A 72,089-nucleotide genomic window follows, 5' to 3' on the forward strand; every position below is an offset into this window, starting at 1 on the left:
AGTTGTTCGGTGGTAGAATGGCAGCATGATTTTGTAATAGCTGAAGAATGAAAACATCTTACTATCTCCAGGTAGAATAATGGGTTTCCTCCTGTTTATTGATATAACACACTCTATACAGCAGTTAAAATTAATGAACTAGATCTATAGCTATCTGTCTATCTCAATGAATCTTTAAAAAGTAAAATACTGAATGATAAAAATCAAGTTGTAAAAGAAGACCAACACTATGATGCCCCTTGTGTGAGATTTTAAAATGCACTAAACAATAGTTTAAACTGTTTTAGGATACAGTTATATGTATGCTATCTGTGGTTCTCAACCAAAGGTGATTCTGCTCCAAAGAGATATTTGGCAATGTCACAACTGGAGGGGGATGCGCATGGCATCTAGTGGGTAAAGCGCAGAATGCTGCTGAACACCCTACAATGCACAGGACAACAGTTTCTCGTGCACTTACAGTCTGTAAGAAAAGCTACACAAAGCGGGAAAGTTACAGAAGCTTGCCTTTTCAGGAGATCTGGCAATCAAATTCAGGGCACCAGACCTACAGTGAAACAGGAAATCCAAATAGCAGTGGTTTAAAGAAAATATGGACTTGTCTCTCAGGTATGGGAAATGTGAAGGTAGGCAACCCAGGGCCATTATATTGGCTCCACAGTGTCACCAGGGACCCAGGCCCCTTCCTGACATCTACTTCTTTAATATCAGAGTGTGGGTCTCACCATCGCACGTACCAGAAGATTGTTAGTCGATTAGCCACCATGACTACTTTCCAGCATAAGAAAAAAAGAAGAGCAAAAGGCTGGTGCTAATCGAGTCAGGTCCTCTTTAATGTCCTGCAAGCCTTCTGGAGACATCTGCTTCTACCATTGCCCAGACGGTGTGAAATGACCAGCACTAGGCACAAGGGAGCTAGCTGGTGGGTGTAACATTCTAGTTAGGCACATTGCTACCCTCAATCAAATAAAGACTGTAAATGACAAGAGGAGGATGAATATTGGACAGGAAACTAGTACAGTCTCTTCCATTCAGTGTTATTAAGTGGAAGGTAAAACATAAAGTCGTGTTTTGTTCAGGCTGAGACCATAGAGCTAATTAGAGATGAGTGCATGGTCTTAATGGTTAAATTGGATTTAGACAAATGGTGGAGGGCAAAGGGGGCATTTCAAGACCAAAAAGGGTCTGAGGAAAGATAAGGCAAGAGTTCTCATAGTAGGTTTGAGGGAGAACAGCAGTAGGGAGGAAGGCACTCCCTCTGTGTTTGGAACGTCTTTCTGAAAGTGTGGGATGCACAGAAATGCAGGCATGGTTTATCAATTCTGCTTACCCATCACTGTCTTCCTAATTACATCGTCATAAATAACAAGTAACATTCATTAAAACCAATATGTCTAGAAGGTTTGCTAGGTTTTAAAATATAGACTGTCTCTTATCCTCATAACCCAATTTTAAGGATAAGGAAACTGAAGCCGAGATAGACGGAATACTTAACCAAGGTCATGCATCTTTTAAATGGAAGCTATCCTGAACTGGGTCTTAGAGCACACGCCATGTTTTTCACTGACACAAGTTAAATTCATTTTTTAAAAATTGATTTCAGAGAGAAGAAAAGAGAGGAGAGAGAGAAATATCAATAATGAGAATCACTGATTGGCTGCCTCCTACCCGCCCCCTACTGGGGATTGAGCCCACAACCCAGGCATGTGGCCTGGCCAGGAATCGAACCTTGACCTCCTGGTTCATATAGGTTGATGATCAACAACTAAGCCACATCGACCGGGCCAAATTCATTGCTTAACTTTGTGATTGGGAAATGAAGATGGGTAGGTTAACTTTTGCTATTCCTTTATAGTTTCTAAATTCTAAACTTTAGAGTGACTTTACACACTCTTTCACTAACTAGTAGCATATAGAAACCAAACAAAAAAACTATCTCTAATGATCATAGACACAAAAACTCTACACAAACTTTTAATCAATGAAATCCTACAACATATAAAATTGATAATAAAGCAGATAAAGTTGGGTTTATGACAGGAATACTAAATTGGTTTAAGAAAAGATATACACTGTAGATAAGCATATGAAAAAGATGTCCACATCTTTAGAGAATGCAAAACAAAACCACAGTGAGATACCACTACACACTATTAGAAAGGCTATGATTAAAAAGTCAGGACATGCTACTTAACTTCCCTGGATCTGAATCGGTTTCCTTATTTCTCAGATACAAAACCAACCAAACAAAAAAAACCAAAACTATCTCTAATGATCATAGACACAAAAACTCTACATAAACTTTTAATCCATGAAATCCTACAATATATAAAATTGATAATAAAGCAGATAAAGTTGGGTTTATGACAGGAATACTAAATTGGTTTAACATCTGAAAATAAACCACTAAAAAAAAGAAAAAAAAAACATATGATTATCTTAATTGCTGCAGTAAAAGCAAATACATGGGAATTTCCTTGCTCTGATAGAGTATCTACAAAAAATCTATAGCTAATTTCATACTTAATGTGAAAGACTGAACACAGATGACATGGTTGTCTATGTAGAAAATGTGATAAAATCTATAAAAATATTACTAGAAATAATGAGTTTAGCAAAGCTCAAGAATACAAGATCAAGATACAATCATATAGAAATAACCAGAAATAAAAAAACAGAATACAATAGTATCAAAAATATGAAATACTTCAGGATAAATCTGTCAAAAGATGTGTAAAGCCTATACGCCAAAATTGTAAAATGCTGCTGAGAAAAATTAAAGAAGACCTAAATAAATTGAGAGGCATATCTTATATATGGGTCAGAAGATTCAATATTATTATGATATCAATCTTCCCCTAATTTATGGAAAGAGCCAATGCGATCCCAATCAAAACTGTAGAAATTGAGCTGAATCTGAAATTTATGTTGAATACAAAATACGTAATGTAACCAAAAGAACCTTGGGAAATAACAGAAAAATTCAGCACTGACACTAGCTGATTTCAAGTGTTGCAATCAGAACATTATGGTACTGATGTAAAGATAGACAAACTGATAAACAGAACAGAGTAGAACATCCAGAAATAGACCCACACATGGATGAAAACTGATTTTTGATAAATATTCAAAGACAGTTAAGCGGAGAAAGGGTAGTCTTTTCAACAAATGGTTTGGGAACAATTGGCTATCCATATGCAAAAACAACAAAATAAGAAAAAAAACAAAATAAAAAATTTTGGTATATACAAAATTAACTCAAAATGGAACATAGACCTAAATACAAAACTTGTCTACGGCCATACCACCCTGAACGCGCCCGATCTCGTCTAAATACAAAACTAAAACAAAAAAAACAAAAAACACCCTATAAAACTTAGAATAAAATATAGGAAAAAAAGTTGAGTTAGAGAACTATTTCTTAAATATGATACTAAAAAAGCATGATCTATGAAAGAGAAAAAAATACACTGGACTTCATCAAAATTAAAAAGTTCTGCTCTTCCTAAGATACTATTAGGAGATAGAAAAACTAAGCCAAAGTCTTGGGGGGAGGGGAAGAGAGAAACCTTTGTAAAGCATATATTTGATAAAGGATTTGTATCCAGAATATATAAAGAACTCAATAATAAGAAACAGCCCAATAATAAACGGACAAAAGTTTTGAACAGATGCTTCACCAAAGAAAAGATATGCACTATAGATAAGCATATGAAAAAGATGTCCACATCTTTAGAGAATGCAAAACAAAACCACGATGAGATACCACTACACACTATTAGAAAGACTACAATTAAAAAGTCAGGCTATTCGAGTGTTGACAAGGATGCAGAGGAACTGGGACTCTCACACCTGCTGGTGGAAATGCATTTTGGAAAGCATTTTTGTAATGTCTTAAAAAGTTACACTTACCTATGACCTAGCCATTCCATTTCCAGTTATTTACCTGAGAAAAGCACATATCTGTACATAGATGTGTACAGGACTGTTCCTAGCAGCTTTATTTCCAATGAGGAAAAATTGGAAACATTGTACATGCCTACCAACATGTGACTAGATAAATACATTGTGGTATTGGGATATTCATGGGAATAAATGGAGTATTACTTAGCACTAATAAGGGATGAATAACTTACACTCAAAAAACATGAATGTGTTGAAATATTTATGCTGAAAGAAGTGAGACAAAATCAAGTACATTTCCTATGATTTCACTTACATTCAACTAAAAAAAAAAATGCAAACCAATCTATAGTTCCCTTTATCCGAATTCTAGAAAACGCACACAGACCAGTTGGGTCGGGGAAGAGGGGAGTGGGCACGGGTGGTTGGGGCAGGGCCAGGCAGGGAGCAGGCGGGGACAGGGGCCCGAAGGAGAGGCTGGGAGAAGGGGAGGGGGCAGTCGGGAGGGCAAGAGGGTGGGGTGCAGGGAGAGCCGCGGGAAGGTGGGTAGGGGCAGCCGAGGGAGGGGGGAAAGGAGGGACGCGGGAGGGTGGAGCGCGGGGCGGGAGGCGGGGACGCAGGGCGAGGCGGCGCGCGGGGCGGGACTGCGGCCGGCGTCATGGCGCTCCTCCTCCGCAGGCTGCGGCTGCTCTTCCGAGAGGCGCCTCCTCGGGCTGCGGGAGGCCGACCTGGTAACCTGGTCCTCGGCGCCAGGGCGGGACACGGGGACGCAGGTAGAACGCGGGCCTCGCGCCGCCCCCAGTCTTTCGGGTTCTCCGTTTCACTCGCCGCGGCCTGGGTGCCTGGGCGCTGGCTCTCGAGCCGGCGAGGACACTGGCTGTCAAGTGGAGGGGCGGCAGGGGAGGCCCTGAGAACTGGCGGAAAGGTATAGAATCTATACTATGGATCCTCGCCCAGGACGCGCACACACGTTCCTTTCTTTTGCGCCACATCTCGGGCCCAGGAGCCCCTGACGCTCGTCGTGGCTGCGGCTGGAGCCGCGGTGGTGACGGCGCGCTCCCCTGCGGCGCGCCCGGGTCGGACACCGGCCCCGCGTCCGAGCTGGGCGCGCGTCTGGGAGCGGACACTTCAGACCCCGGGTCCTGGGAAGGGGCTCCCTGCCCTGCTCTGTTTCTGGGTATGTTTCAGGACCCAGGGAAACAGCGGCCACTAACCCGTCCCCCCTAAACTGAGAGGCATGGTTGGTCAGGGGCTGAGGCGGACCCGGGGAATGTGTGTATGTTTTTTGCAGAATGCCTCTGGCGCCGCTGTCTCATCAGGGCGTCTTTGCATTTCACTCTTTAGTAAGGAGTCCCCTGTATTTCAGATCTGTTTCCAGTCATTTAGTGGCCCCGGAGGGTTGGCCTCCCGGCCATCTCTGAATCCACTTCTGTTCTGTGTCCATTGAAGACATTTAGAGATACCTAACGCCGCTGAAAATGTCCCCCGTCACTTGGAACTCTTTATTCCGGAAAGTTTTTAAAATGGCGTGTTATGGGGTAATAGCTGATCCAGCAATTCTGACGATATTTGTTGTCTGCCTACTGTGGGCCAAGCACTGGTTTGCTGAGAACCACCGGTGATGGAAACGTCATAATTGTAGGCTAGAGCTCTCCTTACTTACCTCTAAGCAGCGGTTCTCAACCTGTGGGTCGCGACCCCTTTAGGGGTCGACAACCCTTTCACAAGGGTCGCCTAAGACCATCGGAAAACACATATATAATTACATATTGTTTTGTGATTAATCACTATGCTTTAATTGTGTTCAATTTGTAACAATGAAATTGGGGGTCACCACAACATGAGGAACTGTATTAAAGGGTCGTGGCATTAGGAAGGTTGAGAACCACTGCGGGCTGGTGGTTTCAGCAGAAACGTGTCCTTTATGAATGTACTTGGTGCTGTCAGAAACAGCCTAATGAATTGCCTTTGGATCTGAAGTTCTCCAGCAACATTAAAATTTGGCCAGACACCAGTGGGTAACTAGAACTGTAAAACCTATCAGACACCCCCTCCTAGGCGTTAATTCTAAGGAAGATATTCTAGACGAAGAAGCTATATGCACAAAGATGTTTTAAGAGCACTACTTTTAAGAACCAGAAACTGGCTATAACCTAAATGTCCACCAGCTAAGGAATGCTTACATAAGCCATGAAAGGTCAACAAACTATGAAGCACCCATTAAAAATGATTAACAGGTAATAAAGGTGTGGATAGTATTCCTTACTGGCTATGTCTTTGGGCACATCTTGAACTTGGTAAGCTTAAACCTGTTCTTCTATAAAATATGGATAATGACAATAATGGGGTTTTTGCACAGAACAAATGGGCAAAAATAATTTAAAATGCTTTATCACAATAATTGGCACTTAATAAGCACACAATAAATGGTAGTTATGCTTAATTAGTAAATGGGAAAGACAAAATAAATGGGAAGATAAAAGTATAGTCCACGTTTAACCTATGTTGTGGACTGGAAGATGGCTGGAGGGAAAGAGAAATGAGAAGACATTGAAAGTGACAGAGGACTGTTCTCCAGAGGACTTCTGATAAACAAAAGGCAAGGCCCTTGTGATTTTGTCATCCAGATTGAGAAAGAGCAAATGGAAGAGGAAAGTTAGAAGTATTTGGAGAAATAGTTTATGCTCTAGAACAGCGGGTCTCAACCTGTGGGTCGCGACCCCTTTGGAGGTCGACAATCCTTTCACAGGGGTCGCCTAAGACCATTGGAAAACACATATATAATTACATATTGTTTTTGGGATTAATCACTATGCTTTAATTATGTTCAATTTGTAATGATGAAAATATATCCTGCATATCAGATATTTACATTATGATTTGTAACAGTAACAAAATTACAGTTATGAAGTAGCAATGAAAATAATTTTATGGTTGGGGGTCACCACAACATGAGGAACTGTATTAAAGGGTCGTGGAATTAGGAAGGTTGAGAACCACTGCTCTAAAAGGAGAAATCAAGATAGTCCATTCTCACTAGAAAAGCCTGTTTTAACTCTTTACAATTTTTCACCTTTGGGGGTGGCCTTTGTGTGACATGTCCCAGCTTAGATCACTCTGACATATTGACACATTGGTCATCTCTTAGCATTTTGCCCTTGGATGAAGGCTTATAAAATGTAGTTATACCCATACATCTACCAGTCTCTTAAGTAGTCTAAAATGGAATGCCTTTTACTTCCCTTATGCGTAAGCAAATAATTCACATCCATTAAAACTAGTTCTCATCCTATTTGTTCTTAAAATAGTAACAAAACAACTCTACCTGATAACCCAGCCTACAATGATTTTAAAATGTTTCAACCATTCTGTTGGTAGTTAAGCTTGCAGTGCTTTATAAAACTCTCATATTATCATCTTGAATAGTTATCTAAAGCTTATGTAGTTAGTAAATTTTTCTCAATCTAATTGTTTTCCATATTTGGTGTACTCAAAAAATAACTCCACAATTATCCCCTTTCTTTCCTAAATCATCAATTTATCATCTCGACGGAATTAGTCCCATCAACACACTAGAATACTGTAATTTTCTCATATTAAAATATGCTTTTGACCTGACTTTCCCTTCCAGCTTCCCCCAGACACAATCTTCCTTTCCCTCTTTTCTTTTATTCAGTCTATTCCAATCAGACTCACCTACACTCCTCTTTTTCACATCACCAGTGATCTCCACATTGCTAAACTCAGTGGTCAATTATCATTCATCTCTTTCTTGATCTTTCAAAACAGTAGGTTATGCCATTTTTCTTAAAATACTTAGTGCCCAGGACACCACATATCTCTCAGTTCCGTTCCATCTCTGTCCATTCCTCCCCATATCCTCAGCCTGCATGTTTGGAGTGCCTCAGGTTTTAAGCCCTTGGGCCTCTCTATTCTGTCTATACTCATTGACTTGGGGCTTTAAATACGTCTTAATGCTGAGGAGTCCCAAATGTACATCTCTACCTTGAGCCTCTCCCTGAACTTTAAATCCATATATATCCAACTGCCTACCTGACCTCTCCATTTGAATATCTAACTGACATTGTTAAACTTACATCTAACACCAAGCTTCCACACCTGCTTCTTCTGTAGTCTTCCCCTTTGTCCAGTGCACGACCAAAGCCTTGGAGTAGTGACCTGTGACCCTTTTCTTCTTCTCATACTCCCTGTCTGACCCATCAGCACATCTTCCTGCTCTGCCACCAGAATGCTTCTAGTGTCTGACCACTCCAAGCACTACTGCTCCCACCCTGATCCCAGTCTCTTCCATCTCTCAGCCAGATCATTCGTTACCTTCATACTGATTTCCCAGCTTCAGCCTTTGCCCTGCTTCATTTTTTTTTTTAAACATATGTCAGCCACTAATCCTTTTTAAATGTTAGGTCATGTTATGCCTCTGCTAACCTTCCAGTGACTTCCAAACTTACTCAGAATAAAGGCCAATGTCTTTACAGTAGCCTTCAAGGCCCTAACTGATCTGGCTTCTTGGCCTTTCTGTTCTCACTTCCACTAACCTTCCCTTGCTCACTCCACTCCAGTGCCTCTGGTCTCCTCGCTGTTCATCCGGCATGCCAGGCCCACCCCACCTGTTTTTCCTCTTGCCTACAGTGCTCTTCTTGTACATATTCCATGGCAGGTTTGTTCATTTCCTTTAAGTCGTCTTCTTAATAAGGCCTTCTCTGACTACTCTATTGGAAATTGTGTGTGTGCGTGTGTGTACATGTGCACATATATATACACACATAAATAAACGTATACACACATCCTCACTCTCTGCTTGCCTTTGTGATTTTTGAAATGTCCTTTACTTATTTAGTTAATTTTACCTCTACTCCCTAACGGCAGTGATTCTTATCTGTTTTCTTTACCCCTAAATCCCTAACATTTAGAATAGTATCTGGCATACAGTAGGTGTTCTATAAATATTTGTTGACTGAATGAATGAAGAAATGAATATTAAATGCCAAAGCACTACAGTATATACTAGGGACACATTGAACAAAGACAATTATTTCAGATGTTCAGCTTGTAGTCTGGCTTCTATCTTACTGCTTTATAGACTCGGTAGACTTTATAGACACCCAGACAAATTAGCTTCCCATCATGGTGATTAAATAGCCTATAAAGGAAGAACACCGAGGAGGATCTTGCAGCCTAGACTTGGGGAAAGAGTGGCGGTGTTCAGGGGGGGTCTCCTGGAGAATTAACATATAAACTGAGACCAGAGATTGAAGGTCTCCAGTTTCTGGACCAGAATGTAAGGATCTGGGAAGTTTTCACTCCATCTTAACAACAAGTGAAAAGCTAGGCAAACCATGACAAGTTCTGGGGACCCAGAGGACTGCAGCTGAGAACTGGAGCATAGTGGAAGGGAGGAGTTGAAGGTGGTAACTAGGGCCAAATCACACAGGGCCTTGAAGTCACATTAAGGAGTTTGGAATTTAACTTGAGTATATTATGTTGCATTGAACAGTTTGGGGCAGTGAGAAAAAGGAAGTGGTTAGGATAGGCAAGGGCATACGAATGAGACTTTTGTAATAATCTGTGCTGGAGAGAATGGTGGCCTGATGCAAGGTGGCAGCAGGAAAGTGAGAATGAACAGATCTAGAGTTACTTAGGAAGTAGGACCAATAGGGCTTGGTGCAAGCAAAAGGGAAGAATCATGGATCATGGCCTGGCTTTCTGGTTTAAATCATGGGGTGGATGAGCTAGAACATGTGAGAAGGGGAGCAGATTTGGGTTGGGGTGGGGGAGATACATAAAGGCCTTTTGTGCATGTTGTTTGAGATGGGACATCCTAGTAGAGATATCCAAGTGTCGATTATACAGGGTTGGCAAAAGTAGGTTTACAGTTGTTCAAATGGAAAAGGACATGCAGATTATGATTATTATAATAGCTTTATTAACAACAAAAAAAGTCACCGACAACTGTAAGCCTACTTTTGCCCACGCCTGTATATGGATCTGGAGCTCAGCAGAGAGATTGAGGATGGGGAGAAAAATATATTTGGGAGTCTCATGATGTAGGTGGGTCTTGAAGCTACCAGATGGATGAAACCACCCAGGAGGCAGGTGTGGAGGGATGATAGAAGAAAGCCTAGGACGGATAGATTCCTCTGAAGCACACAAGATACCAGGGGTGGCTAGAGGAAGGGGAGTTGAGTAAAGATACTGAAATGGAGTAATCGGAGGCTCAAGAGAATTTGGTGTCATGGAAGCCAAAGGAATAGAATATACCCCAAAAGAGAGAATATCAAGTGTCAGTATTATTGAGAAGTAAAGGAGATAGGGATGAAGTGTTCCTGGGGACACTTCTTTTACTTAGAAGTCCTCAGTGAGCTGTCTGAGAACAGATTCAGTTCAGTCGGGGGGAGAGGGAGTTGCTCGGGGGGCGGGTGGTGATGTGTCCCCAGTGCATCACACACAAGGCACATTATGTCAGCTTGCCCTACTGTTGCTGATGCTAACTTTGCTTACTTGGTTAAGGTGGTGACTTCTTCATTTTTCCATTGTCAAGGAATATTTTCTTCCTAGTAATTAATATTTGACATCATATTTTGAAAATCTTTGACTATTCCATTCTTCAACAGTCTTTTACCTAGGGAGTTTGCAATCCCCTGATGATTCTTACTTGAATCAGTGATTATTTTAGTGATTGCAAAAATGGTGACTTAAACATTTTTATCATTCCTTCTGCATTTATTACTTGGCGTCCTGCCTGATAACTCTAAAAGCCACTGACCAGTAATTATTGTCACATAAATACATTTTGCTTTGCTTCCCAAGAGCTGGGTTCCTGAAAAATTACGTGTTAATGAGCTGTATTTCCATAGGGATAGAAGTAGTAAGATAGAGGCCAGAGAGAGTAGAAAGAACAAAATGTGAACAAAAACCATGAAGCATTAGAATAGATTATGGTGGGTCTCAGTTTCCCTTTCAGGAGTATATGCTATAGCAGTCTTTTTTTTCCTCACAAAAAGGTTTTTTAATAAAGACCTCCCTTGCCAAACAAAGTCAGAGATATCTTTATAAACCCGCAAGGGAAAGGAGTTTAATAATCCACTAGCTCAACGTTCTTTTCTCTCCAATCACTCAACTACTCCCAGATGTATCCTGACAGAAACTTCTCCTTTGAACATAAGTAATGGAAGAAGGATCAATTTCTACCCCTAGGTACCTGAGGAGAATTTATTTGGCCTTATTTCATATTTCAGCTGCCTCTTTAACTTCTGTGCTCTAGGGGGACTAGAAAACTGGCTCTCTACTTATTACTCATTTCTTATTAAACTAATGACTCAATTAAAGCATTTTGTACCAGAGCTTTCTGGTCCCTGAAGAATGAAGGAGTGGGAGAGGGGAAGGGACGGGCTTCTTCTGCTGGCTGACAGTGCCCTTTGGGAGACAGGCTGAGGAAGAAAAGGTTATTATGCCCTTTTGTTTTAATAAAAAATAAATCTTATTTAACAATACAGGGTCTCTTACAAAGCATGAGCCATCTCTCACCAAAAGTGAGTGTCGAAAGAAGCTGACTCCCGAGCAGTTCTATGTCACCAGAGAAAAAGGAACTGAACCGGTAAGCTAAACGGACGGACAGTTTTCTGCTTGCAGGCCTGGAGATCAGGATTGGGATAGACCTGATCACAAAACCTAACTCATCATCATCTACTCGACAGATCCGGGCCCTTCGTTGTTCTCAGGCCATTGCTGTCCACCAGTTGTAGAAACCAGACACCTTCCCTGGGCCATGTCACTCTCCACCCTCCATCTCTTCTGCCTCCCAAATTACCTCCCACTCACTCTCCTGCTGGCCACGGCTCTTGCTGCCATGCTGGCCCAGGTTCCCACCCTCTCTCGCTGCTCAGACTGTCCTAGCCTCCAACTGTTCTACTCACAGCCATTCTTGCTCCTCATCTAGCCATTCCCCACACGGCCGCCAAAGATCTTTTCAAAACGCAAATCTGACCACATCGCTCCCCTGCTCAGAATCCTTCCGTGGCTCCCACTGCTTTGAAGGCAAAGAGAAAAGTGTTTAAATAGATAACAAGGATCTAAGGGATCTGCCTACCGCCCATCCCCATCCTCAAATCCTGCCCTTTTACCTCTCGATCTCTGCACTTGAACCACACTGTCCTTTCACCTCTCAAATGCCCTGGGCTCACTTCTCCCCTAGGGCCCTTGTACCGTGTTCTCCTTTCTCTTCACCCCCCCCCCAATTCATTCAGACCTATATTTCAGCTCTCAGCCCATATTTCATTGCCTTGGAGAAGCCTTTCCTCAGTCCCAACCTGGGTTTGCTTTTAACAGCCCTTTCCCTTCATAGCATTGTCCATCGTTGATGTATTCCTAGCACATAACACGGTGTCTGGCAATAAAAAATAAATTTTCTGAATGTTAAATGACTGAAGACGAAGAGGTGGAAACATTATTTACACTGTATTCAACAATCGCACCTTTATTCATTTCCTGAGAGAATAGTCCTCAGTGGTTCCTCATGACAGTATCATTTTTACAGCCTTGCATTTCTGAACAAGTGGCCTGTCTTAGACCCAAATATGGGCACTGGAATGTAATTATTGAACTTGTGATTAGATGCTTTCATTTGTGAAGCAGACCCCACAGAGAACCACAGCACAGTGGTTGTGCAAAGTTGTAGAGTATTTATATCTTTACCTTAGCAGTCCCTGCAAAAGTTCAAGTAGCTCTCTAATTCAGGGGTGGGCAAACATTTTGACTCGAGGGCCACAATGGGTTCTTAAACTGGACCAGAGGGCCGGAACAAAAGCATGGATGGAGTGTTTGTGTGAACTAATATAAATTCAAAGTAAACATCATTACATAAAAGGGTATGGTCCTTTTTTTCAATAGTTTTATTCATTTCAAACGGGCCGGATCCGGCCCGCGGGCCGTAGTTTGCCCACGGCTGCAGTCTAATTGCATGTGGCCTGATAATCATGGTCTCACCCTCAACTTCTCCTATGCTGCAATCATAAGACAGGCCAGCAGATCCCAATAGATTTTCATGAAAGACTGGTATTTTTTTTTTTAAATATATTTTATTGATTTTTTACAGAGAGGAAGGGAGAGAGATAGAGAGTTAGAAACATCGATGAGAAAGAAACATCGATCAGCTGCCTTCTGCACATCCCCCACTGGGGATGTGCCCGCAACCCAGGTACATGCCCTTGACCGGAATCGAACCCGGGACCCCTCAGTCCGCAGGCCGACGCTCTATCCACTGAGCCAAACCGGTTTCGGCAAGACTGGTATTTTTGAAAACTTCCTGTGGGCGGCATTTTAATAAATCCTTTATTGGGAAAGAGACTGTATTCACCATTATTGCAGATGGCTTAAGGGAGCCATACGTGGTGCTCTGTATAGTAGTGTATATTCCCAGAATAGTCTAAGCCAGCCCTGCTCTCAGGCGGAGTTTGGTAAGTATACAGAGCCTGGAGATGAGCTGCCAGATGTTTAGGAGAATAAATCTGTGAGATTCTCAGACAGATGGTACATTATATGCTGTGCATTTGGCCATTTTACAAAATGAGCCTCATCCATTATTTTTAACTAATGTTATAAATCCTTTTCACTTGATCCATTGTCACATTTAACTTTTTAGAATTTAAGCTTTTGTTGGCTTCATGGGCCTAAGGAAAGAGAAGTAAAACATCTAAGCTTTCTATTTGGTGACTCAAAATTAACAATGAGTTCCACGTGTTTTTATTGGGCAGCAGTAATGTGCCAGCACTCTGCTAGGTATGGTGAAGGAGTTTACAGCGTGGTTGAGCAATAACTAAAAGTCAGATATCAATAGAAGGTAGGCTTTATGTAGGCCTCTGTCTGCCCCCCAGATCTGCTCTCCACTTGCTTTACCTGCTCTGAGCCCTGAGAAGAGTAACCATCTCCCTTGCCCTCTGGCTATTGATTGAGTTTGACCAATGGGAGATGCCAGGAGATCAGATGGCAGAATAGAGAGGTCGGGAACCACAGTCTTCCCTAGAACTGTGTTCCTCTAGTGTGAACAATTGAGATGGAAGCTGAGTGTAGCCCTAAGTAAGAGCTAGGGCTGTATGAAATTGGGGAAGGGAGAGGGAGACATTAGGAAATCAGGCAGGGAGGTAGCTCAGAGATGTCATTTCATCTAATATGTTAGCTGGGGCTTCCTTTTTATTTCAATTTTTTAAAGGTGTATTACCTGCCCCTTTCTCTGTCCAGATTGCAGCTGTACAGGCAGCCCTCGCCTACAGCTGCTGTGTCACAGGTTCTGCTAACTGCCCCTGCCTTTGTCCAACAGGCCTAGGTGGGGTAGTGTGTTCTTATGGTCATTGGCCCGGGGTGCTTACCCTCCCTTGTTGATTTCCATTCGCCTTGTGGAAATAGTTAGTGAATAGTTCTGTATTAAATTATCTGCAAATCATCCCTTTTCAGGGTGTTATCTGTTTCCAACAGGTATGTTGTATTGACAAGATCAAAGAAGGGAGAACTCCCATTGGTCCAGATAGTCTGTCTTAGTCAGTTTGAGCTGCTGTAGCGAATACTATGGACTGGAGGGCGTAGACAACAAACATTTATTTCTCACTGTTCCGGAGGCTAGAAAGTCCAAGATCGAGGAGCCGGCAAGTCAGTGACTGGAGAAAGCTTTCCTCCTGGTTTACGGATGGCCGCCTTCTTGCTGTGTCCTCACATGATGGAGAAAGAGAGCAGTTTCCCTCTCGTGTCTCTTCTTACAACGGCACCATCCCATTCATGAGGGCTCCACCCTCATGACCTAGTCACCTTCCAAAGGTCCCACCCCCAAATACCATCACATTGGGGATTAGGCTTCTACAAACATTCTGTCCATAGCACAGACCTTGAAAACCCCAGGGGTATCTTGAGAGTCTTGCCATCTCTGACCCTGTCCCCTTCCCCATACAGTCGTTCAGTTCTCTCTTCGAAATAATTCTTGAATTTATCCTCTTCTTTTCATTGCCCCTGCTCCTGCCACAGCTAAATACAGGCCTGTATTAGTGGCTGTTTGATTATTCTTTGCCTCTGGTGTGTTCTTCCCCTGCTCCAACCCCTTCTTCATGTGCACACCTGGTGTGCACACCCCGTTTAAGTCTCCACTGGGCACATATTAGGTTTCCAAGTATGAACATGAGTATGAACAATTGAGATGGAAACTGAGTTTAGCCCTAAATAAGAGCTATGGTTCATATGAAATTGGGGAAGGGAGAGGGAGACATCAGGAAATCAGGCAAGGGGGCAGCTCGGAGATGTCATTTCATCTAATATGTCAGCTGGAGCTCCCTTTTTATTTCATTTTTTTTAAAAAAATTATAATACCAGTTCTTTGTTACTTTCTCTGTCCAGCTGGCACCTGTAATGATAGAGACAAAATTATATTTTTAATGTTATCAGGTTGTCTGGATCCTATGAGTAGGTTTTTTCTTGATCAGCTTTAGGATTGGGAGCCCTTGGGCTCGTGTTTCTCATCAGCCCCTGTGGGAGGTTTGTGAAACTTCCTCCTCATGATAGATGTTCATTCATACCGATGTTGGGAGCAAGTGTTCAGGGGGATGGGCCATAGAGCCACCAGCTCACTACTGTTCAGATTTCTTCAGCTACGTTTAGGGTCTTTAAAGAGGGAAAACATCCAAGTGTGGCCAGATGGTAGGCTCAGTAGGTTAATTTGAAACCGTCCGTTATTTAGCTCCCTGGAAATGTGCTGTTAATACCACTCCAGGGAATTTGAATGTTTAACCTGTGAACTTGTTGAGTTGAGAAATCGAGAGTGTCCAGAAGAGTCCAACATATTTCCTGAGTCAGTTCGGTGGCTCAGTGAGCCATTCTGCACTTCCGCTTCTCTTCCATCCCATAAAAGGAGACAGCGGTTCATAGTTGGCTAGTGAAAGGGTTACTTTTTCTTTAATTTTCTTTGACAAAAAGAATTTGACAAAAATTGTCTTTTTTTTTTTTAAAAACCAATGAGATTCGGTTTGTAAAATAACATTTAATAAAACATTGACTCAGCTCACTCATTGCTTCAAGTCTCTGTGTTCCTCTTAACCTTTGAAAACCTGAAAATTCTGAAGCCGCAGTGAGCATAGTAATTCCATCTAAGTCGTCACTCAGGCACGGGAAGAACTTAACTCGTTATTTAACATTTATTAAGTATGCAGTGTCCTGAACACTATGTGAAGCATATTAAAGACACGATCCTGATCTCACTGATCGATACTTTTTATGTAATTATATTCTGTCTTTAATTGGAGATTTCAAAGCGTTTTCGACAGAAAGCTAGATTCCTGTTGTATTGACTCTTTTCAAATGGAGACTGAAATCCTGCACAATCCAGAGGACTGTTCTCTCCCCTTTTCATGGACTTTGATGTTCCCAGAGGAAAGGTGCTCTGTAAATACAGGGCACGATGAATGGCATAATTTGAATATTTGGCACAATTAAAGTCTGGGTTGTAAAGAAGCCCACAGGCTGCTTCATGGGGTGCGTGGTAATCTTCTCTCTGGTGATATTTGCACTTTGTCAAATTAGTACCCAAAGTCCTTTACTCGGGGACTTCATCTTGGATTTAAATCTATTGTATTATCTCCTGTTGGTGTTATGAGAAGCCTAACATGATGTATCGGATTGACTTTCAGCCTTTCAGTGGGATCTACCTGAATAACAAGGCACCAGGAATGTATCACTGTGTGTGCTGTGACAGCCCGCTCTTCAGGTGAGATCAAAGACCAAGCGATTCTGAAGGATAACAGACTTCTAAGCTCTCCTCATTTGAGGCCTTGGATAAAAACCGTACTCGTGTTGTTTTTAATTGTCCTACTCATCGGGCATGGTTGCTATAAGGAGAGCTATTTGTGTAAGATACTTGCTTGTCTTAATTATTTCTAGCATTTAGAGCAGTAAACAAGACTTCTTAGCCTATATTCTTTCTTTCTGTATCCTCAAGAAATAGCAAGATAAATAAGTCTTGGTGGGCACCTTCAGAGAAAGCTATTAGTAGTTTTTCCTGGGAAAGTATTTAAAGAAATCTAAACCATAATAGCATTTGCTTGGCCATGTGATTAAAACTGTATCTCTCCCAGGGAAAATGGGTTTATAATTCAATTTAGGAAATGTAGAATTTTATGAGGACAGATTCCCCACAATGCTTGACAGTAGTGAATACCATCCCTCCTCTATGTAGCTGAAAGTAAATTTAATTGTCCCTTGATTTCAAAGCCTCTTTTAAGTCAATCAGGACCTGAAATCTTTCAACAAAGACTTTTTTGTTTAGACATGCAGGAAACAGTCTAAAAAAAGAAGACTCAATGGAGAAGAAAGGAAAACATCTTTGAAGTCTTGTTTTTCAGAACTTCAAAGATGTTGTTTTCTTTTTGCATCAACCCTAAATTGGTTTAGAATAAAATATAAATCAAGCCAGTTCTGTGAGTCTTCCATTAGGCAGTGCTTCATTCTGTCCTTTGGCTTTGAGCAGACTGGGTTTTCCTGCTAATGTGAGCTGAATTGGGAAAGCCAGACCCGCCTTCAAGAATGAGGAACAATTAAGATTGATTTTCCTTCATGCTCATGGAAGGCAGGCCTTTGCCCGGTTTCATTCCTTCTGTCAGTAGCCGGTGAGGAGATGTCTAAGATGGCAGTCAGCCTGGGATGGCCTGGAACAACTAAGAGACAAAGGTTAATTTTGACACAGTAAAATGTGCGTATTCTGAGACATTAATTATGCCATGACCTTTAGTTCCATTAAAGAGGAGGAGTAGGACCTTGAGAGGGCCAACCTGCTTTAAGCCAAAGAACCATGTTGTAAAAGTATCAAGGACTGCTTTGTTACTGTATGGAAAAGACAGATGTTCTGTTTCTGTCTTTGGACTGTGAAGACAAAAGGTTATTATTATTATTATTTTGTTGTTAATCCTCACTTGAGGATATTTTTTCTGCTGATTTTTAGAGTAGAAGGGAGGGGGAAAGACAGGGAAAAAAAACAATGTGATAGAGCTACATTGACTGGTTGCTTCCCACACATGCCCCGAGGGCCAGGGATGGAACCTGCAACCGAGCTGCATGCCCTGGACTGGAATCCAACCCAAGATCCTTCAGTCCATAGGCTGACACTCTAGCCACTGAGCCAAACTGGCCAGGGTGAAGACAAAAGATTAGAAGCCATCCTTGTAAGAACATTGTCCTCCCCCTTCTCTCCCTCCCCCTCTTCTTCATTGGTGATCTAGTTTGTGCAGTAGTAAAGTTGAGACCTTCTTTCTACACAGCGCCTGCCATCCACTCACCACATAGTTCAGGCATTGGACTCACAGAATGTTGGATCCGGGAGGATCCAAGAGACCAGAGCAGAAAGCTCTGTCCAATAGAACTTTCTGATGCAAATGTTCTATATCTGTTCCATCCAGTATGGCAGCCACCAATCCCATATAGCTATTGAGCACTTGAATGTGGCTAATGCCACTGAAAACCAGAACATTTTATTTTATTTTATTTTAATTAACTAATAAGGCCACATGTGGCCAGGCTACTGTATTATCACAGTGGTAGTCTAAGTTAAGGAAGTTGAATGACCAGCCCCAGGTCACTAAGGTAGTGAAGCAGCCAGGACTAACAAGCCAGCCAATTCTCCAAAAGCATGTTTACCAGGTGGCCAGTTTACTGAACTGCCAGTTCACCAACTACATTTGTTTCTTTTCAATCACTTAATTTTAGTTGAAACGTTTTTATTTTTTTAAGGACTTTTGAGTTTGTTTCTGTTCCATTTTCCTGCTGCGGCCAAGACTAAGAGAAATAAGAATAGATTCATAAGAGTCATTTAGGTTCCAGAATATACTCTTTTTAAAGATACATGTGTTTATAGTGTAGCAGAGTGGATAAGGCTGCCAAGGTGTACATCCTGGCTCCATTACCCTATGATCGTGGGCAAGCTTCTTACCCTCTCTGTGCCTCAACTTGCTCACCTGTAAAATGGGTATGGTAGCAGTACTGAATGTGTAAGGTTGTTGGGAGATTAACTGAGTTAAGAGTTAAGACATGCAAGAGCATCAGACCAATGCCTCACACATGCCAAGCACTCAATACTAGCAGCAGCGTTAGCAGTGAAAGAGATAGATCCTTTTTAGGGCTGTATACATGAGTGTATCTGATAATGAGGCATTCTTGAGAATGTATTCTGATTAGTGAGAATCTATAAATGAAGACTATCTTTTTTTGAAGACTATATTCTTGAACATGCTTCCCACTTAAGAAGCTAGTCTTGGGAATTATTCTTGTTTTGCCTCTCATTTCCCCCTCTCTCTGTCCCCAGTTACCAGCCTTAATAATAGGGAGTAGGGGTAGAGAAAAATACACATTCCTTCAAATGCGTGTACAGAGTCAAAAGAAGGTGAAAAGACGGTCAACCACAGCTAAATAGTAAAGAGTCAAGTGGATGTGGGACCCCTGCCTCTTGATGGATGGGTTCGTTGCTGCCTGCAGACTTGCCTTCACATGGAACCAATATGGTGCAGGTTCTGGGAGACCTGCTGACTCTCCAAAGCAGAGACCTTTACATCAGGGTTTCCCAGGGTCAGGAACACTCCCAGGATGTTACCACGTGGTGACTTTGCCCCCTCCCTGCTCCCTCCGTTCACCTTCCTTCTCCTTCCCTCCAGACACCAATTTTGGAAGTGTTTACTGAAATCTACTGTGGTCATATTTCATGGTCATAAGTCTTAGACGAAAACAGAGCCTGATACTAGTTCCCTTTTTTTAAATCCTCATGTGAGGATATTTTTTCCATTGCTTTTCAGAGAGAGTAGAAGGGAGAGGGGAGGGAGGGAGAGAAGCATCAGTGTGAGAGAAACACATCGGTTGGTTGCCTCCTGCATGCACCACACCCTGACCGGAGTAGGAAGCAAACCCGCAACCCAGGTATATGCCCTTGACTGGGAAGTGAGCCTATGGCCCTTCAGTTCACAGACTGATGCTCTAATCACTGAGCCCACTGGCCAGGGCTTAGCTCCCTTTTTATGTAACGTCTTATGTCCTACATGTTACCAGTAACTAACATTGTTTAAAAACCCCTTTTCAAAAATTTTAATTCTTTCAAGGTAACTGAAATTTTTCTAAGACACTACTAGCATTGTCAGTAATCACCAGACTAGAGGCCCGGTGCACAAAAATTTGTGCACTCGGGGGAAGGGGGGGTCCCTCAGACCGGCCTGTGCCCTCTTGCAGTTTGGGACCCCTCGGGAGATAACGACCTGCTGGCTTAGGCCTGCTTCCTGGGTGGCAGAGGGCAGGCCCAATCCCTAGGTGCAGCCCCTGGGTGGGCTCAGAGCAGGGCTGACTAGGGAGTTGGGGCACTTTCCCCTGTCATGCACAGAGCAGGGCAGATTGGGAGGTTGCGATGCCACCCTCAGTCACGCTCAGGGTAGGGCCGATTGGGGGGTTGGGGCAACGCCCCCTGTCACGCACAGAGCAGGCAGGGCCCATCAGGGGGGTTGGGGCTCCATACCCTGTCATGCACAGAGCAGGGTCAATCAGGGGGTTGGGGAGCTCCGCCCTGTCATGCACAGAGCAGGGCCGATCAGGGGGTTGAAGAGCTCCCCCCTGTCACTCACAGAGTAGGGCTGATAGGGGAGTTGGGGCACCGCCCCCTGTCACACAGAGAGCAGGGTGGATCAGGGGGTTGGGGCGCCACCCTCTATCACCCACAGAGCAGGGCCGATCAGGGGGTTGGGGCGCCACCACTGTCACACTCAGGGCAGGGCCAACGGGGAGGTTATGGCTCTACCCCATCACACACAGAGCAGGGCCCGTGGGGGCGTGTTGGGGCGCCACCCTCTAACACCCACAGAGCAGGGCTGATCAGGTGGTTGGGGCACCGCCACTCTCATACTCAGGGCAGGGCCAATGGGGAGGTTATGGCTCTACCCCGTCACACACAGAGCAGAGCCCATAGGGGGCGTGGGGGTTGGGGCCCCGCCCCCTGTCACACACAGAGCTGCAGGGCGATCAGGGGGTTTGGGCGCTGCCCCCCGTCACGCTGATCCCGGTGCCGGGAGGCCTCGCGGCTCCGCTGATCCTGGTGCTGCGAGGCATATTACCCTTTTACTATATAGAATAGAGGCCTGGTGCATGGGTGGGGCTGGCTGGTTTGCCCTGAAGGGTGTCCTGGATCAGGGTGGGGGTCCCCACTGGGGTGCCTGGCCAGTCTGGGTGAGGGGATGATGGCTGTTTGCAGCTGGTCACACACCCTTCAGGGTGGGGGTCCCCACTGGGGTGCCTGGCCAATCTGGCTGAGGGGCTGAGGGCTGTTTTCAGGCTGGGACTGAAGCTCCCAACCGCTCCATTTTTTCTTTTTATTTTTTTTATTCTGGGCCAGCTTTAGCTCTGAGGCCTCGGCTGCTGAAAACAGGTTTCTGGCCTTTGTTTACCATCTGTATTTGATACAATGTTGCGGTCCAGCTGGCTGAAGCTCTGCTGAGTAAAGCAGGTTTCTGGGGTTTTTTAGCTTCTTTATTCGCAACATAGTTGCTGAGAGTTGCAGCTGAGAGGCCGGCAAGTTAGGCGGGGAACGTTGGAGTTCTCCGTCACTGAAGCAAGCAAGCCTCCCTGTTTGCATCAGCTGCCTGGCTGCCGGCCGCCATCTTGGCTGCCAGTTAATTTGCATATGTAGGCCCTACTCTGTGAGTGACAGGGGGATTAGCCAATGGGAAGGGTAGCGGTCATACACCAATTACCATGTTTCTCTTTTATTAGTGTAGATGCCTGTGCTATTGGTTTGGAGGCTATAGAATTTTCAGAAATGAATAATAAATGAAATTGTGTATGAGAAGAAATGATCCAGAGTGGTTTTAGTTTTTCAAGGGTGGGCCTTATAATCTAATTATTTCAATATGTATATTAGAATTCTAATTGGCCTTAATATTTAGGTTCTTACTCTTAAATTATATATGATGGCTCTCTCTTATTACTTGGCAAAATCTCCAGATTCTGTTAATTGCATCAATAAAGGTTTATTGTTTCCCATAAAATATTTTAAATGACTTTTTATTAGTTTTAGATTCATTCATTAAAAAAATTTATTGTATTCATAATTCTCCACTGAAATTCCTTTAATAATCACTAGTTTATATATAATGTTGAGAGTTTGAAAGGATATGTTTAAAAGATAGTTGAGATGTTTTTCCCTGGGCCAAAGTGTCATGGATGAATATTTTTGAACCCTTAGAAAAGGATTGTAAAGAACCCAACCTGAATATGCAGACACTTCTAATTGGACCCCACCTGTTCAAATGTCATGGATAATAATGATGATATTAAAAACAAATACTAGCTACTGACTTATGTACATGTCTGACACTACGCTATACAGAAAATATCTCAGCTAGTCCTCTCAGTAACCCTGGGAGGTAATGATGCCATCACTAATCTATTGATTAGGATGCTAAGGCTTTAAAAAATTAAATAACTTCCCAAGATCACATAGATGTAACAGGCAGAGTCTGGATTTGCACCCAAGTCTTTCAGAAGACAAAGCCCTTAACTCCTCAAAGTCATACCTGTGGTTCTCAAAGCCTGTCTGAGGGCCCCAGGAATTCCTGGGACCATTTGATGGGACCTCTGAGGTCCTCTCTTTTCTAACTACATATTTGCAAGGCCACATCTTCTTCCTACACTTCACTCAGAACAACACTGCAGCAGGTTGAATGCAGAAGCCCATATAAGGGTTCAGTTGCCTTTAGGTAAGCTAGACATTAAAGAGATTTGCAGCCTTAACCGGTTTGGCTAAGTGGATAGAGCATCGGCCTGCGGACTGAAGGGTCCCATGTTCGATTCCAGTCAAGGGCATGTGCCTTGGTTGCGGGCACATCCACAGTAGGGGGTGTGCAGGAGGTAGCTGATCGATGTTTCTCTCTCATCGATGTTTCTAACTCTCTATCCCTTCCCCTTCCTCTCTGTAAAAAATCAATAAAATTACTTTTTTTAAAAAGGGGTTTTTATAATTTGTCAAATATTGATACATATAACTCATGCAAACAAAAGCTCTCAGCAATCCTCAGTAATTTTTTAGTAGTAAAGGTTCCTGAGACCAGAATGTTGGAAAATCACTGCATTATATTAGACTAGAGGCCTAGTGCACAAAATTCGTGCACTGCGGGGGGTGTCCCTCAGCCCAGCCTGCACCCTCTCCAATCTAGGACCCCTCGGGGAATGTCCGACTGCCAGCAATCCGGGACTGCTGGCTCCCAACTGCTCACCTGCCTGCCTGCCTGATCACTCCCTAACCACTCCCCTGACAGCCTGATTGATGCCTAACTGCTTCCCTGCCAGCCCAATCGCCCCCAACTGCCCTCCCCTGCCGGCCTGGTCGCCCCAGCTGCCCTCCCCTGCTGGCCATCTTGTGGCTGTGGGAGCCGCCATCTTTGAGGGCAGGGCAGTCAATTCGCATATTCCCTCCTTATTGGCTGTGGGCACCAACATCTTTGTGAAGGCATGGAAGTCAATTAGCATACTCCCTCTTTATTAGGTAGGATGTTTCTGCTGGGAATCATGCTCTAAATCAGCGGTTCTCAACCTGTAGGTCGTGACTCCTTTGGTGGTTGAATGACCCTTTCACAGGGGTCGCCTAAGACCATCCTGCATATCAGATATTTACATTACGATTCATAACAGTAGCAACAATACAGTTATGAAGTAGCAACGAAAATAATTTTATGGTTGGGTCACAACATGAGGAACTATATTTAAAGGGCCAGAATGTTGAGAACCACTGCTCTAAACTGAACTTCCTTCCCTGTTCATAGTCTACAGCAGGGGTGGGCAACCTTTTTGTGAGTGCAGGCCAAAACCAGCAAAATCTCTGACTCAAAATTCTTCTGCGTGCCAACCCTAATTTTTTGAGAACATGTTTCGTCTACTTGATATCTCTTAAGGTGTACGTATGTGAAGAACCTTGAAGAAATAATAAAATTCATTTGAGCAACAAAAACATAGTATATGATGATGAAAAATACATTTATTTTTTAATGTATACATGTACACTGATAGTCTGACAGAAAACTTTATGACTCCGTTTGATATTATCAGTGGGACTTTTGCTGCTGCATCACTGATGACAGAGATTTTACATCAGGTTTATATTTCGTGACCTTCAGAGATATGCACGAGCTACTACTTTCATCCGTCAGGCTACTCCTATTATGAGACTTAACAAAATTCATCACTGAGAACAAAGATTCACAAGCATATGTGGATGAAAACATGGAGAGTAACGCTGTTGCAAAGTTTTTTAAACAGAAAAAATTTTCTGGAATGGCATTCCAAGTCCTCAATAGTTCGTTTTCAACACTATTGAAATTGCTCTTCCCCTCTCTCATCAATCCATGTCTATGGTCTTTAACTTAACTTGTTATGTAAAATTATTTATTTATCTAAGATGCACTTACACTGAATTTATCTGAAAAATAAAAAAGTCGATATTAAGAAAAAATTGTAAATGTAAGATTATAAGAGAGGGTTTCGCGTGCCAGCAAAAGTTACTGGCGTGCCATGTTTGGCACGCGTGCCAGGGGTTGCCCACCCCTGGTCTAGATATTTGATTTGCCAGATTTTTCTTTTCACTTTGCTCAGCTTTTTTTTTTTTGCAATATTTATGATTCATTTCTTCTCATTTTTCCTTAGAGTCATCTCACTGCCATTTAAAATTTAAATATCTACTTTCCTGGCACTATTTAAGGAAGCTTATCTTTTAAAGCACTTGGAGAGGAGGCAGGTCTTAGGTGGGCAGATGATTTGCTGCCTCCTCTTGCCTGCTCCTCTTGCCTCCCCAGCCTTCAGCACCACTGGTCCTTGTGGGCCTCCCCCGAGGATCAGCTTCACTGCAGTGACTGACTCAGAGCGACCAGGCTTATTTATTAATAAGAATAGTCATAGTGAACGTTCTTTCATAAGCACATTCCATATGCTCCACAAAGTAGCTCTTTGAATTCTCAAAACACCTCCATAAGGTAGGAATTAACCCCCTTTTGCAGATGAGGACACTAAGGCTGAAAAGGAAGCAGCCTGCCCAGTTCCACACAGCTAAGCCGTGGCAGGGTCAGCGCGTGGGTCCTCGCAGGTGGCCAGGCCTCTGTGCTGAGATCACCCAAAGTTTCTGGTGCTGAAAGTGGCTGCTTCATCAGACCTCAGGCTTCTCTGACAGGCCGAGCTCAATGCGCCCTCCTTCAACCACTGCTATTTCACTTCGATTTCCCCCTTTTTTACCTTTAGAACACATGGATTTAATCTGTTTCTTAGTGTGCAACACCATCCACAAAGCTCCTTGTTGGACATTGAGAAGCCGTTAACACCAAAGAAACACTGTGAAGGGACAATGTTTTTAATAGTGAAGGCGCAGTGGGCAAAATCCCTGTGGAATTGATTGTCATATCACCAGCCATGGGATCTGGCAGAGGAGGGAGGGACTCAGATCTGCTCAGTAGAAAAATGAGTCGGGGCCTAAAATGCTCTTTGTGTGTTAATAACGGTAGCGTTGGGAATGTCTTCCTTAGTTCTGAGAAAAAGTACTGCTCCGGCACTGGATGGCCTTCGTTTTCTGAGGCCCACGGTGCGTCTGGCTCTGATGAAAGCAACACAGGAATCCTGAGACGTGTGGACACCTCATTGGGAGCAGCTCGCACAGAGGTTGTCTGCAAGCAGGTGAGTTTCTTTGCGTTGTCTGTCGGGTTTTCCCTGATGCTGTCCCAAGTGCCACAAAGAGCTCTCTTGTCCTTGGCAAGCCTAGTTGCCACTGAAGCACATGGGATTTCTACTCCTGCAGCTTCCGATCCCTCCCTCCCCTCATTCTGGGCCGTGCAGAGAAGAGAAAGAACCTTCCTCCCACCCCCTAGGAAGCCTGTCCTGGGTCTAGCCTTCCAGAGCTGAGAGCAGAGTCAGGATCAGAAAGAAAGAGTTGGCCCTAACATTCTTTAGAACTGTGGCTCTCAACCTTCCTAATGCCGCGACCCTTTAATACAGTTCCTCATGTTGTGGTGCCCCCCAATTTCATTGTTACAAATCGAACATAATTAAAGCATAGTGATTAATCACAAAAACAATATGTAATATATGTGTTTTCCGATGGTCTTAGGCGACCCCTGTGAAAGGGTCGTTCGACCCCCAAAGGGGTCGCGACCCACAGGTTGAGAACCGCTGCTTTAGAACAAGGACAGGCAGCAAAGGCCTAGTGTGTGTGGCATCTCCCACCTTCTTCCCCACTTGGCCGTGTGTCATGGACAGAGTGACACAGCAGGTGACATCAGCGCACTCTTCCCTCTGTGAGCTTGGTAGGAGAGCGCGCTCCAATCCAGACAGCAGATTCATTTTGATATGCTTGTGTGCTCAAATGTTCTGGTGGTGTAAAACTCCAGAGGCAAGCAGATAAGTAGAGCATAGTTTTATCCTTAATAAAAAAAATAATACTCTGGCCACAACCACATTATTGAGTACTTACCCAGGAACTGTGTTAATGCTTTATATGCATTTTATCAATTAATCGTCAACAGCTCTCTTAAATAGGTACAATTATTCCTATTTTATGGATGAGTAAATCGAGGCCTGAGTTCAATAACTTGCTCATATTCTCTTTGATAAAACTGAGAGCAATTTACCACTTCTGTGCTCTGCCTACTTTCATTTCTTAATCAGATTCAATGGACTTTCCCGCACACAGATGTTGAGCACTGGGTGGCCCCGTGGGGTTCATGTGACTACTTTTATGTAAAGATCACTTTCTCGGTGGAGAAATGACAGAGGCTTCTCTCCTTTGCAGTGTGAAGCTCACCTCGGCCATGTGTTTCCTGATGGACCTGGGCCTGCTGGTCAGAGGTTTTGCATCAACAGTGTGGCCCTGAAGTTCAAACCAGGGCAACCCTGACGCTCTCCAAGAGTCCCTTTCCCTTGCCGCTCCTTCACTTACACCCTCAATTTTCAAAATTCCTGTTTCTGACTTGTTTTATTTAATACTAAACTGGGCTACATTTGCTGCTGGCACCAAGCAAGTCACAACTTCTCTAATATATTTATCTGGAATGAACTCATTCCTAACTCCTGCTCTGACTGAGGAATTTCACAGAACGACAGAAGGGCAGCCACTTCCAGCCACTGACTTCTGTAGGCTCTGCCTGGGATGCGAGGGCATGACTCTTAGGAGGCTAATGGACTGTAAGCCCAAAAATTCCTACAAAACTACCCTGAACTTTCCATTGCAGTTAAGCCCTTCATGGATGTATATACATGAGGTATTAAGTGAAAAAGTGGAAGGAAAATAAGGGATTAATCAATCCAGCATTAAAAGAAGTACCCAGGAGTAGGATTGTGGAGGAGCTGTGATTTGGGAGGCACCTATGTTGATGGATGGAGTGCATGACTCTTTCAGAATTTTGGAATGATTGAACATTCTAGTTCCAACCTTTTGACCCTCAAATAAGTTCCAATGGGAGCTTGTTAGATTTCAGCAATAGTGAGTAAAAGTGCCTACTGAACTTTTAAACGTTCAAATAAAAACCAACATTTGTTCGCCTTTTGTCTAAGTCTGTGAATTTGCTCTTTTATTAAAAAATGACTAAATCAAATGCCAAAAAATAATTAAATTACATAGTCATAGCATTTGTTTATACTAACACAAGTGGCAACTAAAGTGTTTTATAAATTGAGAGTCTTGACTAATTTGCTATTGCGTATTTAAATCATTTTCTTTGGGACTTTATGGGAAGAAAGGAAAATTATTCCACTTTTTCTTTATTCACTTGTAATGCATTATTCTTTTAGTGGTTACCTTGGAAATCACAATATGCATTATTAACTTGTTATAGTCATGAAAATTATTACTTTTTTAATTTCTCCAAGAATGCTAACCTTTGAACACTTTAAATTCCATGAATACCCTCCCATATTTTATGTTATTGTTGTCATGTATTTAATTTTACACACATTTTAAACCCCCCAAATTATTACTAATATATACATGTCTATATCATTTATATTTACCTGCATATTGCAACTCTCTATTGCTCTTCATTTTTTCCTGATACTCCATGTTTCCCTGTGTGAGTATTTCCCTCTGCCTGAAGAACTCCTTTTGTATTTTCTTTTAGTTCATGATTCTTATGGTGAATCTTATGTTTTTGTTGGCGAGAAAAATATGTTCTTTTATTTTTTAAGCTTTATTAAAAAATTATATAAAAATTTGTATATATTTAGTGTATAAATTTTTATGAATTTGGTCTCCCTTCATTTTTGAGGAATTATTTTCCCTGGACATAGAATTCTAATTTTGGAGAAATTTTATTTTGATATTTTAAAGTTTTGTTCCATTGTCTTATGGCTTCCATTGTTCCTTCTGAGAAATCAACTGTCAGTATTATTGTTGCTCCTTTGAAGGTAATGCATTCCCCTCCTTCCCCAGCTGTTTTTGTGAATACCTAGTCTTCTTTGATTTTTAGCAGTTTACGATATGTGCTGGTGTGATTGTCTTTGTGTTTATCATGCTTTGGATTCATAGAGCTTTCAATCTCTATGAATTGATATTTTCATTAGTTTTAGAAAATTATGTTATTATCTCTTCATAATTGCTTTTTTTCCTATTCTCCTTTCCTTCTGGAACTTGAATTACACAAATTTTAGGCTACTTATTGCATTCCACATATCTCTAAGGCTCTTTTCTGTATTTTTCCCATTCTTTCACATTTTCGTACTTCAGTTTGAAAATTTTCTGTCAACATGCTCTCTAATTTACCAGTCTCATCTTTTTGCTTTTCTAGTCTGCTTTTAAACAGATCTTATAAGTTCTTAATTTTAAGTGTTGTACTTTTTTAGTTCTAAAAATAACCATTTGATTCTCTTTTATAAATTCCAATTCTCTGTTGAAATTCTCCATAGGTGTGTTTTTCCTTCATATTTTTAATTTATTTCTTGAACATATAAAGCATACTTTTAAAAGCCCTTGTTAGCTAAACTTCACTATCTCGTTTACCTGTGGGTATATTCTGTCTTTTGATTTTTTAACTAGGTATTCTTGCCTTTTGGAATATCTAGGAGTTTGTTTTTTTTAATTGAATTTCAGATATTGTGTATTTTTAAAATATTGCACTCCCAGCTGATAATACCTTTCACTAGAGAGGATATACTTTCCTCTGTGCTGAGTAGAGTGGTAACCACTTGTTTAAATTCAATCAAAGACTGAATTGTATGTCCAGAAGCTGGTTGTACACCTGAAAAAGCTTTGTCAACCTGTTTTACCCTTGACCTTCCAGCCTGAAAGTCAACTGAGAGCCTGTGTATTCTGTGAGGCCCTTGTCCTAAAACAGTTTGAACTGTTAATCTTTGCTCACAAAAGTGATGAAAAGCAATACTCTGCTTCTCAGAGACTTTCCACTTAGGTTTTAGCATCCTGACCCACACAGAGCCCACATTCATCACATGTGCTAGGAGGAAAACTAGCCATTTACTTTGGGTTCCAAGTCTGCTTAGTGTTCTTATTTCTGTGTCCCCTACCAGATGCCCTTTGTTCAAACAAAGCCCAGATTCTCAGGCTCTTGGCAGAGTTCACAATTGGCAAATGATCCCAGGATAAAAGTGGCTCTTGGGGGTTCTTCCCTCCCTGGAGTTGTGGTATGCAGAATAACGATTCCCCAAAGATGTCCAAATCCTAATCTCCAGAAGTGTAAATACGTTATCATCCGTGGTGATTGTAATGTATTTGTGATGTGAGTAGGTTAAGGACCTTGACACGAGGAGATAGATTATGCTGGATTATCCGGATAAGTCTGTTCTAATCACATGAGTCCTTAGAAGTAGAGAACTTACATGGCTGAGGACAGAGTAAGATGTGATGATGGCAGAATGGCCAAAGAGATGCTGCATTGCTGCCTTTGAAGATGGAGGAAGAGAACCATGAACCAGAAAAGGCACAAATATGGATTCTCCTGTAGGAATGCAGCCCTGCTGTCATCTGTTATATCTCGTGAGTCTCTATTCTCAGTTACATGAGATAAATATGTATGTGTTTTTTGTTTGTTTGTTTTAAGCCCTCACCCGAGGATATGCTTTCACTAATTTTGTGAGAGAGAGCAAGGGAGAGAGAGAGAGAAACATCGATGTGAGAGAGAAACATTGATCAGTTGCCTCCTGCACGTGCCCCAACCCGGGACTGAATCTGCAACACAGGTATTTGCCCTGACTGGGAACCGAACCTGCAACCTTTTGGTGAATGGGAGGATGCTCCAGTCAACTGAGTCACCCATCCAGGACAAATATGTGTGTGTTTTTAAGTCATGACATTGTGCATATTTGTTACAACAGCAATAGAAAACTAATACAGGAGTCTTGGCCCCTTTAGTTCTTGTTACTGCAGAAGATTTCTGTTGCCTAAAGAGAGATAATTTCCATGTTTTTGTTTATACTAGTATGTTGTAGTTTTTCTGGATGAGAGTACTGGTATGCTGCTAACTACTCATTGCTCCTGGATAAAAGCCCACAATTTTCAGTTTCCAATTTTAACTTTGCCCTCACAAACATCCATGAGAGGGAGACAAAGACAGTATTTTTATTCCCATTTTACATTTGAAAAGGTCAGGAAGGTTAAATGAATTACCCAAAATCAGATAATGGGTAAGAAGCCAAGTCAGGACTACAATACAGGTCTCTGGACCCCATTATTCTAGTTCCTGTGACCCACCATCAGAATCAAGGACTCCTTTTTTCCCCCCCCAAAAATTATTTACTTATAGTCAAATGCACTTATTTTAGAGTGTACAATTTGCTGAATGTTAATAATTTTATGCAATCATATAACCTCTACCACAAGTTTTCGGATCATTTCCTTCATGTGTTACAGGAAGCTTCCTCTTCTGTTAGAGTGCTTCCTGTGCTTAATATGTACATTAACTCTCTTAGCAAGAACCTTGCCCTTAACCTTGTTAGTTTACCCAGCACGCCAAGGTTAGGCATGCTGGGTAACATTCTAGACTCTCCTGGTTTTGCCATGGCAACATTGGTGGGGCATTCCCTTGATGTGTAGAATATTACTGTCCTGTGCACTCACATGTATGTGGCCAAAGGAACAGCTCCATGCTTCCTAATAGACCTAGAGAACATATAACAGGTTCCTCTCCTCTTTCCCTTTGTTTTTGTCATTTTGGTGAATTAATTGGAATGTGGTGGTTCTGGCCGAAGCCCTAATAGCCTTCTGTGGTGCTTCAAGATGAATCAAGGTGAATCAAGATGTTTTGTGCTGGATGCTGACGATGCATACAGACTGTTTGCTGTATTCTGGCTCCCACATTTTAGTGGATTGTAAAGTGTATTCATTATATTATAGCTAGTGAGGACTTGTTACAAACATATGAATCACCATTACCAGCTGGTTATCATCATATTATAAAAAATAAATCATTATTAAGGAACACAGATTCCATTTGCAAGCTGTTATGCTATCAGTTAAAAAAGAAAAAAAAATCCCTATGCCAATTTCATTTTGCCTGTCAGTTGGGTTCTACTGTTTTATTTTTTAATCCCTGTATAATAGTTTAAGGAAATGTATTTATTCTAGAAAGGAAGGAATTCTAGGAAGAATAGTTGTATATTTATATGGTGACGATTTTTCCTTAATATTAAATGTTGATTTCCATTTTTGTGCCTTTTTGTTTCTTTCTAGAAGCGAACTCTGCTTGTCTCTGCTTCCTCTCTTTGCTTCTCCCCCAACTTAAAACAAAGAAATTGAAGTTAATCTGATTGTCAGAGACTATATAATTCAGATTCTTAGGCGCTCATAGAAGAAAATTCAGAAAATACTGACTGATCAGAAAGGTTCCTTTTCCCCATTCAGTGTCCACCTCTGTAGCACTTTTTCCCAAGGATTTCCTGATTGCAGCAGTGTTTGCCACATATCTGTTTTGCCAGTTTTCACTCTGATTACATTTTCATTTAAGAAGGACTTTCCCCAAGAACAGCAACAGTTATTGCTGCCTCAGTCTACCCAGCTTTCTGGAGGCCTCTACATGCAAACCAAGTACGAACTGTGTACCACTGTCACACTGAAGCGCTGAGTAATGCAGGTGGAGGAATTACAGCAATTTTATAGAATATTATTATTTTTCTCTCCAGGTATGATTTTCTTTGGCCACAGAACAGAATCTTAATCATTTTCATGGATTAACAACTTTATAGGTTAACCTCATATTCAAGAACTTTATGTCTACCTCTCATCATCAAATCAGTACACATATATACAGTGTAAAAAAAAGATGTAGTAAGAATTTGTTTGATGTTTGAGTAACTAGAGATTATGACTAATGAAATGATCATTGGATTATGTGTTGGTGGGTTGGTTACATATCCGCTCCTCTTTGTTAACAACAACAAAAAAAATACCACCAAAACAGACCATAAGTGACTGGTTTGACTTACATCTTAAGCTCTGAAAGGAATATCAAAATGTGAGAGCATTTTGGGCAGAAGATATGAATAGATATTTCCCCAAAGAAGACATACAGATGGCTAACAGACCAACGAAAAGATGTTCAACATCACTGATCATCAAGAAAATGCAAATCAAAACTACAATGAGATAACACCTCACACCTGTGAGAATAGCTATTATCAATAAGTCAACAAACAACAAGTGTTGGAGAAGATGTAGAGAAAAAGAAACCCTTGTGCACTGTTGGCGGGATTGTAAATTAATGTTGCCATTATGGAAAAAAGTATCATGGTTCCTCAAAAAATTAAAAATAGAATCACCATGTGACCCAGCAATTCCATATCTGAGTATTATCTGAAGACATCCTGAGCATGAATTTGAAAAGTTATATGCCCCTATAATAGCAAGATATGGAAACAACCTAAGTGTCTATCGCTAAATGAATAGATAAAGATGTGGTATGCATACAGAGTGGGTAAAAGTAGGTTTACAGTTGTTTGTATGGAAAATAATACAGTAATTAATAAATAATAATACAAGAATAAACTGTGTTTTGAATACTTACAGCTGAAAACCTACTTTTGCCCCCCCACGTAACAATGGAATATTACTTAGCCATGAAAAAAGAATGAAATCTTGCCATTTGCTACAACAGGAAAAGACCTAGAAGGGTATTATGCTAAGTGAAATAAGTCAGACAGAGAAAGACAAGTGCCATATGATTTCACTTAAATGTGGAATCTAAGAAAACAAAACAGAAACAAGCTCATAGATAATGGTCGCCAGATAGCAGGGGTATTAAGAAGGGATGGGTGGAAAAGGTGAAGGGATTAAGAAGTACAAAATAGGATTTAAAGTACAGCATAGGGAATATAGCCAGTGATATTGTAATAACTATGGTGCCAGATCAGTACTAGACTTAGCAGGGTGATCACTTCATGAGTAATATAAATGTCTAATCACTATGTTGTACACTTGAAATTAATATAATACTGTGTGTCAACTGTAATTAGAAAGTAAGCTCATTTTTAAGTGATTAATTTAAAACATTAAATTGATAAAATAATATTATATAATATTAAATATTAATGTTAAGTAGTATAAATAAAATATTAAATAAATATTGACTGCAGTGCAATTCAGATGCCAAGCACCCAGAGTTAGCATCCACTCCACAGTTTGGGGCACAGTCCCCAGTGACACTGCCCTTATGTCAGAGGCCATCTGCAAATCGGGGGGGCCCTACGCTACCTGCACTTCTGACCAACTGGGCTTCAAATTCAATGGTGCTCCTACCACCCGGCCTTAGGTGCAATAATTCATTAGAAAGACTCACAGAGCTCAGGAAAGTGCTATGCTTATTAGTACAGTTTTATTCTAACGGATACTAGTCAAGACTAGTCAGTGAAAGGACATATAGGTTGAGATCCCAAAGCAGAGCTCCTGCAGCCTCTCCCTAAGGAATCAGGACACATCACCCTCCAGCACGTGGGTGTGTTCACCAACCAGGAGCTCACCCAAGCCTCAGCATACAGTTTCCTTACATAGACATGACTGATTGAGTCACTGGTGTGGGATTGAAGCCAACCTCCATTTCCACTTCCTACCCAGTGGTCTGGAGGCCGGGCTGCTATTATGTGCCTCAAAACACCTGAGGCTGGGTCTGAGTCAGGAATGGGAGAGAGGATCCCCTTTTAGAGCCCATAGGATGACCATTTCCACCTTGTCCATGCCATTTATAGTTCCTGGATCCTAAGCTAAATTCTTCAAAGAATGGGTAATCCACAGACTTGCTTTCTACATCTGTCCAATTGCCTCTCCTTATACTCTGACCTTTCTTCCATATTAAAAGTCTAGTTCTGGGAAGCATGGGTGGGAGGCTGGCCTGCTGAGTGTCTTCTGCTCATCTCATGGGAATGGGGGCCTCCCCAGGCTGCCTCCCTGCCTCTGTCAGGAGGGGGAGGGCGGCGGGGGGAGGGTAGTGTGGTAGTGTCTGTCCAAGATGAGGTCCTGCAGTCTCAGAGCATGGGATGCCCTTCGTCTGACCTTTGATCTCCTTCCCTGAGAGTTAGGAACAAAAGAATATTTCCTCTTACATTTAGATGCTGATTGTGGGGGAAGGGTGGTAAGAGATGTGGGTGGAGGGAATATTCTTAGTAGTCTGAGTATTTGGCTGATTGGTAACTATTTACAGCTTGTTTCTTTGCAGCGCATACCCCTTGAAATCATTTTCTTTGTAAATGTTAAAAGCCATATTAAAAAAAAACCAACCTTGATTACTCTTCTTTATGCTTCAATCAGCAGCATGTCAGCCTCTGAATAAACTGTAATTCCTCCACCATGCCTGTCGAGGAGAACATTTAGGCCACATTTTAAAAAATTATCTTGGCAGGGGTTTTGAGAACAATTAGCAATTAAAATAATCTATTTTCTACACTTTACAACATAAACACGGCTGGGTGGCTGATTTCACAGTCTCAGGCACAGCTTTGCTCAGAGAATCGTCTGCCCCGGTCCTGCAGTACCTGGAGTCACGGGGCGGTCGCCAGTGTCGGGAGGCAGTTCTAGTGCTGCTGCATCATTAACGTTAGAGCTAAGGACATGCTTCTGGGAGTCACCAGGACCCCCTCGTATCTCCATTGCTCAGGACCAACATCTTCATAAGAAGACACCTGGAAGGGCGAGTGCTGGCAGAAGACCTGGTGCACCTGTGCTCTCCCTGGCACCCAACCACAGCACACAGGGCCCTTGGCCTAAAGATAATATCCTGTCAGGATTATTCCCAGAGCAACAGACTCCTAGAACCATAAAATGCCACGGACAGTAGAGAATGAGAAGTCACTGGGTCCAACCCCTGTGGATTTTCCAGATAAACCAACGGAATCTCAGAGAGACTCGACTAGCTAGTGATGGCATGACTGTACCCAAGGCTCCAGAATCCCTAGGCCAGTTTCTCCCCTAGACGGCCTTTATGGGTGGGAATTATGTTAAATGGTTTTTCTCTTGCAAAAGCAAGGTGAGAAATTTGCACAGCAGTTCAGGAGTGATCCTGATTTCAGGCAGAGGAACGGACTCGAGGAGCCTCCAAGCTGCAGGAAATGTGGCTGTGCTCCGAGTAAGTGGTGGCTGCCTGCATCACCTTGTCCCCATCCTCTGTCCTAGAGCAGAACCCGGAGGATTGCGCTGAGGCCCACAGCAGGGCCAGGACTGGGCTGAGGCAGGAGAGGCACCTCACTGAACTGTAGGCACTCACTCTCAGACCCCCAGCTAAGCTGCCATTTTACATCCTGGATGGCTCCTTTGCCTCGCCCTTATTCCTAGGGATACCCCAAAGGGTGTAGGCACAGGGGATGAAAATGGCAAGGGGCAGCAGGGCGACCTGGACAGGGTACTGGCACCTGGAAGAGTCACCAAGATGAGGTACAACAGAGAAAAAGTATCGCCAGCAGGAGTCAAGCTTACCACAGGTGACCATTTCCTAGGTGACCTTGCCCAAGACATTTGTCATCCCTGGATCCCAGGCTAAATATCATTCCAGGATCAGAACAATGACATCGCTCGGGCAATCCAAAAGCAGGGGACAATGGGAAGAACAAGCAACCCCCTGCAAAATGTCTTCAGTGGCTGGTGAAACCTAAACTAAAACTGAAAGTTCAGCAACACTTCCAATGTCTGAGCCAATGTTTGAGTTATTGTTTTGCTGTGGATTAAAAGTGGCCAGGACCCCAGAAAAGTGGCTTGGATTTATTAGGAAAGCAAATAGGTTGATAGCTTATGACCACTGATGAAAACGATAGTAAAACTTTTATGTGCCTTTAAGCATTTTTTTCTCTTACCATGATTTTTTAAAAAAATATGTTTTTATTGATTTTTTTAGAGAGACAGAGGAAGAGAGAGGGAGAGAGAGAGGTAGAAAAATGGATGAGAGAGAAACACAGATCAGATTAACTGCCTCCTGAATGCCCCTCACTGGGGATCAAGTCCACAACCCAGGCATGTGCCCTGACTGGGAATTGAACCGTGACCTCCTGGTTCATAGATCGAAGCTCAATCACTGTGCCACACCAGCGGGGCCTAGTATTTTTATTGTTAATGTTTGTGTACTCCATGGTGATTATATGTAAACTAGAGGCTCAGTGCATGGGTTTCTGCACTGATGGGGGGTGTGGCCTGCGGGGATTGGCCTGCTGTGGGAGCACCGCTCATCCCGGTCAGCCGCGCAACTGTGGACCCATCCTGTCAACGGCTGCTCCTGCTGCAGGAGCGCACTGCTCCTGCGTTGAGCATCTGCCCCATAGTGGCCAGTGTGCATCATAGCGACTGGTCAACTGGTCATTCTGGTCATTCCACCGTTTGGTCATTGGGCTTTTATTATATAGGCTGCGTTTTCAAATAATTTAGTCTACTTTCTCACCTGTTTTGCCTTTTAACCTGATTCAAGTTGATTTTCAATCCGTAATTCCTGCTTTCCTATTATAAATAAGGGTCAGCTCATGGTGTGATCTGCCGGTGAGCTAGTGAGATGCACAGTAATGCCTGTGGGATGGGACGTTTGGGGCTCTCAGGTGCTGTTAGTGCAGATAACGCTCTGACTCATGCTCCTGTATCTGCATTCATCCACATACACCGAGCACTTGTTTTGTAGAGAACAGGGCCTCAGTTCTCCTTCTGGTCCCTGTGTTTGAACCATCCCAGGAAGGAACCCTTTTCATGCAAGTCTCCATGCGATCATGGACAAGGACCAGAGCCAGAAGCAGGCCGAGCTCTTCAAAAGACAGTGTAGGAGAATGGGCTCAGGGAGGGGATGGGATCAGGAGATGGTACAGCACAGAGTTGGGAGCAGCCATTCTCCCAGCCTTTTCAGTAGCCTAGCACGGTCCTGTTACCTCCAGAGACTGTGGCCGCAGTGTGTGTGTGTGTGTGTGTGTGTGTGTGTGTGTGTGTGTATGCGCGCACACGCGCGCATACACATGCCTACTGATGCACCATTGCCAGGGACCTGCACCAGCAGGAGCTACACAGCAGGTAGGAGATAGCTGGGCCGCAGCCAGCTCTGGTGACTGCAGCTAATAAACTGCTTGGTGGCTGCCTTCGAGGTCCCCATTTAGAGACCCCCTGAAACTATGAGGAGACATCAGCTAGCTATGTCCCTTTTAATCTATGTTTAGGGAACCTCGAACTATTGTCTGAGGCAATAAGCAATTGATAGTATGATTTGAATGTTAAAAAACCTCAATGACCACCTGATTTAACTTTTATTTTACATTGCACCTCACGAACTTGGCTGGGATTAGGAAGCTGTATTCTTGTTTTGTCATTTAGATGATCTTATCAAACCAGACAGTAGGGGCACAGGTGGTTTGGAATATTAATTTGAGGTTTGAGAAGGACAAACTTCCAAAAGTCCTCTAATCAGAGTTTGAACAGCCCGTGGGTAACAATGGGCAGAGTCTGATAGCCTTTGGCTGCCGGCCTCCTCCCCGCCCGCCGACCGCGGCGTCCATGGCCCAGCCTGCAGAGCGAACGAGCTCACGCAGAGAGAATGGTGAGAAGAGCGTCCCCTCCCCGGTGCCCCTCGTCGGGAGCTATGCCGAGTGTTTGACAAACATCATCTCAGTTAACCCTCGGACAGCCCTGAGCTAGGTCTCCATATTCCCATTTTACAGGTAAGGAGTTCAAGTGGCAAAGTTTGGGTTCCAACCCAGATCTCTCTGATTCCAAAATCTCTGGTTTTTAGCACGACTCTATATACCTATCACAATTGTCTCCCTGGAAGCCAGAGAGAGTCGGAAAGCGCATGATGGCGTTGGGCAGCCGCCCAGGGCCCTGTGCCGTGCGCAGCTGGGGAGGGTAGGAGCCGGTCCCTGGGCCACGCGCAGCTCGGACCCCCCCCCCCCCCCCCTCCCCGCTGGTGGGCTCCCGGGCCTCAGCACAGATCTGCTGGTTGCGCGGACAGGCTCTGCCCTCACCCACTTCTGCGGAGCAAACAGCCCCACGGATCTCGCAGTGACGATGCCAGTAGTGAAAGTCCTGCCCCAGAAAACGTGGCAGAGCCACCCACGGAGGCAAAAAGCCTGTTTTCATCACTGACAGCTCAGCCGGCTGGCTGGGCCCCTGGAAAGATAAAACCCGATCACAGGAAGCAGCAGCAGGGAGCTGGGACATCAGACCCAATCAGCTCATAAAAACCCTGACGGAGCGGCCCTGACGGAGCGCAGCTGCTGTCCCGGCTCATGTGGAGACCCCGGCGCACCAGGCTCAGCGACACTGGCTTCAGGAGCGGAGCGGGGTGGGCTCTGGGCTCTGTCCCCGGCAGCGTGCGGAGGGCTGGGTCCCCCTCAAAACCTCCAGAAAGCCTTTGATTGCTGTCAAATGCTCACAGTGACCTGTGGCTTTCAAGAACTGGATGTGATTTTTTCTTTAAAAAAAAAAATTAGAAAAATAAAGAAATCAAACATATGGATGTCCCTTCTTTATGCTCCAGCCATATTAGTGTCATTTGGGTCCATGAATGTGCCATGTGCCCATTCTCCCTTGTAAACATACAGGACCTCTGCGTGGGGCCCGTCCCTCCCTCTTTCCGGCCCAAGTCCTATGACTCCCTGAGGGCTCAGCTTACTGTCACTTCCTTAGAAAACCTGGGGGCTCCTAAACCAGGTCAGATCTTCCTGTCCTACACCCTGGACGCAAGTCACTTATTATACTTGCAATTCATAGATTATGTAATTCTTTAACTTCTCCTGGTGATGGTCTGCAAATACCCCTATAATTAGCTATGACCCCCTCCCATGTCCTCATCCCCCCACCACCACTCCCCACCATGGAGGAGTCAAATGTAGGTTTAAATGCAAGTCTCATGGGTAGCTTAAAAGCCAGAGTCTGACCTTATTCTCCTCCAGAGCGGTGGGCCCTGGAGACATGGCCAAAGGCACGGCTGGTGCTGTCAGCGGAGGTGATGAGCTGTTTTTCCAGGATCTGCTGGCGCCTGGGACCCAGAAGGTGCTCAGTAGATACTCCTGGCCTCACTGAATGGATGTTGGAGGCCAGGCCTTCTGGGAACTGCACAAAGCACTTCCAATGGTCAAACTGCTCTGATCTTCCTGGAGTCCTCACCCTGCCTAGCATGTACGGCCCTAGCAGAAGTATCAATCCATACAAATTCTTCTATTAAATAAAAATCATTTTAAGGGATTCGTATTTTTGAACCAACTTTCACATAGTGCAGCGCATGTCTTTAAGACGTGTGCTTTGAGCTGGAAATAAAGATGGAAGTTGTTTCTCTCTTGTCTACAGAACGTGGTGTGTCACTATCTGGTCCTTGCCCTAGGCCTCGTGTAAAGATCAATATTGACCCTAACCTCTTCTTTTTGAAGAGGAAGGGGAGTCCGGCTTAATTTTATTTTTTCCCAAGAGCTAACACTCAAGGGCTGGGCCGACATACTGACTACCAGAGGAAGGGGCAGAAATATTTCCCTCAGGACTCTGAATTCCTTTCTTACATGGATACTAGATTCACCAGGAATTTACATGTAGATTGCTTTTCCCTTTATTATGGAAGTAATACATATTAAATTTGGAAAATTTAGAAAATACTGGTATGCAAAAAGAAGAACATTTAAATCACCATAATCCCAACACCAAGAAATAACCACTATGAATGTTTTGAGGTCATTTTCCCCCCATTAAAATATATACTTTTTATTTTATAAAAATGAAAGCACAATGGGGGGGGGGGAATTTTAATACAGAAAGTATAGAGTAATCCAGTAGCTCTGACAAACGTGAACTGGTGGTGATAATGTGTGGGTTTGTGTGTGCACATCTGCATGTGTCTGTAGGAAGACTGTTCCCCATCAAGTTGGCATCCCCTTCATTTCTCTCTGCAGTTCCAGTCCCCTTCCTCCATTTCCAACAGTCATCCCAGCATCAATCCTCCCAGGCCATAGGTATGTATGCACAGCATCCTCCCTCACCCACGGTTTCACTTTCTATGGCTTCAGTTACCCGCGGTCCCAAAAATAGTAAGTAGAAAATTCCAGAAATTAACAATTCTTAAGTTTTAGAGCACACACTTTTTGAGTAGTGTGATGAAATCTCGTGTGGTCCCACTCCATCCTGCCCAGGACATGAATCCTCCCTTTGTCCAGCATCTTCACACTCTAGACTCTCGCCTGCCACCTGCTAGTGACTTAATAGACACCTTGGTCATTAAAGAGAGAGACCACATTCACATAACTTATAGAAAAAGTGATGTAAATTGTTATAATTGTTCTATTTTAATATTGTTGTCAATCCCTTTATGTGCCTAATTTATTGATTAAACTTTATCATAGGTGTGTATGTATAGGGAAAAAAACAGTGGGTATAGGTACTATCTGTGGTTTCAGGCATCCACTGGAGATTTTGGAATATGTCTCCCAAAGACATGGAGGGACTACTGTATGTCTGTATGTGTATGTGTCCCCTGTGTGTCTGCATCATTTACATAAAAGGTGATGACTACATAACCTGCAGCCTATCACTTCCACTCTACAGTTTTTAGATCTGTCCATGTTGACATATGGAGCAGTAACTGATTTGTTTAAACAGCTGCATGCAGTCTATTGTATGAATGTGTCACATTTTATTTACTCCTCTATTATTAAAATTTAGGTTGTATCTAATATTTGACTATTACAACCATTGCTGCAAGGAAGCCCCTTGTACGAATTTCCTTGGGCATGTCTTCTTAAGATGTGCATTTAGAACTGGGATTGCTTGGGTGAAGGGTATAAATATTTCAAGATGACAAGTTGACTCCCAAAGTGGTTTTGCCAGTTTGTATTTCCTCCAGCAGGATACACAGGTTTACAGTGACGTTTCCGAGACTTGGCTGCTTTAGCAGCACGTGGGAGCTGCTCTAGGAGAGTGGGAACGATGGTGGACTTTAGATTCAGACAAACCTGCTTTCAGTCTGGAACTCACCACTTACTAGCCTTGCAGGGCATGGCCACCGGGGACCTGCAAGGCTAGTAAGTGGTGGGCAAGTCTCTCAGAGATGACGAGACTAACACGGATCCTCCAGGATCTCATGGCACAGCAGGGGTTCAGCCTGCAGCCAGCTACTGTTTGAATCCTGGCTCTGCCACTTCCTAGCTGTGTGGCCTTGGGAACGTCCTTTAAGTTCTCTGTGCCTCTATTTCCTCATGCATAAAGTTGGTTGTTAGAAGGAGGATGCAATATAATGGATGATGTGAGCACAGTCCGGCATATATAACATCTAGCATTCATTATATGCCTACTATGCATGTCCAATTGAAATAAAGTGGGATGTGTGTAGCACAAAGGACCTTTGTGGTCAAGTCCGATTTGCCCGGATGAAGAAATTGAAGTTCACAAGAACCAGTGACTGGCCCAAGGGGACGCAGCCAGTTACTGCCAGTCAGACCCATGGGGATAGAACTAGGGCAGCCATCAGTGTGCTTCGTCTGGCTCTTCAAGCATGTGGTGACGAGGGCCAGCTGGAACGCCACAAATGTGCAAACCACAGATCCCGCCCCTCAGCACGCGCTCATCCCCTGGTGTGCAACTGCCATTCTTCTAAGCCAGTGATGGCGAACCTTTTGAGCTCGGCGTGTCAGCATTTTGAAAAACCCTAACTTAACTCTGGTGCCATGTCACATATAGAAATTTTTGATATTTGCAACCATAGTAAAACAAAGATTTATATTTTTGATATTTATTTTATATATTTAAATGCCATTTAACAAAGAAAAATCAACCAAAAAAATGAGTTCACATGTCACCTTTGACACGCGTGTCATAGGTTCGCCATCACTGTCGGTGGTCTTGCAGTGTGAGCTGGCTGCCGTCACCCTTACTTTTTTTTAAAATATATTTTATTGATTTTTTACAGCGAGGAAGAGAGAGGGATAGAGAGTTAGAAACATTGATGAGAGAGGAACATCGATCAGCTGCCTCCTGCACACCCCCCATTGGGGATATGCCCGCAACCAAGGTACATGCCCTTGACTGGAATCAAACCCGGGACCCTTAGGTCTGCAGGCCGACCCTCTATCCACTGAGCCAAACCAGTCAGGGCTGTCACCCCTTCTTGATGCGGATTTGCTCCAGACATGACAGTGTCAAGCACATTGTCATCAAACCTGGATGCTGAACGTTGGGGGTGCAGAGCCCTGTGTGTCCTGCTCACCGTGGGAAACAGGAGAGTCTGGTCCTGATTGTGGCCACGAACACATCAGAAGCTCTGAGGGTCTGTCCGAGAAGCCTGGGGGAGGGGGTGGCCGAGGAGAGGGTGGGGGCACAGCTAAGATATGCAAGTTGCTGGCAGCACCTAACCATGGTGACCCCAAACATCCCGTTGCTGTTCCTATGATTTGTTATCTCACCCGGAGCAGGCTGGCACCAGGCACAGACAGGTGGGCAGGGTCCCCGAGGGGCATGGCCACCAGCTGGAAGCACAGGCCCTTCTCCCGCCCCTGTACTTAACTCTGTTCTGTTTCAGAATAGTTCCTGGGGTTTGTCACTAAAATGGATAACAAGGACATTTCCAAAAGGCAATAACGTTTTTCTTTTAAGAGTACATCATTTAGAAATCCAGAAGTTTCTCCAGACACAGAAATGTGACCGACGAGATTTCTGGAGTCTTTCTAGTGCTCTGTCCATATGCCGGGGGCATAGGAATGTGCTCTAAGCACCTGGAAGCCACCAGACAGAGAGCCCAGCCAGCCCCCCTCCTGTGGCGCAAAAACCAAGTCCTGGAGCTCCTCCTGGACACATTGAACAACGTGTCTTCCTTTCAAGACCCTCCCAGAAGAAGGTAGAATGTAGTCTGTTTTATTTATAGATTCTACTGTGTGTGTGTGTATTTATGTATATGTATGCATGTAAATTGCTTATTTAAAAATCTCTCTCATCGCCTTCTTTCTCCATAGGTCTTTCTCGTTGGATTTGAAATCAACTTTACAAGTGACGGTTGGTCATTAAAAACGCATTAGAAAGCCAAAATGCTTAACGTGTCCATTTTCAGATTTCAATACTTTTTAGGATAGTGACCAGTGGTCGGCAAACTCATTAGTCAACAGAGCCAAATATCAACAGTACAACAATTGAAATTTCTTTTGAGAGCCAAATTTTTTAAACTTAAACTATATAGGTAGGTACATTGTTATTAACTTAATTAGGGTACTCCTAAGGCTTAGGAAGAGCCACACTCAAGGGGCCAAAGAGCCACATGTGGCTCGTGAGCCACAGTTTGCCGACCACAGGGATAGTCCCATTGAGAGTTGTATCTGAGAGAAAAGAAGCAGCAGAGTTGGGAAGACTGAAGGCGGAGAAGATGGGCAGGTCCTGGGAGGTGGGAGGGTGGGCCGCACAGGGGGGAGAGGCCAGCCAGGCGGGAAGCAGGGAGAGGAGGCGCCAAGTGCCACTTTGTCACGTGGGGTGGAAGCTGAGGCAGGTATCTCCACTGCCGCACGCTTTTCCCTGTAGAGATTAAGGCAGGTTCTTTGGGGCTGGGAGAGCAGCTCAGCCTGTGGCTGGTGAGGGGAAAGGAGAAGGAAGCTTCTGACTTCTGTGGACAGGCTTTCTTCACCACGACAGCAGTTAGTATTAAAAACCTCACAACGGCCGTCCACAGACTGCTGGTGGGAGTGGAATCAGTGCAATCACTTAGGAATAGTATTGGGCGGCTTGGTAATTTACAACGGTCTCAGATGCTCTGCTCCTTCTCCCGTTCAGAGGTGCCCCGCGGGACCAGTGGGAGGTGGCAGGTGATGCTGCACAGCTCCCAAGGCCCATCATAAACAGCCGTGCAGACTTCTGCCTCCGTCTCCTCAGGCACTGGCTCTGGGGGAGACGGCTGTCGTGTGAGCCATCACACTCCCCGTGAGTGCCACGCTGGAGGCCTCATGGAGGGTCCTGACAGTCGCAGCCTTGCCTGGCCTCCCTGATGTCCCCGCTGCGGCACCAGATAGGTGGGTGAAGTCATCTGGAACCTTCCAGGTCACCTGGTGGCCAAACCTAAATGACTGTAGTCAATGCCACATGTAGAGCAGAACCACCCCGCCAAGCCTACCTGAATTCATGGCCCACAAACTAGATTCAAAGTGGCGGTTGTTTTAAACCACTGGATTTTGGGGTAATTTGATCACCAGAACGAGAAACATCCACTTACAGCTGAGCATCCCCTCACCTAGACCGGCCAGTTCCACTCCTGGGTAAATACCCAACCAACTTAGTGTCTATTTGCACTGAAAGACATATGCAAGGAAGGTCATAGCAGCTCCATATGCATAACAGCCCCAAACTGGAAACAACCCAAAAAAGGCAAGATGAGAACTATCCATCCTGCCAGAGGGGAGCGGGGCACCAGAAAGAGCAGGGAGATGGTAGCACAGAAGCGATGGCTGTTTGTGACCTAACTAGGGGAGTTCCCAGTGAGATGGTTGTATGTTGAGTGTGACACCCATTGTCACAGCTAACCACCCCCCGAAGAGGAGGCGCCAGTGGCCACCTCCCTCCACCCCATTACCACGTGTGAGCCGGACCCTCTGAACCACACACTCTCCTGGCCTGTGTTTGCTCTCATTGTTGCAGGCTGACAGTGAGCCCAGCTTGTGTCTGGTGGTGAGAGGGAAGCAGGGAGGGAGGCGAAAAGGAGCAACCAGTCTCTCACTTAAGGAAACTGGTGTCAACAAATAGTTACAGTACCACCCGGCGGTACTCCAGATTTGCACGCCGCTTTTGTGCTGGTCACTCGATTTTACACACCTGTCTTCTGTTTCCCTCCTAGAAAGGACATGCCTCGAGGGCAGAAATTGTGTTTTACTGACTTTTCCATTTCCATAGCATCCAGCCCAGGGCCTTGTGTGTGGAAAGTGCTTCAAACTCATTGCTTAAAAGATGGAATAGCTGAGTTCAGCCAGCTGGTTGGGTTAATGGAGTCACTGGAGAGATCACCTTGATCTGACGTGAACCCTTCTCTGTCTGCAGATTAGAGGCGATGGGCCTGGGGGCAAGGACAGGAGAGCATGTGAGGTACAACATGCAGCTAAGAATGAATGTCCCTTCCCTAGTGTCCCCTGACTAGGCACGAGGGTCCCATTTAAAGATGCAGCATTACAAAAACGCAGGCAGAAACAGCCCTTAGTCAAGAGGGGCAAGCCAACCCCCAGGTAAAGGAACACCAGGAGGCACACAGTATCTCACTGGGCCTGCTCTTGTCCTCCAGGGGCTCCCAGAGCCCAGAGAGCCATGGACCCTCCCAACCTGGGAAGGCCCGGCTGTCTCCTCCCACAGCGAGGGCAGGTAAACCTCTGTGATCCATGTCCCACCGACCGGCTGTAGTTTAGAAACCGTGTGTGGTTTTGAAAGTGTACATGTGTATACACACACCACACACACACGCACACACACGCACACACATGCACCGTTGACAGAATGCCAATTGTGCATTAACTTCATTGATTTTTTTTATCATTAAATATAGTTTATCCATCAATGAGAACTTATATTGCAGTGATGGCGAACCCATGACACGCATGTCAGAGGTGACATGTGAACTCATTTTTTTGGTTGATTTTTCTTTGTTAAATGGCATTTAAATATATAAAATAAATATCAAAAATATAAGTCTTTGTTTTACTATGGTTGCAAATATCAAAAAATTTCTATATGTGACACTGCACCAGAGTTAAGTTAGGGTTTTTCAAAATGCTGACACGCCAAGCTCAAAAGGTTCGCCATCACTGTTATATTGTGTGGGTTTGGGTGTGTGTGTGTGTGTCATGGAACTCTAAAAGGCTCATAAACATTGTTCTAGAGTAGCCATAGATTCTGATTATTTCAAATGAAAAAAAAAATCTCATTTATGAGACTTACCCAAGCCAACAGAGGGCATCCTTCAGCCTTTCCACAGTTGAATCTTTGGGAGGTGGGGTGGTGTGTGTCAAAACACTGACATGTATTAAATGGGCTTTTGCTGTAAACTAAGGCACTGCAGGTGGCAGAGTGGGACCAGGGGATTGGTAGCTAGAAAATTAATATCAATAATGCTATAGTGTCATATTCCTTTAGCAGAGAGAGTAGACTTTAATCAATTTTATCTCCTTGATTAAGTTCTAGTTCCGCCTATATTGACCTAAAATCCTTAGCCCTTCCCCCTGTCTTGGCACACAGCAGGGAGTTTGGTTGCGTCTTTCCATTTTCTAAACAAGCCTGAGTTTGGAACCTGAGACAAATTATACCTGGAGGAATGAGTAATTTTGCAAAGTTCCACCAGAGGGAGCCAAATAACTACTTTAGAACTACTCAATGCCGTGCAGGCTTCCTCTTTGGGAGGCTGCTTGTGAATTTGTGAATATTCATGGAGCTCCCCTCCAACTCCCTTCCCCGGCCCCGCCATGTTGCTCCTCCTAAGATGTTTTGAACTTCAGAAGTCACCATGGCACCAGAAATACACATTTTGTATTTTCTTAACAACCCACAGACTTTAAACAAATACTGCTGTGATGGCAATGTGAAGCTTCTCTGCCCTCTTAATAGGGAATAGAATAATTTTTCTTTAAAATCTTGCCTTAGGAAGACAGTAAAATTATGAATGCACAGTGAGGAATAAATCCAGTCAAGTATATTGCTGGGCTAGGGGGTGGTGGTGGGGGTGGAAAATGTTTTGTAATTGTAAACAATTTGCCCAACAGTGAATCTTCCTTCTTATACGATGATGTGGGTTAGCTCTACATTAGGAACCGCCTAGACAAATACATGTTTCCTGCTTCTGTCTAGCTTTAGGCCTGTGGGGCTGTCCCTGAGTATCAGCAGCATTCTCCCGTTGGCAATGGCTGGGGCTGGGCGTCTTATAGTGCAGGGCAGCTGGGCAAAGGTGTGTCTGAGTTTTAGCTAAGTTCTTAATACCCACCCTCACCTGTTCAACCACAGCTGGGACCAGTGGGTCCTTCTTCTAAGATCCCATCCACGTTGTTTGCACTATGTTATAGCTCCAATTCCATTCTATACTTATTATTATTAAATTTATCTTTATTGTTGAAAGTATTACAGATATCCCCCTTTTTTGCCATTGATCCACTCCTCTCCCCCACCTGCCCCTCCTAAGCCTTCACTATACTATTGTCTGTGTCCATGAGCTATGCATATATGCATATAAATTCCCTGGTTGCTTTCTCCCCACCCACCCACCCCCACCTTCCCTCTGAGATTTCGCACTCTGTTCCGTGCTTTCATGTCTCTGGATCCACTCCGTTCATCAGTTTATTTTGTTGATTAGATTCCACATATGAGTGAGATCATGTCATACTTGTCTTTCTCTGACTGGCTTACTTCACTTTGCATGATATTCTCCAGGTCCCTCCATGCTGTCTCAAAGGGTAAGAGACCCTTCTTTTTTACTGCTGCATAGTATGCCATGGTGTAGATGTACCACAGCTTTTTTATGCACTCATCTACTGATGGGCACTTGGGCTGTTTCCAGATCTTAGCTATTGTAAATTGGCAAAAAAGGGGGATATCTGTAATACTTTCAACAATAAAGATAAATTTAATAATAAACATAGGGGTATAAACATAGGGGTGCATACATTCTTTCTGATTGTTGTTTAGGGTTTCTCAGGACATACTTTATACCTGACTTCCTATTAAACTGTCAGCTCCTCGAGGAAGGAATTTTGTCTTAATTTTCTCCATAGCCCCAGAACTCAGCAAAGTGCAAAGCACACACTAAGAGTTACTCAATGTGTATGAAATAAACAATTGCTTTATAAACAAGGTGTAAAATAATAAGACTAAGAACAAGAAAGTATTTACTATGTGCCTTGTCTAAGCACTAGATGGTGTTAACTCTGAATCTTCAGAAATGCCCAATAAGGTAGGTAATAGATACTGCCGTCATGTACATTTTAAAGTGAAGAAAACTGTGGTGGTTGAGGAGGAGGATTAGGTAACATTCCCAGGGTCAGGAGTGGTATAAACTGACACTGAGGTTTGAGCTCTGGGACAATGACTTGGGAGCCAGTACACTCAGCTGTGGTTCTATAAACCAGAGAGAGCAGCTCCACAGATCTGTACCTGCTTCATGACTGCTAAGGGTGCTGGATAATTCACAATTGAGGAAACCTTGACTAGAGTAACATACAACTCACCTCATGTCTTAGGTACAGCAAAAGGCTAAGCTGTGGTAACAAGGCTTCCCCCCCACCCTCAATACAGTGGCCTAAAGCTAAGAAAACCATTTATTTCTGACTTATATAATAGTCTGGGGTGAAAGTTCTGAGCCAGTGAGCAGCTCTGCTCCATGTAGTCATCCAGGGAACCAGGCTCTTCCATTCTGGGTGCTGCCATTCCCAAGAGCCTTGCCCTCTGTGTGATTGGGGCTGGACCACACTATGTCCAAGTCATACCTAGTAGGAAAGTGGAAGAAAGCATGGGGAAGGCACACCCACGGTCTTAAATGCCCCGTCTTTGGAGAGAACTTGGTCACATAGCCATGTGTAATTACTGGGAAATGAGCTCTCACTGGACAGCCATGCACAGAGCCACAAGCCCATTACCCTGGAAAGAAGCAAAAGGAGACGGTGATGGAGGTTAGCTGTCTCTACCACACTCAGTACCCAGGCCTCTGCCAGTCAACACTTTATTAATTACTTTCATAATGCTAGACATTAATTACCTGCTCATTAAGTTAGAGGATGACACCAGTACAGAAAAGATAACAAAAATTACATTGGGTAGTAGATGAGGTTTTTAATAAAAATCATAACCTTAGGCAATGGTTTCTTAGATGTGACACTGAAAACACAAGCAATAAAAGAAAAATAAACTGGACATCATCAAAATTAAAGTCTATAGTGTTTCCATGGATACCATCAAGAAAGTGAAAAGAAAACCCACAATATGGGAGAAAATCTTTGTAAATTATATATCTGATAAGGGACTTGAATCTAGAATGCATAAAGAGTGATTGCAGCTCGATTATAAAAAGACAAATAATTCATTTCTTTTTAAGTTGGCAAACTATCTGAATAGCTATTTCTCCAAAGAAGATACATAAATGGCCAGTAAGCACGTGAAGAGTTCTCATCATCATTAACCACGAGGGAAAGGCACATCAAGCCTCAATAGACACCTTTCCATACCCATTAAGGCATCTATAATTGAAAAGACAGATCATAACAAGCGTTAGCAAGGGTGTGGAACAACTGGAACGCCCACACTGTTAGTAGGCATGAGAAATGGTGCAGCCGCTTTGGGAAACAGTCCGGCAGTTCCTCAAATGTTTAAACACAGAGTTCCCATGTTCTACTCCCAGGTGTTACCCAAGAAAAATAGAAACATATATCCACACATAAACTTGTACACAGATGTTCATAGCAGTGTTACTCATAATAGCCCAAATGTGAACACAACCTAAAGGTCAGAGGGAGGCAAGGTGGCTGCAGCCTAGGGAAGCTGTTCCCAGCACCTGGCCAGGCTTGTGGCTAAACTGCGGAACATTCAACTTGAAAAAACAGCTGAAGTACAGCTGATCTTGCCCAGCCGGCATGGCTCAGAGGTTGAGCATTGACCTATGAACCAGGAGGTCACAGATGGATTCCTGATCAGGACACACACCGGGGGTTGTTGGTTCAATCCCCAGTGGGGGGCGTGTAGGAGCAACCAATCAATGATTCTCTCTCATCATTTGATCTCTCTCTCTCTCTCTCTCTCTCTCTCTCTCTCTCTCTCTCTCTCCCTCTCCATTTCTCTCTGAAATCAATAAAAATATATTTTTTTTAAAAAATAGCTGATCTGGCCGAAACCGGTTTGGCTCAGTGGATAGAGCGTCGACCTGCGGACTGAAAGGTCCCAGGTTCGATTCCGGTCAAGGGCATGTACCTGGGTTGCGGGCATATCCCCAGTAGGAGATGTGCAGGAGGCAGCTGATCGATGTTTCTCGCTCATCGATGTTTCTAACTTTCTATCTCTCTCCCTTCCTCTCTGTAAAAAATCAATAAAATATATATATATATTTTAAAAAAATAGCTGATCTGAAATATGGTGAGTGGGTAGTGAAGGAGGGGACAGGAGAAGAAGTGAAGTGGGTGAGCCAATTCACGCAGCTGGGCAGTGTGGCTGGGAAGCCGGCAAGAAAGCCCCCAAGCCAGAGCAGCAGAGAAGGGGAGGGGAGCCAGGGAGCATCGGGCAGTGGGGATCAGTGGCGCTTCGGTCCATCTGGGAGACCTAGACTGCACTGTCCCAGGCAAAGAGCAAGTGCTTGGTTACAGCACCAGCTTGGAAAGTTCACCCCACCAGCGCTTGTAGGAGAGGCACCAGCAGAACCCCAGACCAGCGAAGGGTCTACAGTTCAGACAGCATGGATCTGGAAGCCCAGTCGCACTCTGGAAGAGCACGTTTGGTGAAGAGCAGGGCGGGGGGCCAGAGTGCCTTGGGGAAGAGGAGCGGTCCTCTCCACCCGGAGGGAAGAGGAGGTGTCCCTTCCCCGGCCTGTGGAATGGCTCTGGGCTAGGAATCTGCACCTGTGCGGCTGGGCCTGGCGCGTGGGCACTGAAACATCTGGCCTGGAGGGAGCCTGGGCAGAAGCTCTGCCAGTGAGAGCTGGCCATGCTGAAAGATTAGAGAGCAAAGCAAAGCTGGGGTTTTGTTGCTGTTGTTTTTTAGATTTTTTAAAAATGTCCCCTCCTGCTTGGGGTGGTGACAAAGGGGTACCGGTGACTCAGGCAGAGATGAGGCATTGGAAGGAGAGGAAGTGCCCACCCACCCCTCCTACAAGCTATGGGCACCACTCATCATGCGAGTCTGTTTAAACCATCTGATGGGGACCTGGATACCCCTGCAGAGCCCAGGTCCATGGGGGAAGAAAGAGCAGCTCAAAACAAGGACATTCAAGGTGCAAGATTTGAGGTAGACCTAGCCTCTGGGTTAGGGAGACCCCACCCACTGGACTACTTGGGGTTCCACCCTGCAGGGATTCAGTCAGGTCACCCAGGGACTGCCACAACTCACATTGGCCTGCACCATAGAACTTCCCAGGAGGTCCAGGACGAACATACCAAGGGGCCAGATCCAACAATATCGGAGTAAAACCCAGAAGCTCCACAAACAGGAGCGCCAAAGGTCTTTTGTTTTTGTATTGATTGGTTTTTCTTTCTCTTTCTTCTCTTTTTTCTTTCATATTCTCTTATTTCTATCTTTTGTTTTAGTCTATTTTCTTTCTCTTCACTTTTAAAATTTTTCATTTTTTTAAAAATATATTTTATTGATTTTTTACAGAGAGGAAGGGAGAGAGATAGAGAGTTAGAAACATCGATCAGCTGCCTCCTGCACATCTCCCACTGGGGATGTGCCCGCAACCCAGGTACATGCCCTTGACCGGAATCGAACCTGGGACCCTTCAGTCTGCAGGCCGACGCTCTATCCACTGAGCCAAACCGGTTTCGGCAAATTTTTCATTTTTAATTTAATATTTTTCTTTTTCAATTTTTATCTTCCTATTCTATATTCTTCTATTCTATTCAGTATTATTACTTTTTAAAATTATTTCATTTTTTTCTTTCTTTTTTGTGTGTACTTATTTTATTTCTTGTCTCTTCCTTCTTTGTTTCCATATTCTCTCCTTTTTGCATTTCTTTTTCTTTCTCCTCCAGTTCTTTTGGTCTCATGTCTTTTAAGATTCTTTTTATTGTGTATTTTTGTTTGTGTTTTAATCTTTACATTGTGGTTGTTGTTTTTATTGTTGTTCTGTTTTGTTTGTTTTTGTGATGTTTTTGGTTTGGTCTGGTTTTGTCTTGTCAGCACCTATATAACAGTTGGCACAACGTGGTCCAGGTTGAGACTCACAGTCAAAATGATGCCACCCATGAATGGAACATCATTCAAGACCCAAATACAATAGGACAAATTCCTAGAAACATATACACTCTTCCAAAACTCAACCAGAAAGAATCAGAAAACCTGAATAGGTCAATAACAACTAATAAAATTGAAGCAGTAATAAAAAAAAATCCCAGTAATTAAATGTTCTGGACAGGATGGTTTCACAGGTGAGTGTTTTATCAAACATTTAAAGAAGAACTAACACCCATCCTCCTCAAACTATTCCAAATTAGACCGGACATCATTGCGGACATCCTTCCATACAGAGCCAGGGCCGGAGGGAAGCCCAGGTCCTGGGTGCCACGGGTAAGCAGTGCTGAAAGCTTGGGGAAGGAAGGCCTACTCTTGCACAAATTTCATGCATCCGGCCTCTAGTATATAGATAGTACTGGAAGTCCTAGCCACAGCAATATGACAGGAAGAAAAAAATCAAAGGCATCCAAATTGGAAAGGAGGGAGTAAAACTCTCTTTATTTGAAGATGACATAATATTGTACATAGAAAACCCTAAAGACTCCACCAAAAAAACTACTCAATTTAATAAATGAATTTGCAATGTAGCAAGATACAAAATTAATATCCAGCAATCAAGGGCATTTTTGCCTTTTGCCTCGTTGCTACAGAGAAAGCAAGATGGGTCACCAGCAACTCTACTGGAGCCATCGAGGAAATTGGCCCAGGGTTCTCGTTTTTGCCGCACCTGCTCAAATTGCCAGGGTCCCACCCAGAAATATGGCCTCAACATGTGTGCCTGTGCTTCCGTCTGTACACCAAGGACACAGGCTTCATTAAGCTGGGCTAAGTGAACTTCCATGAATGGGTCATTCAGAGCATCTACCTTTCGATAGAATGCTATCTCTTTGTACATAAAATCTTTAAAAACTTCCAAAAAATGTTCCAAAATTGATTGTGGTGATGGATATAGTGAACAGTGAATATACTAAATATACCCAAACACATTGAATTGCACATTTTAGATAACTGACTTGTAAATGGAATGTTAATTAATCCTCAATAAAGCTTTTAAAAATGATATGCAGCCAGAACAAAGGGCGCACACTAACAAGATGAGATGTATTGTAGCTCCAGGTAATGACCAGCTTGTAGACTTTGGAAATCTGCTGCCCACATGCAGGACAGGGGCAGCAGGCTTGACAGTGATGTCAGGGACGGGGGTAAGGATTTCAGCACATCCTAAAGTCAATATGTACAAACAGCATGACGGGACTGCCGGAGCCATAACACATGCTGAGCTGGAGGTTGTCCTCTCCCACGGAAACTTCCAGGGACGGTGATGAGCTTTAAAGTGCTCTGGGAAACAATCAACAAAGACAACACTCACAGCTCTAAACTCACTCTTAGGAAGAATGAATAGGAACAACTGAATTGTAAAGGTAGTTATTGCTAAGGCTTCCATGTCAGAGTCTCAGGCCTCCGGTCATCAGACTCACCAGTATAGGGCATGTTGTGTCTCATCTCTCCATGTGTCCCCACCAGAGTCCGAGTGGGGGCTGCCCAGACCTGAGTGCGAAGCTCCCTCAGTACAGGGTTGTTGGCTGGGGCTTGCCCTGCAGTCCTGTTGCCAGGCTCCCTGGCACCAGTGACAAGGGAAGTGGAGTATCCAGGAACCAAACAGGTTTGAAAAGAAGAAAATCAAAATCATGGCAGGTAAGATATCTTAAAAATCTCCCCAATTATTTTTCTTATCAGTAAGCCAGTCTCTCACTCCCGATACATCCTAAAATGTCAGCTTTACTTTTGTTCATTTGTACTCCACACCTCACCATAAATAATTTGAGGACAGAATGGAAAGTTAGAGCCGTGGATAGGACCTTCTGCCATTGCTTGGACTGGATCTGGAGTTTATCTTTGGGCTCCCTGACAGAGAAAACGGAATTACTCAAATAATTTTCATATTCAAAAAAGAGGAAACATACTACATTTTCAAGAAATAAAAGATTTACTGGTACCGCAGCCAACAGAATTTTCTGACCTGCATCTATAAGAGGTTAAAATCTCGATAGAGAAAAATCCATTTTAAATAAAACTTTATTTTATAATTATATGTGTTGCTTAGAGGTTGCTGATCTTTTTATTATTTCTACCAGAGTTCCACATGGGTCAGAAATCAGTTTAAACAGCTTAATTTCTGCTATAATTCAGACACACACACACCAAAAAAAAAAAAAAAATCCAGCGATTATTTATGTACCTCTTATGTATAAGCATTGGAGTGAATGAAAGAAGAGAAACCAGAGAATGAGAAGGGTATTTGTCTTCTAGAAACTTCATTGGGTGCTAACAATACTCACAGGAAATCGTTCGAAGTCTGAAACAGTAGAAACGTAGAGACTGAGGTGGGTGGCAGGCAGGGACTCACCTTGTTATGTGGGAGTTCCGAGGGAGAGATCAATGAGGATCACAGTGGTAAATCAAAAGGCCAGAAGGAAGGTCTGGAAACCCACTCCCAAGAGCTCTGACCAGCCTCCTCCATAAAGAGGGCAGGGGGCTCACACCCACCCAGAAAGGCTGGTCCTGTGCCAACCAGGCCAGGTCACAGAAACGCCACGCCATAAGCCTCGTTACAGGACAGCCTCCCCCCACAACAGATGCAACCCCACCCAAACAAGAGAGTTTGGGGACAAAAGAGACCTAAATCCCTAGTCCAACCCCCCTCCCCAGCATTGCTGCAGCCTCAAGAGCCAGGTGGCACCCAGGGCAAGTCTGCCATGCACTCCTGGGAACGGGCATTTTTTAATCTGCTCAATTAGAAATGTAACAACTTCTTGCCTCCATTAGCCAGGCTGGCAGGGAGAAGGCACTGACAGCCATATGTGCCAGAGTTGCTAAGCAAACCTGAGAAAGCACAACCCAAAAGTAACCTCCTTCAGAATGACAGGCATTCATGAGAAAAGATACCGATGTGCCCAACTCTTCCTGGATTTCTCTACTTGGTCATGACTGTGGGATTGGGATGGTTAAGGGCACAGGCTATGTGTCTCTTTTCTTCATCTCTAAGTAGATTTCATAATAATCATACCTACTTTACAAAGATTAAGACAATGCAGATAAAGTGTTTACTCCTGATATCTGAAACATAGAAGTTTCGTTGATGTTATGATCTTGTTGATTGCTAGCATTTTTAGTTCCTTCATTGGATATTTCTAGTTCCCCCACCCTTCTGGAAACATTGCAAATATGTTTTTTTGTGTGATCCTTTTAGATCCAGAACTTCATTTCTCAGTATCTAACTCCTTTCACCCAAGTGTTCCTTCTGGATGCCTTTCAGCTCTGTGGGTGGAACACTTTTTTCATTGTTTGGGAGATTCACTTTAAGGTCAGCTTAGCTTCTGATCTGTTCAGTAATGGTGACATCATTGTGAACCTTGGGGACCCCATAATATGTTACAGAAGTTTCCCCCCAGTCTGTCCCTGGGAAGGAAGGTGCTGAAAACAAATTCGCTGGAATCTCTTTTTAGGGACCATATGCTCACACTCCAGAAAGAGTTAAAGCACATGCCTCCTGCACCCGGGAGTGTAAGCTGTTAGAACTACTGTGGGAAACAGCTCTGCATTACCTACTGAGGTTAACGACTTACGTACCTTATGACCCAGAAATTTCATTTCTAGGTTTATACTCAAAGAAATGTCTTTTCACGTGCACTAAGAGATGTGTACAAGAGTGCTCATTGCAGCATTATTTATAACAGTCCACACTGGAAACATCTATGGGAGAATGCGTCCTAAAGGTGTGTTTGCTCATAAAGGCAATGAATGAATGTTGCTATATGCAACCAAGATGTATCTCATATTTATAGCGTTAAATAAATAAAGCAGGCACAAAGGAATGTTCTCTGATTCCATCTACATAATATTCCAAAAGCAGATGGAATCACAGGATTTAAGGATTCAGGCTTAGGAGACACAATTGTAAAGAAAAGGAAAGTAATAGTAACCACAGAAGATTAATAATCATTATTCCTGGGGACCAGGGAAAGGATGGTGACTGGGAGGAGACACGAGCCAACTCCTGGGGCACTAGCCATGTTCTATTTCTTCACAGTGGAGGTGCTTGTCCTGTGCCAAGTCCCCGGGTTGTATATTTGATACATTTTTTTCCTGTCTGTGTGTTATAGTTCACACTTTTAAAAAATGCTTTAAATCTTTATTGTTGGAAGTATTACATATGTTCCCTTTTTTCCTCCCATTGACCCCTTATAGGCCCCGTCCCACTTCCCCAGGCCTCCTAGTTCACACTTTTTCAAAGAAAGTTTAAAATATTTATTTTGAACAATTTCCCTAAAAGCAAATTCCTTACATTTGAACTATTCTTACTTTTGATTTTTCATTATAAAACATATTAATGAGCCTAAGAGAACATTGAAGAAAATCAGGAAACTGGGGAAAATATCACCTCTAATTCTTTCTCCCAAAGGAAAACACTGTTAACATTTTGATATATTTATATTTCCTTTTAAGCCTTTTCTATGATTGGTTTTTTAAATATTTTTCTTTGTGACTGTAGATGACCACTTTTATTTAAATTTATATGTTTCACTTAACATTACCCTGTAAACATTTTCGAAGTAATTACAAACACTCCATATGATTATCTCACTGATCACATAGTTCACTAGCATTTGGGTTGTTTACTCTTTTTTTTTTCTTCTATTTATAAATAGTATTATGGCAGAACTTTGTGTTTAGCTTTTTACATATTTCAAATTATTTCCTTAGAATTCACCCCTGGAAATGGAGTTTCTAAAGGCTAAAATAGTATTTTTTTGAGGCTTTTTATCCAAAGTCTATCTCTTTTCCAGAGTCAGAATTCAAGGAGATTAATAAGTCTGAACCTTAGGTCTTTTAGAATAGCTCCTCCCAGAGCAAGACGATGGATTGATGCTGGGCCCTTCTCTGTGGGCCTCTCATAGTGCATCCATGCCAAGGTAAATTGCAGCCTCAAACCATTGCCCAGCTTCCTTACCTGTGGGCTGGGAGCAATGAAGGGGGTTGTACAGTGGAAAAAACATATAGCTCGACCTATGAACCAGGAGGTCACAGTTCAATTCCCAGTCAGGGCACATGCCTGGGTTTCAGGCTCGATCAATAATTCTCTCTCATAATTGATGTTTCTATCTCTCCTTCTCTCTTCCTCTCTGAAATCAACAATATATATATATTTTTTAGAAGAATAATTTTGTTTGGTATTTGTACACCCTCAATTCACCAACTGTTGCCATTTTTGTACTGTAAACTTTATCTTTTAGTTGGGTCAGTGGGTCTATTGCTCTCCCCAAACTGCTGCTCCAGGCCAATGATACCCCTCAAATTGAGTTCATGTCCCTTTCTCTACCTTCCCAGTGAGTTGCATAGTTTGGGTGTACTTAGGTATATATATATATATATCCTATCTAATAAAGAGGGAATATGCTAATTGACCCTCACGCCATCGCAAAAGATGGCGACACCCACAGCCAATAAGAAGGGAATATGCTAATTGACTGCCCTGCCCTCAAAGATGGTGGCGCCCACAGCCACAAGATGGCCGGCAGGGGAGGGCAGTTGAGGGCGACCCGGCCTGCAGGGGAGGGCAGTTGGGGGTGACCAGGCTGGCAGGAGAGGGCAGTTGGGGGTTACTGGGCTGCCAGGGGAGCAGTTAGGTGTTGACCAGGTTGGCAGGGTTGTGGTTAGGGGGTGATCAGGCTGGCAGGCAGAAGTGGTTAGTGGCAATCAGGCAGGCAGGCAGGCGAGCGGTTGGGAGCCAGCAGTCCCAGATTGTGAGGGGGGTGTCTGATTGCTGGTTTAGGCCCGATCCCTGTGGACTGTCAATCAGACATCCCCCAAGGGGTCCCAGATTGGAGAGGGTGCAGGATGGGTTGAGGGACACCCCTCCCCCCGAGTGCACAAATTTCATGCACTGGGCCTCTAGTGTATATATACTGTATAATGCACTATATATGTAACACACCATATGTAACACACCATATATAACACACCATATATAATACACCATGTATATGCACACTTTGAATAATTATAAAGGCAGTGTTTATTAAAATGCATTTATTTTTCAAAATTGAGTTATCAGCTATTTAAGTGTGTATATTTTTTGGGGACACACACACACACACACACATACACACACATACACGTATTTGATACTACCCAGACCAACTGGATCAGAATCTCTGGAGCCTAGGAATGTGGAGTTTAAAAGATATTTTCATGAGCACTGAAGCTGAAGCACTGGCCCAGAGATGCCTTTGATGGCTCCTGTGCAGGCTAATACCACTTTTCCAAGGGCAGCCCCTCGTTGATCTTACCTCAGATACCAGGTTGGGTACTCAGAGTATTTCTACAAATCTTTCAGAAGCTACGACAACTGGAATGGTTTCCCCTCAACATTCAGAATGTAACATCCCATTAAGAGTATAGGTAATATGGCATTTGCAAGATCCTTTCTCAGCAGTTTTATTCTTACTCAGGGGATATTGTAGAGTTACACTTAGCGACACAACTAGGAACCAGCCTACACAGCTCAAATCTATTTGCTTTGGGAACATTGTTAAGGTAACTGTTCAAGACATCATTTTATGGGGAAGCATGGAAGAAATTTCTCTCAGCTTTCAGTATAATACATTGTTGTTTTTCTATGAGAAACCAGTTTACATGTATCTTACACTCTGAATCATGACATTTATTGTGCTTCCCCTTTGCATTGGTTGCTGGGAAGCTTGGAGCCAAAACTTTAGACTATCTCTAGCAAGTGTACAGAACTTAATCCCAGTTCTATCTTATTTTTTTATGTTAAACCCAAATATTCTCATTTACTTTTTTTCTTATCTTGTTAAGTATACATATTTACATATGCCATATGCTATTTGATATCTATTTTGAATGAGCAGGTTGTGGAAATAGGTTTATAATTGTTATGATCTATGACAGAAAAGTGAACAGAAATAGTGGTCTTTGATCTTTTGACCATGTTTTAACCCAAGGGAAATGTTCCCCACAAATGATATCATGAAGCCTGGTCACTCATTTAACCTCGTATCAACAGAGTTTATTCAGAGACCTCAGAATAGATTCACTAATTAAAAGCAGATGTACTAGTTCAAGATCACTCTGTCCCTGTCCTCATTTCTTTACCTGAGATGGAATCACCCTATGCTGCGCCCAGAAATAGGACAGAAGCTAAATACTACCAGGGAGCACAGTTTTGAGTAAACTTTCCCTAAATAATGTTTACATGAAATGGTGGAAAGAAAACTAGAAAAAATTTGGGTACCTTTAAGACATTATGTGACTATTATTTAGTAAAATTTGCCCACATTGAATTTAGTAAGTAATGGAAGAGATTCAGAGAAAGATATCAAAATATCCTTTCAATGAACTAAATTTACTTTTTAAATTAAATTTATTGGGGTTACATTGATCAGCATGAACATATAGGTTTCAGGTGTGGCTTTCTATGTTACACGTTCTGTATATTGCACCATGGACCACCCCCCCCCCACCCCCCCACCCCCCCGCCAAAAGTAATTAACTAAAATTTATTGAGCAACTGTTTATGTTCCAGGCACTGTATTAGTGGCTTTCACATGTTATTTCCATTTCACACACACACACACACACACACACACACACACACACACACACACACACACACGAAATAAAGGAGGTATTAAAAGGGTGTGGTCGCATTTCTTTTAGCAGGCCCTGACAATGGTCATTGCTTTGAGGGAGGTTGCCTCAAGAGCCACGGCCTTTACCTTCAGCACCAAGGCCAGCGCACGTGACTTGTCTAGGGTCTTGGACCCTTCCTCCTTTGGATACTTTCAGGCCTATAACTGCAATAAAGAAATGTTCTTTGTAAATGAAACACTCCTTCATAATTCTTAAAATGCATTTTATAGATTGCTCTTCATGGCATGGTCTCTGGTATCAGCAGGAAAATTTTTTGACAATGAGAGATGAAAATGGTCAATTTATTGGATACCTGCTCCCTTTGAACACAGGCCTACACACACACACACACACAGATTGCATGTTGGTTGAGTTCCGCTAGTGTCATTCTCAGCACTTCTTTGCACAAGGAAGCTGTTGGGAAGAGTATTCCTTGTCTCCTGTCCGGACAAGGAGAGGCAGACTCCTGAGCACGGACTGAAAAGGGAGACTGGAGAGGTGCTCAAGGCTCTAAGTCTAAACTCTGGTTTTCTAGTGTTTGTTCTTCTAATATCTTTTTAATCCCTGAGTTTTGTGGATAATATTTTCATGTCATGGATGAGGAAATTGAGTGGTTAAGCTACTCATCCAAGATAAAATAGTGAGTCAGTGACGAAGGCGAGCCCAAAACCTAGATTTCCATCCTCTCTTTCTGCTGGTTTTCCCTCAGTAAGATGCAGTCCCTATATTTGCCCAACTGTCTCCAGGATCCACAACTCTGTACCCCTCCCTCGGGCCCAATGATCTGAAAACCAAAAGGGTAGAAAATCGAAAATGAGATGGAGGTCGGAGGAACATGAGGCAGCGGGTTGCTGCCGCTTCCTTTTTAAGAAGCTAAAATCCCCTCTGCTCTTCCTCGCTGACAGCCCCTGGCCTGCAGCGCGACTCCTGGCCTCGCCAGGGTTCCGCGCAATCTGGGCGCCTCCAGCTGCCCCTTCTCGTCCCGGAGTCTCCAGCCGCAGAGCGCAGCGCCAAAGTGGGGGAGAGAGGGGGATGGCCGCGTGGATGCTGCTGCCTGCGCCGCCCTGGGCGCACTGCCCCGGGCGCTGCTTGCTCTTGTTCAGCCGGAGCGCTGCTCGTCCCTGAGCGCAGCGGACGGGCGGCAGGGAGGCCACTGGGCAGCCAGGGCGCCGCGGGGCCTGTACAGAGCGCGGAGCGATGGCTTTCCCCAGCCAGCTCCCTCCGCGTTAGCCTCAGTGCCAGGGAGAAGCTCGGGTCTCTCCTCAACCCCTCCCCAAGCCCACCCGGGCCAGCTTCCATCTGATTAGAATGACAGTAGCTCTCAAGTCATTCATTATGAGAGAAATTTTAGGCTTAAAAGAAAAACAGGGTCCCACTGTAATTGTGAGTTGTAATAAATGCAAACTTCTGGTGCCGTCCACTGCAGTATGTAAGACAGTAAAAAATGTGTCTCGTCCAAACGCACCCCCTCCCCAAGCCCATTGTGAAGTCAATCTCTAACAAAGGGGAAGTGTGAATATTCAACACCGAGTCTTTCAGTCGTATTTTCCGGAATCCCTGAGTCGCCTCCTTTCCCCCTTTTAAATCGGCGAATACCTGTTTTAAGTTTTAAAAGCACATGGAAATCGCCCGCGAGCGACCATATAATTTGATTTGCCAGGCAATCTGCAGAGCGATCGCACATCATTTATAATGTTCATTGAGCATTTTGCCTAATTGTGTCTGTCTCTGAAAGGGCAGCGCACCCCCTCCCGACCGTGAGCGGCACAAGTGGCGACATTCCCATGGAGCGGCCGCGCCGCAGCTTGTCGCATTCAGCTCGGGCGGCCGGCCGCGCGCTCCCCTCCCAGGCGACCGGGCGCGCCTGACACTAATAGCTCGGGGCTCAGGTATGGGCGGGCGCCGCGTTTGACTCCATTCAATTCACAACCGGCCGCGCTTGCAGGTGTCGCCTTTTGAAACCGCCATCCAGCAGGCCGCTGTTCACTTCTCGCTGCGCGTCGGGTTTTGTAGATGCGCAAGAATGGGGCTGATTATTCCCGTGCCCACATGCCGCCCCCACACGCCCCACTCCCGGCGGACGAAAGGCTTCCCTCGGCCAAAAGAGGCGTTTAATTAGTTCTGGGACCGCGGAGAGCGAGAGTGGCCGACAAAGCCCCGCTCCCCAGGTAACCTCGTTCCCTGCAGCCCCGGGAGGGGGCGCGCGGAGCCCGAGCGCAGGCCTCCGGCCCTTCGTTTCCTCCGGCGCCGCTGTCCCTCCGCCCTCTCCCGGGCTCTCCAATGCGCCGCCGGCTCGCCCATGGGGCTTGGGTGACCGCGGTCGCCGGCGCCCACGGTCCCGGGGCGCGGCCCGGCGGGACGCTGCACCCCCTTCTCGGCTTTCTTTCCCCATTGCCAGACTAGCCGGGCAGAGGAAGCGTAGTTGGCAAAAGAAGGTGCTGTAGCCGTCTGGTTTGCGCGGGTTCTCTCCCTTACGCGACATTCTGCCCTTCCCCCACTTCGGGGACACATTGGGACAATGTTTAGGGGGAACAATGGGGACACTTTCTCTTTATCCGCCTCCCAGTCTTAGGGCCGCGTGCTCTGAGCTGGTGGCCTAAAGCTGGCGTGGGATGGCCAAGAGCTGCCTCGCCACCTTGGCCGGTGACAACCCCTTCGCGGCCGACAGCATCGACCCAGGTCTCATTCACTGGGCCACCTGGGCCACACCTACAACTCCCCTCCCCAAACCCACGGCTCTCGGCCCTAGAAGGGCTTCGAGCGCCGAGCTGGGGCCTCCCTGGGGCCGGGATCGCGCCTCCTCCAGACCGGCCTTGGGTTCGGACTGCCCCAGGGGGGAGAGGAAGGGCGTGGCGTGTCCGGGCCAGTGCCCGCGTGCTACATTTGGGGGCCGCGTGGGCGTTGGCCAAGGGAGGTGGGACGCCCTTCTGCCTTATCATTTGATTTCCGAGAACGTGCGAGGACGCAGACACCCTTTCTTTCCACTCGCTGCTCTCTGTGAGCTGGCGGGGCGGGCGGAGGCGGCGAGGCGGGGCGGGGGGTGGGGGGGGGGAGGCCGGCGGGCTCACTCCCCGCACCCGCCCCGCCCGCCCGGCAGGAGCACAAGTGTTGGGATTCCCACGGATCGGCGTGCTCCGCGGCTGGAGGCCCGGGCACCCGGGGCCCAGGAGACGTGGCGGACACAGAGGGGTTTGTAGACACGGTGACCTCCGCGCTCCCGATCTGAAAGAGCCTGAAAGGAGCTGTTTATGGTGCATTACCAGCCAAGGGCTCAGGTACCAGCGCCTTGTGTCGGGAAGGCCCGGCGGCCGCCCGTGCTGCAGGTGTCAACTACACAAACGCCCGGAGGGGGGCCGCTGTGGAAGGGACAAAGGAGGGGCGTTCAGTCGCCGCTGCCACTCGCCCCGTTTCGCTCTTTCTCCGCTGCTGCGCGAGCAGCCAGCCTAGGGTGCAGACCCAGGTCGTAGGGGCGGGCAGAAAAAGGGGGGGCGGGGGTGTCCCAGGGAACTACAGTATATTATTTATGGACTTTGAAGGAAGTCGGGGAGGCTTTGGGCCTCTGCACAGCCCAACCCAGTTTCAAGGGTGAGAGCAGAGGGAGGTCGCTGGAGGCTGGAACTTCCTAGTGGAAGTGGGTGCTTTGGGTGGGGGTGGGGAGAGAAGAGGCTTGGGTGTTGGGCTGCTTGGGCCCCCAGAGGCTTGCTTGCCTGGATTTGACTTGAACTTCCCCCTGGTCCCGAGTCTGAGTGATGTTTAACAAATGTTCTTGGTGAAAGCAGTGACCCTCTCCTCACGGGTGGGAGTCACTCCCTGCCCAAAAGAAATCAACGAAGGCGCCATACCCCCAATAGGTCACTTCCCAGGGCCCCTGTGCTCCCAGAGGTTTCACAAGCCCCTCAGGTTGGCTTCTATAAAGCAAAACCTCAAAACGCCTTTCCCTTTGTGGGAAGATTGTTACTCCCTAGGTGGGCCCTCAAAAGCCTGCACAAAGTCAAAATACTGGGTGGTGGGGGGCAGGGGAAGGGGGCATAGGGGAGCACAAAAAATAATGAATATCAAGACAGTTTTTTAAAGTGATGTTTAATGATTTTCAGGGCCAACATATAAAAGGGGAGTAGGCAGATGGAAATGTTATGTGTGTCTAGCAGCGGTTCTCAACCTGTGGGTCGCGACCCCTTTGGCGGTCAAACGACCCTTTCACAGGGGTCACCTAAGACCATCCTGCATATCAGATATTTACATGACGATTCCTAACAGTAGCAACATTACAGTTGTGAAGTAGCAACGAAAATAATTTTATGGTTGGGTCACAACATGAGGAACTGTGTTTAAAGGGCCAGAAGGCTGAGAACCGCTGGAGGAACCATCTAAGTGCTCCCAAAGGTTTTAGAGGCTGCCTGGCTTGTGTCCTTATCTGATATTACCTGGAAACTTCGTTTCCCTTCTTGCAGGTGCATCACCATCATTTCTTTTATATGAGTCATCTATTATAAGAAATAGCTTTGACTTAGTAAAACTGAGTGATTTTCTTAAAGTAACAGGGAAGGTGAGAAAACAATGGTGAATAGGATGAAGATGGGTACGTTTCTGAAAAGAATGGTTTGAAAGTAGAATAAAAAGGAGAGAATAGATAGATTCCTTACAAGGAAAGAAAGGCATTCCCATCTAAAAATAAATAAATAAATCACCCCTGCTCTCTCTATCATTCCCAACTAAATAAGTTGCCCAAAATAGGTGTCTCTATTTTTTCACTTTTATTCAGTCTTCAGCACACTACATTCTGGCCCATACTCTCACACTGAAACTCTCTTTAGTCATTTTCACCCGTAACTTCCATTGTCCCCAAATTTAAGGACAATTTCCATGCCTTATCTTGTTTAAAACTGCAGTAAATAGGCCCACTATTCATCCTGACACCAAGATCAGCATCCTTGCTACCATCTGTTTCTCTGGATTCTCCAAGCCCCATATTGAGTAAGTCACCAAGACTTAGCAATTCTCTCCCCAAAATATCTCTCCAATCTGCTGAACCTCCACCCAGTTCAGGCCTTCATTATCACTCAGCTGTTCTACTGCTGCAGCTTTCTGATTGGTCAGTCGCCCTGCCTGTAATCTCGCTTTGCTCCAATCCATGCTCCAGACTGCCACCTCAGTATCCTTTCTACATGGCAAACTTGATTATGCTACCCACTGCTTAAAACCCTTCAATGGCTCTCCATTCTGTGATTAATTATTTATATATTGTAAGGATGTGCTATGGTAGTGCTACTGTATTAAACACTGACATACATTATAAAAATGTGTAAGACATACAAATTTTTATAAGAATGAGACAAAATATAGATGACAGTTCTCATATTTTCTTCTTATACCCCAGTACATCTTCGTACCCATTCTGGAAATGACTGCTCTATATTACGTCAAACTCCTTAACACAGCTTATAAGGTCTTCTTGATCTAGATCCTTCCCACATTCCCATTTTAATCATTTCTCTTTACTTCATCTTTCACAAAGTTATTTTATTTCTTGAAATGCCATGATAATCATTCTATTTGTTTCATGTTTATTTCAACCTCTACTCTCCATTAGCTTGTTGGCAAGCTCCAGTGGCTTGTCCAGCAACCACAACATGGGTGCCAACCTATGGTAGAAGCTTTTCACATTAATTCTTTTTCTTTTTTAGTTTTATAAAGTTGATGTATAATTGACATACAAGATCTTATTAGTTCCAGGTGTATGTCATAGTGATTTGACATTTATATACAAGTATATTAAACTAGAGGCAAGAGTAGGCCTTCCTTCCCCCAGCTGCCAGCACCAGCTTCCCTCCCAGAGGGAGGCCCCACCCACCCACCACAGCCTGCTGGCTGGTGGATCATGGGCGATGGCCAGGCCCTGACCTATCACATCGCACCTACCTTGGCTGGCCTGGTGCCAGGGGGTCTTCTGGATGGTTGCTTTGCTGTTTGGCTGTTCAGTCGATTTGCATATTATACTTTTACTAGGGGCCCGGTGCACGAAATTCGTGCACTGGGTGTGTGTGTGGGGGGAGTGTCCCTCAGCCCAGCCTGCCCCCTCTCACATACTGGGAGCCCTCAGGCGTTGACCCCCATCACCCTCCAATCAAAGGATCGGCCCCTTGCCCAGGCCTGACGCCTCTGGCCTAGGCGTTCGGCCCGGGCAGCGGGGACCTGCAGTGGCAGCGGGGGGGCGCCGCGATCGCGCGGGCTCTGCCCCTGCCCCTGCAGGATGCCTCTGGCCTAGGCGTCCGGCCCGGGCAGCGGGGACCCACAGCTGCAGCGGCCCCGCGATCGTGGGCTTCGCTTTAGGCCCAGGCAAGGGGCCCCTAGCTCCTGGGACTGCCAGCTTCGACTGTGCCCAGCTCCCATCGCTGGCTCCACCCCTACTTCCTGCTATCACTGGCCAGGGCGGCAAAGGCGCCTGATTCTCCGATCATGGCTGGGGGGCAGGGCAAAGGTGGCCCCAGGGCCGCCTTTGCCCTGCCCCGCAGCTCTTAGCTCCCCCCTGGGTTTCTGATCACTGTCAGTGGCAGGGGGCTTCTTCCTGCCTTCCCTTTCGCCTCCCTGCATTGTGCCTACATATGCAAATTAACCGCCATCTTGTTGGCAGTTAACTGCCAATCATAGTTGGCAGTTAATTTGCATATAGCCCTGATTAGCCAATGAAAAGGGTATCGTCGTACACCAATTACCATTTTTCTCTTTTATTAGTGTTGATTATCTAGGATGATCCCTGCAATAAGTCTAATTACCATACAAAGTTATCACAATATTACTGTCCATATTCCCTATGAATATATTATGTCCCTATGACTTATTTATTTTATAATTGGGAGTTTCTACCTCTTAATTCCCTTCATCTATTTCACCACCACCACCACCCATCCTTCCCTTCTCTGGTAACCACCAGTTTGTTTCCTGTTTCTATGAGTCTGTTTCTGATTTGTTTTGGTTTATAGATTCCACATGTAAGTGAAATCATATGGATTTTGTTTTTCTTTGTTGGACTTAATTTCACTTAGCATAATATCCTCTATGTCTATTATCTATCTACCTTGTTGCAAATGGTAAGATTTCCCTCTTTTTCTTATGGCTGAGTAACATTCCATTACATCTTTATCCATTCATCTATCAATGAACACTTAGGTTGCTTCCATGCTTGGCTATTATAGATAATGCTGCAATTAACAATATGTGTCTTTTAATTAATGTTTTTGTTTTCTTCAGATAAATCCCAGAAGTGGATTTCTGGATTGTAGGATAATTCTATTTTTAATTTTTAAAGGAACCTCCATACTATTTTCCATAGTGGCTGCACCATGTTACATTCATCAACAGTATATGAGAATTCTCCTTTCCCCACATCCTCACTAATACTTGTTATTTATTGTCTTTTTTATAATAGCCAGACTTGAATGTAAAACCTGAAACCAAAAAAGTCCTAGAAGAAAACATAGGCAGTAAAGTCTTTGACATCAGTCTTTGCAATATTTGGGGGGACTAATCTCCTCAGGCAAGATAAACAAAATAAAAAACAAATTAGTGGTATTGTACCAAACTAAAAAGCTTTTGCATAGCAAAAGAAACCAATAACAGAATGAAAAGGGAACCTACTTAATAGAAGAAGATAGTTTCAAATAATATGTTTGATAGCCCTAGCTGGTTTGGCTGCCCTAGCTGGTTTGGCTCAGTGGATAGAGCGTTGGCCTGCGGACTGAAAGATTCCAGGTTCGATTCCAGTCAAGGGCACATGCCTGGGTTGTGGGCTCAACCTCCAGTGGGGGGCGTTCCGGAGGCAGCCAGGCAATGATTCTCTCTCATCATTGGTGTTTCTATCTCTCTTTCCCTCTCTGAAATCAATAAAAAAAATATAAAAAAATATGTTTGATAAGGGGTTAATATCCAAATCATATAAAGAACTTCCAGAACTTAATATCAAAAACCTGATTAAAAATGGGCAGAGGACTTGAATAGATATTTTTAGCAGGCATATGAAAAGATGCTTAACGTCAGTAATCACCAGGGAAATGCAAATCAAACCACAGGTTAATTCTTACTTGTAAAGCACCCAGAAAGCATAATCTGATCCTTCTGCACCTTTCCTTCCAGTCTACTTAAACCTACCCAGCCACTTACATTTCCCTTAAGTACTGGGACGTCTAAGGCCAATGACAACATAAATCCCTCAGATCATTTTAATCAGAATGGGGGAAGGTCATAAAATGGATGATATGTTTACAGCTTTGGTTCTACCGAGGCTATCCCTTAACACTCTTAGGAGTCTCTGTGTATATTCCTGACTCTATCTTGAATTTTCACAATGGGTCTATACCAGTGATGGTGAACCTTTTGAGCTCGGCGTGTCAGCATTTTGAAAAACCCTAACTTAACTCTGGTGCCGTGTCACATATAGAAATTTTTTGATATTTGCAACCATAGTAAAACAAAGGCTTATATTTTTTGATATTTATTTTACATATTTAAATGCCATTTAACAAAGAAAAATCAACCAAAAAAATGAGTTCGCTTGTCACCTCTGACACGCGTGTCATAGGTTCGCCATTACTGGTCTATACTCAGGTCTGGTAGGTTCCAAGCTTCTAAAAATAAAAAATAAATACAAGGACCAGGAGCATATGAGAAAACAAGAGGATGTGTGAGTTATCAGCCATTGAGTCAGCTCCGACTCCTGGAGACCCTGTGAATGAGTGATGGCCACCGTGTCCTGTCCCAGCAGCCTTGCTCAGTTCCTGGAGACGCATGCCTGTGGCTTCTTTTAGGGAGTCAATCCATCTCATGTTTGGTATTTCTCTTGTCCTGCTGCCTTCTATTTTTCCCAGCATTATTGTCGTTTCCAAAGAACCCTGCCTTCTCACGAAGTAGGTACCCTCAGTTTTGTCATTTTGCCTCCAGTGATGTTTCAGGATTCATTTGCTCTAGAACCCACTTGTTCATCTTTCTGGTGGTTCAGGGTATCCACAAAGCTCTTCTCCAACACCAAATGTCAAATAAATTATTATTTTTTCCTGTTAGCCTACTTCACTGTCCAACTTTCACATCCCTACATAGTAATTGGAAATATGAGTGTGTTGATGATCTCAGAGATGCAGGAGTATGACCTGAACTGTGAAGTCCCAGGCCTGAGTGGTGTGCAAGTGAAAATAACATCATCTGATGGTGAATTCATGTCACATCTTTGCTCTTCGGGACCTTTCCTAATTCTTCCATTGCTGCTCTTCTGAGTCTCAGTCTTCTCCTGATTTCTTGGCTTCATTTGAATTGATCACTGAACCAAGGTAAGCAGAATCATTAACAATTTCAATGTCTTCATTGTCTACGTTAAAATAGTGTATTTCTTCTGTAGTCATGACTTATGTCTTCTTGATGTTCAGGTCCATCCTGCTTTGACACTTTCTTCTTTCAATGTCATCAGCAGTTGTTTCAAATCAGTGCTACTTTCTGCCAGTCAGATGGTGTCATCTGCCTATTTTAAGTTGCTGCTATTTCTTCCACCCTGAGGCAAATACAGGGACATTGGCTTCCAAGGCTGGCAAAGGCTAAATGAAGGTAAGATTCAAGGGGCATAAGGAAATTTCTGATTACTCTCAAAATTCTTTCAAAAGACTACAATAAGGCCACACACGCCACATTAAAAAAATTCATTCCTGTGGTTTATGGCTCTACCTTTCAAGGGCACTAATAAAATGCCAGAGACAGGACAATTTGGTTGCTATGTGCTGCTCACACCTTAGTGGAGCAGATGTTTTCCTTTATGGCCTCTAGCTGAGACCAATGGCCCTGAAGTAATCGGCCTTTAAAGAGGGCAAAAAGGATAATTTGGAGCACTGGGCATTCTTTGAAGACACGGGTCTTGGTGGGGCATATATGTGGTCATCATGAGGCCACTGCATGGCTGGGATGGGGATGGGGAGTGGAGGCAGATGTTTGAATTTGAATTCAGATTTATATGAGTCAAATGTCCATGTTTTTCCATTCTCCACTCTTTCATTCTTCAAAAATTTCTTCTTTTCACTTTCAAACCCTTCCTCTTGATTTTTCTCCTCTCTCATTTTACTGCATTTCCTATTTCCTTTGCTTTCCTGTCCCTTTTCCTCCCTGCTATCTAATCTTCATCTGAAGCCAAACATGCGTATTGTGATAATCATTTGGAACAGTGTTTCTCAAACTTGACTTTTAATATAGGTATATATTTATAGGTGTGTACGTATTTACAAATACACATATATGCATATGTATACTTACATGTAAAATTGTTACCCTTTTCATAGAAAAAAAAAGCAACAACCAATAAAAGCTTTTGTAGGCCCTGCGTCTCAGTTTAAATGATTATTAATATAAAATTGCTTAAATATTTACAAATAAAAAGTTGGTATAAATTCTTCATGTGTGTTGTTCTTAAATAGCTACAGAAACAACAAATAAATAATTAAATCTATAAATCAGTGAAATTCAAATGAAACTTAGTTTAATGTGAGAGACGATATGACTGTTGTAATAACATTTACCACTTGTGGAATTGACATGATGGTGGTCCCTCGCTTCAGTCCGCTGTGTGGCCTGTGATAATGCTGCTCCCCTCCCCCAACCCTCCAGATTAACTAAACTATCATGATAACCTTGATTCTCTAGCTTGTTGGTCTTTTCTTGGCACAGCCATAGCATCAGTGACTTTTCTTTAGTGTGAAGCAATTAAAACAGCCTGTTTGGCACCACCATAATCTTAAACACAGATGTCAACTCAGATTCAGGCTTTAAGTTCAAAGACAGGGCCAGTTTATAAGGTGGTTGTCCAGATGTACCAAGACGTACTCATACTTTGTTGTCATAGTGTTTTTAAGATTATCATCTAAACAACATCACAAAATTGGCGGGGGTGGGGGGAGGGAGTCATAATTAACTTGTGAAGCCTTAATTTAAGAAATATGGATCCAGAAAATCAGAGGTCCGTGGACAAGAGTGGTCCAAGATAGGCCCTCATCAGGAGCATCACACTCCTGGGTATGGAAACTCCCTCTGTTATGAAGGGGGAAAGGGCCATAAATACAATCCATTGATTTCTGAAGCATGGGAAGATTGTATCAGATAACAGGCCCAGATTATTTTTCCTTCCAGCTGAGGAGGGACCTCTGGCTTCTCTGCAAGGCCAGTGTGAATGGAAGAGGAAGGAGAAAGCAGACTGCTATCCAACTCCTGGCAGAGAGATTAGGGAACATGCCCAAACAGAGCCATGGGGCTCCAGGCCGGCAGGCTCCAGGGCCCACATGCCTGAGCTCTGTGCTACCCAGCCTCTCTGGCTGGATGCCTGGGGACTGCAGCAGAAAGTGGGGTGCTGCTTCCCATTTGACAAAAATACGCTCAAATCTCTAAGTGGGGTCTTGTGTGCGCAACCTGAGGCCTGGTGGGTACACGCAGGTGCTTATTGCGTGCACTGTACCAGCATGAAAGCTGCATTTCCAGGCAGCTTGCCCAAATGACTGACTTCCCTCGATGAATACAAGGCACTTCCCTGCTTGAACCAGGCATGGTCTGGCATCAACTTCTTCAAGCACAGGTTAACCCAGCTGAAATGAAGATGAGCTTTTGTTCTAGACAGAATTTTACGAGAACAACAATAAAGGTGTCACTGCAATACCCTAACATCTACAGGACCACTGATATGAGTGAAAACTATTATTATTGATAGGAAGTTGAAAAAATTCTAAGGGAATCAAAATCCTGGCCTGCCAAGCAAGGAATACAGTCAGACCACAGACAAAATACTAAGGCCTTCTAAGAGATGCAGGAAATGTGACCTGAACTGTGAGCTCCAAGGACTGAGTGGTGCTCAAGTAAAAATAAAATGATCTGATGGGTAAAGCCACATGATGAACATCACACACAAAGCCTATCAGTAAAGATAGGGGGAAATTCTGCTGAGATTGGGTCAAAGGGAAAATGCAATATACAAAATTAAAAACACATGGAAGAAAAACAGACCAAAATGTTAACAGTTTCACCTGTAGGCTGTGGGACTGTGGACAGTGCAGACAACATGGTGCTTTTAATGAGCATTTAATAGTTTTCCATTTTCTTTGTATGGGTGAAGCCCTCT

General features: G+C 44.1%; 1 protein-coding gene, 1 non-coding gene and 1 pseudogene across 3 annotated transcripts; all 3 read left to right on the forward strand.

Moving 5' to 3' along the window:
* Nucleotides 1–4,521: 4,521 nt before the first annotated feature.
* MSRB2 (methionine sulfoxide reductase B2) lies at nucleotides 4,522–33,419 on the forward strand. Of its 2 annotated transcripts, none has more exons than XM_059660826.1 (5): nucleotides 4,522–4,676; nucleotides 11,418–11,518; nucleotides 16,584–16,660; nucleotides 25,479–25,626; nucleotides 32,071–33,419. In XM_059660826.1, the coding sequence occupies exons 1-5, from the start codon at nucleotides 4,562–4,564 to the stop codon at nucleotides 32,074–32,076; spliced, it is 447 nt and encodes a 148-aa protein (XP_059516809.1). In that variant the 5' UTR covers nucleotides 4,522–4,561; the 3' UTR covers nucleotides 32,077–33,419. The 2 variants fall into 2 exon arrangements, with proteins under 2 accessions (XP_059516809.1, XP_059516808.1); XM_059660825.1 differs by lacking the exon at nucleotides 32,071–33,419 and adding an exon at nucleotides 26,738–27,486 and having other exon boundaries at nucleotides 4,523–4,676.
* A 19,484-nt stretch (nucleotides 33,420–52,903) lies between these two features.
* LOC132235229 (small ribosomal subunit protein uS14-like) lies at nucleotides 52,904–53,072 on the forward strand (annotated as a pseudogene).
* Nucleotides 53,073–57,153: 4,081 nt separating this feature from the next.
* On the forward strand, nucleotides 57,154–57,290 carry LOC132224796 (small nucleolar RNA SNORA42/SNORA80 family). The gene has a single exon (XR_009450733.1). It is a non-coding gene; the product is annotated as a small nucleolar RNA SNORA42/SNORA80 family (small nucleolar RNA).
* Nucleotides 57,291–72,089: the final 14,799 nt, after the last annotated feature.

Source organism: Myotis daubentonii, chromosome 1, assembly GCF_963259705.1.
Source record: "Myotis daubentonii chromosome 1, mMyoDau2.1, whole genome shotgun sequence".
NCBI lineage: Eukaryota > Metazoa > Chordata > Mammalia > Chiroptera > Vespertilionidae > Myotis > Myotis daubentonii.

Coding starts and splice junctions, on each gene's coding strand:
- MSRB2 (XM_059660825.1), top strand. CDS start 4,562: ATGGCGCTCCTCCTCCGCAGGCTGCGGCTGCTCTTCCGAGAGGCGCCT. Junction 4,677..11,417: donor GGCGGGACACGGGGACGCAG/GTAGAACGCGGG, acceptor TTAACAATACAG/GGTCTCTTACAAAGCATGAG. Junction 16,661..25,478: donor TGTGACAGCCCGCTCTTCAG/GTGAGATCAAAG, acceptor TGTCTTCCTTAG/TTCTGAGAAAAAGTACTGCT.